Source organism: Eptesicus fuscus, chromosome 16 (assembly GCF_027574615.1).
Source record: "Eptesicus fuscus isolate TK198812 chromosome 16, DD_ASM_mEF_20220401, whole genome shotgun sequence".
NCBI lineage: Eukaryota > Metazoa > Chordata > Mammalia > Chiroptera > Vespertilionidae > Eptesicus > Eptesicus fuscus.
The window spans coordinates 59,038,980-59,109,006 of record NC_072488.1 but is presented as its reverse complement, the minus strand read 5'-3'; the positions used below and the strand labels follow the sequence as shown (position 1 = coordinate 59,109,006).

At 46.0% G+C, this 70,027-nt stretch overlaps 3 protein-coding genes and 1 pseudogene across 7 annotated transcripts in view; 2 read left to right on the top strand and 2 right to left on the bottom strand.

The window, feature by feature from the left end:
* The first annotated feature begins 28,584 nt into the window (after positions 1–28,584).
* Positions 28,585–61,802, top strand: SNRNP200 (small nuclear ribonucleoprotein U5 subunit 200). The gene is made up of 45 exons (XM_054727837.1): positions 28,585–28,835; positions 29,255–29,418; positions 37,056–37,227; positions 38,111–38,303; positions 38,709–38,764; positions 39,901–39,999; positions 40,579–40,731; positions 40,834–40,933; positions 41,091–41,227; positions 41,773–41,856; positions 41,948–42,121; positions 42,405–42,542; positions 42,756–42,911; positions 43,443–43,613; positions 44,964–45,157; positions 45,375–45,498; positions 46,642–46,791; positions 47,023–47,133; positions 47,504–47,635; positions 47,794–47,982; positions 48,508–48,705; positions 49,135–49,287; positions 49,373–49,453; positions 49,719–49,802; positions 50,596–50,702; positions 51,035–51,153; positions 51,354–51,508; positions 51,607–51,796; positions 51,960–52,133; positions 53,251–53,411; positions 53,969–54,196; positions 54,512–54,703; positions 54,791–54,969; positions 55,189–55,340; positions 56,369–56,477; positions 57,376–57,484; positions 57,910–58,099; positions 58,195–58,359; positions 58,567–58,688; positions 58,911–59,054; positions 59,155–59,331; positions 59,611–59,771; positions 59,873–59,954; positions 61,191–61,283; positions 61,382–61,802. The coding sequence occupies exons 1-45, from the start codon at positions 28,791–28,793 to the stop codon at positions 61,523–61,525; spliced, it is 6,411 nt and encodes a 2,136-aa protein (XP_054583812.1). The 5' UTR covers positions 28,585–28,790; the 3' UTR covers positions 61,526–61,802.
* Positions 34,549–35,547, bottom strand: LOC103299672 (solute carrier family 25 member 16-like; annotated as a pseudogene).
* A 2,850-nt stretch (positions 61,803–64,652) lies between the features above and the next one.
* Positions 64,653–68,518, bottom strand: CIAO1 (cytosolic iron-sulfur assembly component 1). Of its 2 annotated transcripts, none has more exons than XM_054728599.1 (7): positions 68,241–68,518; positions 67,348–67,496; positions 67,099–67,210; positions 66,904–67,028; positions 66,467–66,668; positions 65,754–65,841; positions 64,653–65,190 (listed from the first exon to the last, which is right to left on the bottom strand). In XM_054728599.1, exons 1-7 carry the CDS (start codon positions 68,377–68,379, stop codon positions 64,950–64,952), a joined length of 1,056 nt encoding a protein of 351 aa, XP_054584574.1. In that variant the 5' UTR covers positions 68,380–68,518; the 3' UTR covers positions 64,653–64,949. The 2 variants fall into 2 exon arrangements, with proteins under 2 accessions (XP_054584574.1, XP_008154708.1); XM_008156486.3 differs by having other exon boundaries at positions 66,904–66,992.
* Positions 68,519–68,697: 179 nt separating this feature from the next.
* The window catches only part of TMEM127 (transmembrane protein 127), a 20,938-nt gene continuing 19,608 nt past the window's right edge, over positions 68,698–70,027 (top strand). For 3 of the 4 annotated variants that reach the window (XR_008558656.1, XR_008558655.1, XM_054728600.1), the window contains exon 1: positions 69,285–69,528. Coding sequence is in view for 1 of the 4 variants with exons in the window: in XM_054728600.1 (XP_054584575.1) it covers positions 69,285–69,528 (244 nt within the window). In the remaining 3 variants the exon portion in view is untranslated. Of the gene's footprint in view, positions 68,855–69,284; positions 69,529–70,027 lie in introns of those variants that run through there. The other variant, XM_054728601.1, reaches the window with a different exon arrangement.

Genomic DNA, 70,027 nt, shown 5'->3' with positions numbered 1-70,027 from the left:
ACATGACAATGTTGGAATGAAAAAACAACAACACATTTCAGAGTGTGCAAACCAATGGTTTTTAAAGCCAAGTGGTCAAATACAGGTTTGTTTTAAAAGTATTTGGGGTTAGAAGACATTTGCTAGTTCATGATCTGCACAGAAATGAAGTTAGTTGTTAAATAGAATTAGAGACCCCAAGCTAGAGAACTATTAAACATTTCAATCACAAAAAACCTCAAAGAGTGGACATTTGTTAGTCTATACTGGTGCTTTTTCTTCTTCAGCATGATGTGAAATGACTGTTGGTTTGGTCAATGGGACTAACAGGAAATCAAGTCATTGGGTCACCTTGTCAGTCATGTTAATTGGTGATTGTACACAAATGACATATGAGTAAATTGTAGCGGTGCTTAGACTCCACTGTGGTGGAACTTACCTTCGTCAAGCAATGAAATATGGTAATTTTTCACCCAAATAAAAATTTTTTATCATTTAAAAAAGTACATTATAAAGGATATAGAAAGTAAGTACTTATATAATCTACTCAATTCTGCCTTGGCCCACAAAACTTAAAATTTGCTTAAGACTATTATATTAGCCTTTTGATGAGAACAGTTGTTCAAAGACTTGAGAATGGGGAGAAACATCAACAATCAATTTTTTTAAAGGCAAGTGATTTCGAGTGGTTTTCCTTGGTTCTTGATGAATTGGCAGAAGTTACTGATACAGCTCAGTTATTGCTGTTTATTCCAGAAGCCAGTGCAGACTTTGTAGTTACTGAAGAATTAGACTTATGAATAATTTGCATGAAACAACCACAGGCAAGGATATTTCAAAGGAGTTGAGAAATCACTAATTCAGTACAACCCTAAATGGAACCTGCAACAAAGCTGCACAAGTGTTGCAACCAATGGTGGTAAAAATATATGTGAAGAAGAAAAAAGTTGAGGTGGACAAATTTACAAAGTCTGTAAAATGTAAGGTGATTAAAAACCTGTGTTCATTGTATTAATCATCAACAGATACTTTGTGGAAAATATTTGAATCCATATGTATTAGTGAACAAGTGTCAATAGTGAACTTTGTTCACTCTCATAGACTTAAAACTCATCATTTCAGCCCTGGCCGGTGTGGCTCAGTTGGTTGGAGCATTGTCCTCACATTAAAAGGTGGCAGGTTTGGCCGAAACCGGTTTGGCTCAGTGGATAGAGCGTCGGCCTGCGGACTGAAAGGTCCCAGGTTCGATTCCGGTCAAGGGCACGTACCTTGGTTACGGGCATATCCCCAGTGGGAGGTGTGCAGGAGGCAGCTGATTGATGTTTCTCTCTCACTGATGTTTCTAACTCTCTATCCCTCTCCCTTCCTCTCTGTAAAAAAATCAATAAAATATATTAAAAAATAAAATAAAAGGTGGCAGGTTTGATTCCTGTTCAGGGAATATATCCAGGTTGCGGGTTTGATCATATGTAGGAGGCAACTGATCTGTGTTTCTCTCTACCTTCCTCTCTCTAGAATCAATAAAAAATTTTCTAAATCATTGGTTTGGTGAGTTTGGGTCAGAAATAGAAGCTCAATATCCTGACTTGCCCTTCCACACATCAGTTTGGTGGCTTGGGGGTAGTAAAGTCTTACTGCAATTTTTTTTCATCTTGGAGCTGAGATGAAATTTTTTCTAAATGAGCCCAGCCAGTGTGGCTCAATGGTTCCCAGTCAGGCACATGCCCAGGTTTTGAGCTCGATCCCCAGTAGGAGGCGTACAGGAGAAAAAGTAAATAGACCAGCTGCTTCTCTCTTATTGATATTTCTATTTCTAGACTTCTCCCTTTTTCTCTCTCTAAAAATTAATAAAAATATACTTTAAAAATTATTTTTCTAAATGAGAACTGCCTTCAACTACGATAATCAAACACTGAATGACTTTAGAAATTAACTTTTCTTGCAAACTTAATACTGTTTCTTAATGAATTCAAACTAAAATTACAGGGCAAAATGGCATTTATGTGTGAACTTTATACTGTGATGATATATCAACAACTAACTTTAAATCACAAGTAATATCAAGCTGTTTAATACACTTTTCATTTGCCTATATTTTTGGATGTATGGTCAAAGTTGTTTGGAAGTAGAAAATTGCTACATTGTTCTCAATCATCCAGAGGAGCTTTGTGGAGGATTATTGCAGAAGAGCTGCCCCCTGTGCACAGAATGCACCAAATCCGAATAGCATCTGTACTTCTCATATACTTCTTAGAATCAATGAATAGCTTCTTTCTTCTCAGCCTTAGCACTTGTACTGTGGGTAGGACAATGATAGATGCTTATGATTAAATACATACTTGAAAGATATAAGCAGATTCTCTCCAAAGCTTGTTGTGACAAATTGTTCGTTTAGGCACAAATATTTATTGGAGCATTTTTATAACCATGAAAGGTATATTTGGACCAAGATAATGAGAGGTATGAGAACAGGGTAAGAATTCTTGACAGGGATCACAGTGCTAAACACACATGCCCCCATTTTTTGTTCCTCTCTTGTTCTCAGTTTTCTAACATTCTTCTCTCTCCTTAATGTTCTGTTCTTCATCATTATTGATTTATTTTCCATACTCTGGTCTATTTACTTTTTCTCCTTTTTCTTCCAAAGGTTTTTAGAATTCTTATACAGATTCCTAGCCAATTACATATTTCTTAAATATTTAAGCCTTTGAATAAAGGAAACATTCAAAAATGCATAAACATACTTATCAAATACATACATGGTCATAAAGGCATTCTGTCTCCTCACAAATTACATTTTACAAAACAACTGGTGCATACCCTTCAAAACAACAGTGTCAAAGAAGACAAAAAAAGTAGGGGAGGAATAGCTCCAGATGTAAGGAGACTAAAAACATAGTACAAGCCCTGGCCTGGTAGCTCAGTTGGTTGGAACATCATCCTGATACACCACGGTTGCAGGTTCCATCCTCGGTCATGGAATATATAAAAAGCAACTAATTCCTGGCCAGAAGGTCATGGTTGGATTCCCATTTGGGGCACATGGTTAGGTTTTAAGCTCGATCCTCTGTGTGGGGCTTGCAAGAGGCAGCCAATCAATGACTCTCATCATTGATGTTTCTATCTCTCTCTCCCTTTCCCCTTTTCTCTGAAATAAATAAAAAAAAACATATTTTTTTAAAAAAGCAACTAATTACATAAATTGATGGGGAAAAATAGACATTTTGGGGGGCTAGCAATCTGAATCTAGTCACTGCTCCTTTAATTATCTGGTCCTACAAGACCTGTTTACTCCCATTTTAAAGAGGCCATAAACCATTCCCAGACGAAGTTATCAGTGCTGGCGCCAGGCCAGGCCTTTGGTTGAGGTCTCAAAGCCCCAGCACATGGGGCTCTTTAAGAACTTGCAAAGGGGACCGGAAAACCCCATATTTGGGTGACAAAGGATAGGGAAAGATATAAAAAGGGACAGCTTCCTTCATGTTGTTGCTCAGAATTTGAGAGAGATATTCTGCTCTGAGCCCGCAGGCGTAATAAATCTGTGTAACTCCATTTCTCTAAGTGTTGCTTGGTTTTTCTCCGGTCTTCTGTAACATCTGGTTCCCTGACAGGAAGCCCAACTGTGCTGGTCTTTATGGCCTCCAGTGAGTGGAGTGGGTTTGGGGCCCAGGGGCACCAGATAGGCCTCCGGGAGGCACCACTCTGCTGATTTAGCAGAATTGAACCGGGGGACTCTGGGCACTCCCAGACCTCAGCCTAGGACCTGGCCAGCATCTGGAGAAAGTGGGTGGACACTTCTGTACCTGTCGACAGAAACGGTAAGGTAGGGGCCCCAGGCAGACAGGCCCACTCTGAGAGAGTGGAAGGGGAGCTTGATCACCTCCCGGGAAGTCATACCACTTCCTCAGGTAAATCAGTCAGGAACCGGGTGGACTGTTTAAACTCTGAGTGAGTGTCTACTAAAGTGCAGTCCAAGTTCAGGCATGCCTTTAGGGGCAGAAAAAGTAGCTGAACAACACTTAGGCAAAATATTTGCCTCAGGGACTTTCTGTGGGTGAAAGTCAAAACTCAGACTGTCTGGTGTATGACTGTAAGTGTGAGAGCCTGTGTGAAGCAAAAGCTACTTTGTGCTGTCTGTTTGTACACATGAGAGTATTTGTTATCTCTTTCTGTTGTTTAATTTGTTTAAAGATAGGGCAAACCCCGCTTTAGGGGGAAGCCTAATTGTGTATGGTGAGGCAGAACACTGTGACAGACTGCAGGTGTCCCAAACAGCTGCTAAGAATTCTTTTCTCAAGGTCATTCTTGCTCTCTATCATGGAGGGAATTAGCCCGCTTAACTAATGAAATTTCTGACTATGTTTGTACAGTAGAGACTTTAATTTGCTCTTCCCTGATTTATGATTTTGTTATGTTGGGTTAGAATTTTAAAATTCTAAGATTAATTTAAAGGTATAAAATTTGTAAAGATTGCAACCCAGGCAAGTTTACTACTCATGAGGCAAAGCGAGAGAAAAAAAAAAAAAAAGTTCTAAAGTTAACTATTTGCAAAAGAGTTGTAAAGTCATAAAAATCTCAAGGAGATTTAAACAAAGAGTTATTTACAGTTATCTCTTCTTGCCAAGGATGGAGGGAATGGTTAATGAAACAAGGGAGGGGTAGAGGGGAAAAGATAAAAACTGAGGAAGAAAAAAAGAAGTCTTTTCACTTTAAACAAAGGAGCAGGAGGTTTCTGGCTCTGAGCCTAGCAAAATAAGAAAGGCAAAAACAGAAAACTAACATAATGTTATACGTTTTAATTTGCCTGCTCTTAGTTTTACCACAGGTCTCTTGTACTTTGTTGAAGGTATATTTTCTTGAAAGCAAAAGTATATTTAAAGTGTGTTCATAAATGTTAATCTAAGAAATGCTGACTGTTTACTTTTTGGTAGTCATTGAAGGATTGAGGTTTCTAAGAAAAAGGAATTCTAATACATTTTAAAGAAAAAAGAAAGAAAAGGCCAGTACAAGTTACTGAAGATATAGCAAAAAGAAAGAATATTAAAGTAAAAATACTTAATGGAAGGTTTGAGGTATGGTTATGCATTTTTGAAGGACATAGAAAGAGGTTTTTTTTTTTTAATTTCTTTATTGATTAAGGTGTCACATATTTGTCCTCATCCCCCCATTCCCATCCCACACCCCTCCCCACGGATGCCCCAACCCCCTGTTGAACTTAACCGTTGGATAGGCTCATATGCATGCACACAAGTCCTTTGGTTGATCTCTCCCCATAGAAAGAGGGTTTAAAGGTTAGTTTATAAATATAAAATTTATAAAGGTTATGTATGTAATCAGAAGAAGAAGAGAAATATTAAAAGGAATTTAATTAAATAATACAGGCCAGTAAGCCAGGAAAAGTAAATAATTTGCATTTTGCCTCCCTAAACAAAGGGTAAATAACTTATATCAAAGTACTGAGGAAGACTAATAGGAGAAATCCAATCAGTGCCATTTGCTATACACACCCAAGCAGCCTGGAGCCACCTGGAGAAGCAGAAGCTGCAGCAAGAAGCCAGCGATGCCAGTGACCCGACACCCACATTTGCTGCCCAGTGAGTTATAACTGTTTTACAACACACACTGAAACTTAAGCGTTTGGTTTGCTGGTTAAAGGGAGACAATCCGTGAGCCCTGGGATCTGTGAAAGCAGCCAGCAATGGAGCTCGTGAAAGCTCCCTGTTTGCAAATGTGCTCAAAGGGTTCAGAACTACAACAGCAGCTGCCAGTGTCTGCTGCTGCTGGGAGAGGAGGGGCAGATGTCCCCTTCCAGTGCACTCCTCTGGGAGAGGCCTGGTCGCTGCTCTGCCACAAAGGGGACAGGTGGGAAGGCGGGGGCCTGATGCCCAGGTTGCAGCCTCCTGAGTGCTCTGCAATATGCAAAGTTGTTTCTGGCTGCAGTCCTGGCTGTTTTAGGCTGGCAGCTCAAAGCCAAAGGACAGCAAGAGACAAGGATGGCAAGGTCCTGTAACTGGTACACAGGGTTAACAGGAGAGGGCGGAGGGAAGACACTGTCCCTGGACCTGAGAGCCTTCAGGATTTTTAGACTCTCCTGGAGAGGAGTCGTCTGACTGAGGCACTGGCTGAAACCCTGGTTGGGAGGACCAAAGACTGCAGGATGAACTTGCTAATGTGGACTGCAGCTTTCTGGGCAGATGTCCAAGTCCGGCTGTAGAGGTTAAGCTGCCTGTGTACAACAAAACAACTTTCTCCCGTGCCAGAATACATTCTAGGGAGATTGAACAGACTGTTTGCGGAGAGTGAAGAAGGATGGTCCCCTGCACACAGCCCTACAGATGTCCAGTGTGACTAGTGAAGAGGAGCCGATGGCACTTAATAGATAACTGTGACTTACAGAAAATTGCATGATGAACTTAATTGGTGCCTTCTCCATAAACATGACTCCAGAGAGTCAAGGACAGTTTACTTTTGCATAAAAGGGTCGACAGTGAACTTTAGTTGCCCTCCCTCAGAGGTGTTTTGCATAGCTTTACCGTGTGTCATGTTTAATGGCAAAGGATGTGGCTGCCTGTGGTGGCCACGGTGCCAATATTATGTTTCATTATGTTAAAATATTGCATTAACCTTTAATTCTCTTGCAGGTTTAAATGCAGCTGCCACCAATTACTATAGACCTGTGTTGGTCTACAGGCTTTAGTAGTCTTTGAGAGTAACTGGCAAATGTCCAGTTTCCCACACTAAGCGTCATTGTTATAGCCATATGTTAGCTGTCCTGGAAGGGGGTTATATAGGGTTAAACCCCCAAAGAAATAAAGGGTACCTAGCTGCCTAAAGGGCAGGTGCCCAAATGGGCAAGGAAAAATACCCATCAGGTTTTGATCTCAGTTATAAAAGAAAACTAGGAGCTGATGCTCTTTTTAAAAATATATATATTTTATTGATTTTCTACAGAGAGGAAGAGAGAGGGATAGAGAGAAACATCGATGAGAGAGAAACATCGATCAGCTACCTCTTGCACACCCCCTACTGGGGATGTACCCGCAACCAAGGTACATGCCCTTGACTGGAATCGAACCTGGGACCCTTGAGTCTGCAGGCCGACGCTCTATCCACTGAGCCAAACCTGTTTCGGCTGATGCTCTCTTATTGAGAGACAGTTGGCAGCCTGTGTACTGCCTTGCAGGCCTGTGTGACCATGCCCATGTCAGGGGTAGCACAAACCTTAACTTTGTGAACGTGGGGAAGATCTGTTTAGAACAGAGGGAAGCGGTGAGTACCAGGCCTCAAAAGAGATCTGGTGACATATAAGACCCTGTAAAGGGATAAAACTCATGTAGAGGAGCTACTCCCTTAGTCCGTTCTGAGAGGGCGTGTCATCCTTCCCCCCCCCCCCCCCCCCCGCCCCAGAGACCATATGTAGTTTAAGGATGAGTCAAGTAGGGGGAACCCTACTACAGGGACAGCTGTAACTGTCTATTTGAGTATAGACACATTTTAAATTTCTTCTTGTCATTTAAGGACAGTTACTGTTTTATTATAATACATTTAGAAAAATATTACTCTAAAGAGTCCATAGAAAGAACTGGCAATGAAAATCAGAAAATCTTAAAGCAGGTCAGCATATTTTTCTCCTTATATAATTCCTCCGAAATTTGGCAATACATTTCTTTGCATAAATTCAATAAGACCGGTTTCCAATAGTGGTTTTATTAACCAGAAACTTTGACTGGAGTATTATGTTTTAAAGAGCCCTGTCTGAACTCTGAAGACTTGAAGCCAATAAGAGTGTCACGGAGAAAGCCTGGTATCCTGCTTGGTAGCCCTGAACGTAGAAATAGATGGCGCTGGAGCGTCAGGCCCATACCCTACCATCACTTGCAGTTGGTCAGAGTAGAAGGGGAACAATAAGGGTGCCTCTGCGTCCCTGCGGAACCCCCATGCACTCTAGGCTGTGACAAGTAGGAAGGCTGCTGAGATGGGCCTTAAAGCCTAGGGCGTGGGCCGGGGTGGAGTTGCTACAGGTGAGGAATTCACCTAATTTGGCAGATACTGCAGGCAGGCCTGACAGCAGCTGGATGGCTGGGCTTCCCGGTCCTATGGGGCATATTAAGATTCAATCATGAAATTCTGGCAAAGGTGGTCAGTTACCATTCTTATTATGTTTATGCAAACAATCAGGCCAAATTGAATACAGTAGATAAATTAGTCTTAATTTGGCTCTTTAATAAACATAAGGGTAATTTTAAGGAGAAAAATTATATTTCAATAGAAGTTATTAGAACTGAAATGTTTTCTTTCCCTTCCACCGGACCATTTATTGTAATTCTTAACTGTTCTAATTGCTCAATAATACTAAATTTTATAATAAAATTTGTCTCCATCAGGTCACAAGCCCACCTCCTTCTGTATCCAGGCCTCATCATCCCTCTGACAGACAGCAAGGATCTCCTGGCTCTGAAAAAAACACACACACACACACACAAAAAAAAACTGTCCTTCTTCAGCATGGAAGTAGTCAGAGGAGCCCACCGACGTCCACTTTCCCTAAAAGAATTCAGAGCCAGGATCCTTGAGGGGATATATTAGGCAGTAAGACAGACATGAGCACAGCAAGGACTATGGGCCAATAAAGAAATAGATGGAACTCTGAAACGTGCTTCTCACCACTCCAACTGCTCTGAAGCCAGAAATAAACCTGTACAGACTCCCTCTTCCTTCCTCTAAGAGCGAGCCAACAGGTTTAGAACAGCTAATAGATAGAATTAGTAAGCCCTAGATGTTACTCCAGACCAGATTTCTGGACTACCATCACAATCCCCTAGGTAATAAAAATTTTTAAAAGATACTTGAGCTGCTAAACACCCTACTCCCTAGCTTTAAGTCTTCTATTGAATCCCCAAGGCTGAAAATCAGCTTGAGGATCAAAGGGGGGGCGGAATAATGAGGAAAAAGAGACATTTTTGGGGACTAGCAATCTGAATCTAGTCACTGCCCCTTTAATTGTCTGATCCTACAAGACCTGTTTACTCCCATTTTAGAGGCCATAAACCATTCCCAGACGAAGTTACCTGGCACCAGGCCAGGCCTTTAGTTGAGGTCTCAAAGCCCCAGCACATGGGGCTCTTTAAGAACTTGCAAAGGGGATCTGAAAACCCTGTATTTGGGAGACAAAGGATGGGGCAGATATAAAAAGGGACAGCTTCCTCCATGTTGTTGCTCAGAATTTGAGAGAGATATTCTGCTCTGAGCCTGCTGGCATAATAAATCTGTGTAACTCCATTTCTCTAAGTGTTGCTTGTTTTTTCTCAGGTCTTCTGTAACAAAATAAATGGACTAACAAATTGATGTTTCTCTCTCTCTCTCTCTCTGAAATAAATTAAAGGTAAAGACATAAGACAATTTAAAAATTCTATAAAAGACATTGAGATAACTTAAAATTAGAATGTGGAAATAGTATTACTGTTAGGTAAGAAAATGTTCTTATTCTTTAAAAATTCACACGGGAGTATTAAGGAATAAAGAGGCATGATATATAGCAACTTTAAACTATTTCAGAAAAAACAGAAATAGAGAATGATAAAAACATGTGGCAAAATGTCTATAATTGGTGAATGTGGATAAACAGTACATATAAGTATGAAATTACTTCAAAATAAAATTTTAAAAAAGAAAAAAGGAATTTTATCTTTATTAACACCGTAAAGTATCCATTAATTTTAAAATACAGAGCAAACATGTTACACTTTCAACAAAGTCTATGGTGATTTCAAGAGGAGTAAACATTCAGCAACCCATGGAGAAGCAGTCACTTCCTGCCTTTCATCTGCCTACATTGAGAGCTGTCAACTACCAGACATGGTTCCCATGTGACACTGGATGCTTTCATGTTCTTTGCTGAAGTGACCAATCACACGAGTACAGATAAAGGAAGAAAAGAAAAAAAATCAGCACAGCCCCGGCACCCAAAGATAACTACTGCTGGCATTTTGGAGTTTACTTAGGTCAGAAAGATGTCGAAGAGTATGTAATAGTGGGCTGTGCAGACCAGCCCCACTCTTTTCAGTTGTGAGGCCTTGGGCAGGCTATTTGGTCATTTTCTGTCCCATTTCTCCATCTGCAAAATGGAGGAAAGATACTACCATGCTGAAAAGGTTAATATGAAGAGTGAGGAGGTTAATATTTACAAAGCACCTAGAACAATGCCTGGCAATATGCCCATTACATTATTTTCTCTTCTTATTTAAAAAAAATTGAAATATTGTAATAGGAAAAACTAATCTATGGTAGAAAAACATCAGAACAGTGATATCCCTGGGTACAGAGATTAAGAAGGGCCTGGAAACTTCTGGGGTAATGTTCTGTGGCAGTAGGCATTGAGTTACACAGGTAGATGAGTTCATCAAAGCTCTGAGAATTTTACACTCAAGGTTTGTGTGTTCATTTTATGTAAATTTTATTTCAAAAGGACAAATGGTTGATCCAGCCAGGACAAATGTTGTGCCCAAGGTCACACAATCTCAGCTGACTTGGAAAAGTGGAAGGTGTGAAAGGGAGCACTGGAGGCCAGACGGGAGAAGGAAGAAATGTTTTTTCTTTCTTTTTTTCTTTTTATATTCTGTCTTGCTTCACTGGCTACAATGTTCATTTCTACTTTAGTAATTTTTAAAAAACTGAATAAAACAATAACTTTTATTTATTTAATAATTCTTTATTGTTGAAAGTATTACATATTGTCCCATTCCCCCCCCATTGACCCCCTACAGCCTGCCCTCCCTGCTGCCTGCCACCCCCCAGCCCACACCACCCTATTGTCTGTGTCTATGGGTTATGCATATATGCATATAAGGTCTTTGGTTGATTACCTCCCACCCACTCATCTTCCCCGGCCTTCCCTCCCAGATTCCACACTATGTTCTATGCTTCCATGTCTCTGGATCTACTCCATTCATCAGTTTATTTTGTTACTTGGATTCCACATATGAGTGAGTTCATGTAACACTTGCCTTTCTCTGACTGACTTATTTCCCTTAGTATAATACTCTTCAGGTTCCTCCATGCTATTTCAAAGGGAAGAGATTCTTCTTTTTTACTGCTGCATAGTATTCCACGGTAGCAATGTACCACAACTTTTTTTATCCACTCATCTACTGATGGGCACTTGGGCTGTTTCCAGATCTTAGCTATTGTAAATTGTACTGTTATGAACATAGGGGTGCAAATATCCTTTCTGATTGGTGTTTTGGGTTTCTTAGGATATATTCCTAGAAGTGGGAATACTGGGTCAAATGGCAGTTCCATATTCATTTTTTTGAGGAAATTCCATACTGTTTTCCATAATGGCTGCACAGTCTGCATTCCCACCAGCAGTGCACTAGGGTTCCCTTTTCTCCACATCCTCTCCAGCACTTGTCACTTGTTGATTTGTTGATGGTAGCCATTCTGACAGGTGTGAGGTGATACCTCATTGTCATTTTAATTTGCATCTCTCTGATGATCAGTGACTTTGAGCATTTTTTCATATGTGTCTTGGCCATCTGTATGTCCACTTTGGAGAAGTGTCTATTTAGGTTTTTTGCCCATTTTTAAATTGGATTGTCTTTTGTTAAGTTGTATGAGTTCTTTATATATTTTGGAAATTAACAATCTTTTCAGATGTATCATTGGCAAATATGTTCTTCCATACAGTGGGCTCCCTTTTCATTTTGTTGATGGTTTCTTTGCTGTGCAGAAGCTTTTAATTTTGTTGTAGTCCCATTTATTTATTTTCTCCTTCGTTTCCTTTGCCCTAGGACAGTGGTTCTCAACCTTCCTAATGCCGCGACCCTTTAATACAGTTCCTCATATTGTGGTGACCCCCAACCATAAACTTATTTTCGTTGCTACTTCATAACTGTAATTTTGCTACTGTTATGAATCGTAATGTAAATATCTGTGTTTTCCGATGGTCTTAGGCAACTCTGCTAGCGGTTCTCAACCGGTGGGTCCCTAAGACCATCGGAAAACACAGATATTTACGATTACATTACGATTCATAACAGTAGCAAAATTACAGTTATGAAGTAGCAACGAAAATAATTTTATGGTTGGGGGTCACCACAACATGAGGAACTGTATTAAAGGGTCGTGGCTTTAGGAAGGTTGAGAACCACTGCCCTAGGGGATCAGTAAACATATTGCTACCAGAGATGTCTGAGATTTTGCTGTCTATGGTTTCTTCTAAGACAGTTATGGTTTCACGACTTACACTTAAGTCTTTTATCCATTTTGAGTTTATTCTTGTGTATGGTGTAAGTTGGTGGTCTAGTTTCATTTTTTTGCATATATCTAATTTTCCCAACAGCACTTATTGAAGAGACTGTCTTAACTCCACTGTATGTTCTTGCCTCCTTGTTCAAATATTAATTGAGCATAATGTCTTGGGTCACTTTCTGGGGTTTCTGTTCTGTTTCATTGATCTATATGCCTGTTCTTGTACCAGTACCAGGCTGTTTTGATTACAGTGGCTTTGTAGTATAACTTGATATCTGCATTCTGACCCCTCCAACTTTGTTCTTTCCCAAGATTGCTGTGGCTATTCGGGGTCTTTTTCGGTTCCATATAAATTTTTAGTATTTGTTCTAGATCTGTGAAATATGCCATTGGTATTTTAATAGGGATTTCATTGAATCTGTAGATTGCCTTGTATAGTATGGACATTTTAATGATGTTAATTCTACCAATCCATGAGCACGGTATATTCTTCCATTTGTTTATATCTTCCTCTATCTCCTTTTTCAATGTCCTGTAGTTTTCCTAGTACAAGTCTTTTATCTCCTTGGTTAAGTTTATTCCTAAGTCTCTTAATTTTTTTGTTGCAATGGTAAATGGGAGTTTGTTTAGTTTCTCTTTCTCAGAATTTATTGTTGGTGTGTAAAAATGCCATCGATACCCTTCCCCCCCCCCCTTTTTTTCTTTGGAGGCAACCTAATTTTTGGAGGCCTTGCTTTGGCAAGGCTGAAAAAAAAAGAAAAAAAGAATGCCGTCGATCTCTGGGTGTTGATTTTGTATTCTGCTACATTGCCAAATTCATATATTAAATTTAGTAGTTTTTTGGTGGAGTCTTAAGGATTTTCTGTGTACAATATCATGTCATCTGCGAATAATGAGTTTTACTTTCTTCTTTCCAATTTAAATGCCTTTTATTTCTTTTTCTTGTCTGATCGCGGTGGCTAGGACTTCCAGTACTATGTTGAGTAAGAGTAGTGAAAGTGGACATCCCTGTCTTGTTCCTGTCCTTGGGGAAAATGGTTTTAGTTTTTGCCCATTAAGTATGATGTTGACTGTAGGTTTGTCATATATGGCCTTTATTATGTTGAGATGTGATCTCTTTATTCCCACTTTGCTGAGAGTTTTTTATCCAAAATAAGTGTTGGATTTTGTCGAATGCTTTTTCTGTGTCTATTGATATGATCATGTGATTTTTATCTTTCAATTCGTTTATGTGATGTATCATGTTTATTGATTTGCAAATATTGTACCAGCCTTACATCCCTGGAATAAATTCCACTTGAACATGGTGTATGATCCTTTTAATATATTGCTGGATCTGATTTGCTAATATTTTGTTGAGGATTTTAGCATCTATGTTCATCAGATATATTGGCCTACAATTCTCTTTCTTTGTAGTGTCTTTATCTGGTTTTGGAATTAGAATAATGCTGGTCTCATAAAAGAGCTTGGAAGTGTTCCTTCGTCTTGGATTTTTTGGAATAGTTTGAGAAGGATGGGTGTTAGTTCTTCTTTGAATATTTGGTAAAACTCCCCCGTAAAGCCATCCGAACCAGGGCTTTTGTTTGCTGGGAGTTTCTGATTACTGCTTCTATTTCATCAGTTGTTATTGCCCCATTCAGGTTTTCTGATTCTTCCTGATTCAGTTTTGGGAAATTGTATTTTTCTAGGAATTTGTCCATTTCATCCACATTGTCCAGCTTGTTGGCATATAATCGTTGATAGTATTTTCTTAAAATCCTTTGTGTTTCTTTTTTTTAAATATATTTTTTCTTTATATATATATACATATATATATAATATATATATTTTTACAGAGAGGAAGGGAGAGGGATAGAGAGCCAGAAACATCGATGAGAGAGAAACATCTACCAGCTGCCTCCTGCACACCCCCCACCAGGGATGTGCCTGCAACCAATGTACCTGCCCCTGACCGGAATCGAACCTGGGACCCTTCAGTCCGCAGGCCGACGCTCTATCCACTGAGCCAAACTGGCTTTGGCTCCTTTGTGTTTCTGTGATGTCAGTGGTTATGTCTCCACTTTTGTTTCTGATTTTATTTATTTGGTCCTCTCTCTTTGTTTCTTGAGTCTGGCTAATAGTTCATCAATCTTGTTTATCCTTTCAAAGAACCAGTTCTTGGTTTCATTGATTTTTTTGTAAACAAATATTGAAATATGGTTAGTGACATTCATGCTAATGTATTTAGGGGAAGTGTACTGGTGTCTGTAATTTATTTATTTATTTATTTTTTTGTTAATCCTCACTCAAGGATATTTTTCCCATTGATTTTTAGAGAGAGTATCAGGGAGGGGGAGAGACACAGAGAGTGAGAAACATCCATGTGAGAGAGTCACATCGATTGGTTGCCTCCTGTATGTGCCCTGGTCTGGGGGGCCAGGCATTGAGCCTGCAACCAAGGCATGTGCCCTTGACTAGAATCAAACCCACTACCCTTCAGTATGCAGGCTGATGCTTTAACCACTCAGCCAAACCTGCAAGGGCTGTAATTTATTTTGAAGTGCATCATAAAATGAGGTGGATTGCCCAGCTGGTGTGGTTCAGTGGTTGAGAGTCAACTCATGAACCAGGAGATCAGGGTTCAATTTCTGATTAGGGCAGATTCCCAAGTTGCCTGCTTGATCCCCAGTAGTGGGCATGCATGAGGCAGATGATCAATGATTTTCATCATGGATGTTTCTATCCCTCTCCTTTCCTTTCTCTGAAATCAATAAAAAAACACAGGCCAAAACGTTCCTGGGTCTGGGTGAGACCATGTGTCCCTGGATCCGGGTGAGGCCTCGTGCACCTAGGCCCGGGTGAGCCCAAGTGGCCCTGGGTCGGGGAGAAGCCAACCGTCCCTGGGTCCGGGTGAGACCATGTGTCCCTGGATCCGGGTGAGGCCTCGTGCACCTAGGCCCGGGTGAGCCCAAGTGGCCCTGGGTCTGGGAGAGGCTAAGCGTCCCTGGGTCCGGGTGAGACCATGTGTCCCTGGATCTGGGGAGGCCTCGTGCACCTAGGCCCGGGTGAGCCCAAGTGGCCCTGGGTCTGGAAGTGGCCAAACGTTCCTGGGTCTGGGTGAGACCATGTGTCCCTGGATCCGGGTGAGGCCTCGTGCACCTAGGCCCGGGTGAGCCCAAGTGGCCCTGGGTCGGGGAGAAGCCAACCGTCCCTGGGTCCGGGTGAGACCATGTGTCCCTGGATCCGGGTGAGGCCTCGTGCACCTAGGCCCGGGTGAGCCCAAGTGGCCCTGGGTCTGGGAGAGGCTAAGCGTCCCTGGGTCCGGGTGAGACCATGTGTCCCTGGATCTGGGTGAGGCCTCGTGCACCTAGGCCCGGGTGAGCCCAAGTGGCCCTGGGTCTGGGAGTGGCCAAACGTTCCTGGGTCTGGGTGAGACCATGTGTCCCTGGATCCGGGTGAGGCCTCGTGCACCTAGGCCCGGGTGAGCCCAAGTGGCCCTGGGTCGGGGAGAAGCCAACCGTCCCTGGGTCCGGGTGAGACCATGTGTCCCTGGATCCGGGTGAGGCCTCGTGCACCTAGGCCCGGGTGAGCCCAAGTGGCCCTGGGTCGGGGAGTGGCCAACCGTCCCTGGGTCCGGGTGAGACCATGTGTCCCTGGATCCGGGTGAGGCCTCGTGCACCTAGGCCCGGGTGAGCCCAAGTGGCCCTGGGTCTGGGAGAGGCCAAGCGTCCCTGGGTCCGGGTGAGACCATGCGTCCCTGGATCCGGTTGAGGCCTCGTGCACCTAGGCCCGGGTGAGCCCAAGTGGCCCTGGGTCTGGGAGAGGCCAAACGTCCCTGGGTCCGGGAGAGACCATGTGTCCCTGGATCCAGGTGAGGCCTTGTGCAACTAAGCCCGGGTGAGGCCACGTGCCCCTGGGTCTGGGAGAGGCCAAGCGTCCCTGGGTACGGGTGAAGCCAAATCCTGGGTCCGGGTGAGGCCGTGCGCCCCTGGATCCATCCGGGTGAGGCTGGGTCCCAGGCCCGGGTGAGACCACGCGCCCCTTGGGTATGGGTGAGGCCACGTGCCCCTTAGTCCGGATGACGCCGTGCCCCTGGGTTCGGCCGAGACCAAACCAGAGGGAGTCGGACCTCCGTTACCACCATTTGTCCACCATCCAGAGCTGAGGGGTCAGTGCTGACATGTACACATAAGGAACTACTGGACATCGAAATTGGGTCTCAAAAGAACTGTTGGTCCAGGGGGAAGCTGGCTACAGATTGATTCATTTGCCTGTCAGCATAAATATTATTGCTCGTCTCACATTCAGTTCTTATTAGTATATATCTAGTGACATATGATCTCGTTCATCTAGAGGAAATGATGAACAACATAGACTGAGGAACAAGAACAGAACCAGAAGCAAGGAGGCATCGATCGGACTATCGGGCCTCAGAGGGAGGATAGGGGAGGGTAGGGGGAGGGTGGGGGGGAGGGGGAGAGTTCAACCAAAGGACCTGTATGCATGCATATAAGCCTATCCAACGGTTAAGTTCAACAGGGGATTGGGGCATGCGTGAGGAGAGGGGTGGGATGGGAATGGGGGGATGAGGACAAATATGTGACACCTTAATCAATAAAGAAATTAAAAAAAAACAGAAAAAAAAAAAAAACACACACCATATTTTAAAAAATAAGGTGGAATGATAGATGGATAGAGGGTTGCATAGATAGATAGATATGTGATAAAACAGGGATAATAAAATGTTAACATTAGAATTGAGGTAGTGTTCATCATCAAATTCCACACCTTGACCCATGATTGCCTTTGCAAGGAGTCTTCATTTATATATATACAGTTATGACATTATTTCATTTTTAAACAAGCATATGGCAACCTGCAAACCAGCCACCTGGTGAGGCCACACACTTAATCTAAGAGTGTTTTCCTGGACCACAGCATTGTAGCACAGCCACTCAACCTACAGCTGTTGGATACACCTGGTGCTGACGAACTTGTCTCCTGTGTCAGGGCTGGAGTTTGAGAAAAGCTCACAATCATTCAGAACCAACTTTGCTAGGGGAAAAGGCCATCAAGTTTGGCAAGACCATTTAGGATAAGAAAGGAAGGATATGACAAGGAACAACAAGGCAGCGTTCTTGTGTTTGAGTCACAAATTGCCTCCAAACACAAGTGTTTCATAAATGCTTTTGAGAAATGCAGCTCTGTTGGACAATACACTTACTACTTCCTGGCTTAGATATAGGTAGCCAGGAACCCTATGGAGTACGTAAAACTATTCCTATTATACAGGTGACATACCTGAGGCACGGAGTCACTAAGAAGTTACTTAAGATTGCACAGCTAGTAAAGGGTAAAGCTAGGATTTGAACCAGGCAGTCTCACACCAGTCCAGGCTTCTAATCACCACACTAGACTGCCTCTTGGTTAAAAGGAGGGCATTGCCGCCTAAGATGAACACTTGGAAAGGAACAAGGATTGTTTGGAAACATATCCCACATGAATTAGTTAGAAAATCAATTTTATTGCTACATAGTTAAATCTTACATATACCTGCATATAATATCTGTCTTTTTTACTGTGTAGCCCTGGAAACTGGTGCAGTGACTGGCATATAGGAGACAATAAAATTTTGCTAAATGAGGGAGTGAATAAATGAGTGTGTGCATTATGGCCCTGGCTGGTGTGGCTCAATTGGTTGGGCAGTGTCCCTTGCACGAGGAGGTTGTCTGTTCAATTCCCAGTCAAGGGCACATGCCCAGGTTGTGGGCTGGATCCCCGGTAGGGGGTGTCCAGGAGGCAGCTGGTCAATGTTTTCCTCTCACATCGATGTTTCCCTCTCTTCCTCTAAAAATTAATAAACTAGGGGAGAAACCAAGATGGCAGCATAGGTAAACACCTAAACTGCTGCCTCGCACAACCATTTCAAAACTACAACTAAATGACAAAACGGACATCATCCAGAACCACAGGAAGGCTGGCTGAGTGGAAATTCTACAACTAGAAGGAAAGAGAAAAGCACACTGAGACTCAGAGGAGCTGCAGGAGGCAGAGGTACTGAGATGTGCGCACGGAGAGGATTGGCAACTGAGTGTGCAGCTGGCTTTCTCAAGTGCGAGGGAGACAAAAGCTCCCGACTGCGCTGAACTCCAGTTCCGGGCGATACTCTGGGGACCCAGACTCATTCGGGGTGAAACTGGACTGTCTGGCAGTGGGCGGAACTCGAGGGCGGCTTTCTCTCAGAGGTGCTTACAGCGATTACCGTGGGACACTGAGACACAGGGGCCTATTAGGGCAGGGCTGACGGGAAACCAATGCTGTTTGCTCTGCCCTGAGACTCCACCCCATACAAGCTGAGCACAAAGACTTTTGCAAGTCTTATCTCATAAGGGTGTCTCCAGCACAGAAGTTCTCCCATCATAGACACAACTGATCCTCACAGCCAATTGGCCTGGAGTTCAATTCCTCCCAGTGATACCAACAACAATCAAGGCTTAACTACAACAAGACTGTGCACACAGCCCGCAAAGGGGTGCACCAAGAGTGTTCACCTCAGGTAATTGGGGAGGCTGAGCCACTGGGCCCTATAGGACACCTAGCACACAAAGCCACTCTATCAACTCGGGGAAGCAGCCAAAATGTGGAGACAAAGAAACAGATCACAAATGAAAGAAATGGAGGAAAGCAAACGACTGGATATAGAGTTCAAAACCATGGTTATAAGGTTTTTCAAGAATTTTCTAGAAAAGGCCAATAAATTTAGCGAGACCCTCAAGGATATGAAAAAAGACCAACTAGAAATTAAGCATACACTGACTGAAATAAAAAATATTATACAGAGATCTAACAGCAGAGTGGAGGATCGCAAGAATCAAGTCAAAGATTTGAAATACAAAGAAGCAAAAAACACTCAACTGGAAAAGCAAAAAGAAAAAAGAATCCAAAAATATAAAGATAGTTTAAGGAGCCTCTGGGACAACTTCAAGTGTACCAACACCCAAATTATGGGGGTGCCAGAAGAAGAGAGAGAGCAAGATACTGAAAACCTATTTGAAGAAATAATGACAGAAAACTTCCCCCACCTGGTGAAAGAAATAGACTTACAAATCCAGGAAGCACACAGAACCCCAAACAAAAGGAATCCAAAGAGGACCACACCAAGACACATCATAATTAAAATGCCAAGAGCAAAATACAAAGAGAGAATATTAAAAGCAGCAAGAGAAAAACAGTTAGTTACCTACAAGGGAGCACCCATACGATTGTCCACTGATTTCTCAACAGAAACTATGCAGGCCAGAAGGGAGTGGCAAGAAATATTCAAAGTGATGAATAGCAAGAATCTACAACCAAGATTACTCTAGCCAGCAAAGCTATCATTCAAAATTGAAGGTCAGATAAAGAGCTTCACAGATAAGAAAAAGCTAAAGGTCCTGCGTCCGGGTGAGGCCGTGTGCCCCTGGATCCATCCGGGTGAGGCTGGGTCCCGGGCCCGGGTGAGGCCACACGCCCCTTGGGTCTGGGTGAGGCTACGTTCCCCTTAGTCCGGGTGAAGCCGTGCCCCTGGGTCCGGCCGAGACCAAACCAGAGGGAGTCGGACCTCCGTTACCACCATTTGTCCACCATCCAGAGCTGAGGGGTCAGTGCTGACATGTACACATAAGGAACTGGTGGACATTGAAATTGGGTCTCAAAAGAACTGTTGGTCCAGAAAGAAACTCACTACAGACTGATTCATTTGCCTGTCAGCATAACTATTATTGCTCGTCTCACATTCAGTTCTTATAAGTATATGTCTAGTGACATATGATCTCGCTCATCTAGGGGAAATGATGAACAGCATAGACTGAGGAACGAGAACAGAACCAGAAACAAGGAGGCATCGATCGGACTGTCGGGCCTCAGAGGGAGGGTGGGGGAGGTTGGGAGGAGGGGGGAGAGATCAGCCAGGGGACTTGTGTGCATGCATATGAGCCTATCCAACGGTTGAGTTCAGCGGGGGGTTGGGGCATCCGTGGGGAGGGGTGTGGGATGGGAATGGGGGGATGAGGACAAATATGTGACACCTTAATCAATAAAGAAATTTTAAAAAAAAGAAAAAGAAAAAAAAAAAGAAAAAGAAAAAGCTAAAGGAGTTTATCACCACCAAACCAGTATTATATGAAATGCTGAAAGGTATCCTTTAAAAAGAGGAAGAAGAAAAAGGTAAAGATAAAAATTATGAACAACTAATACATATCTATCAACAAGTGAAACTAAAAATCAAGTGAATAAAAAAATCTGATGAACAGAATAAACTGGTGAATATAATAGAATCAGGGGCATAGAAAGGGAGTGGACTGACAATTCTCGAGGGGAAAGAGTTGTGGGGGGTGCGGGAAGAGACTGGACAAAAATCGTACACCTATGCCGAAACCGGTTTGGCTCAGTGGATAGAGTGTCGGCCTGCGGACTGAAGGGTCCCAGGTTCGATTCCGGTCAAGGGCGTGTACCTTGGTTGCGGGCACATCCCCAGTGGGGGGTGTGCAGGAGGCAGCTGATCGATGTTTCTCTCTCATCGATGTTTCTAACTCTCTATCCCTCTACCTTCCTCTCTGTAAAAAATCAATAAAATATATTAAAAAAAAAAAAATCGTACACCTATGGATGAGGATAGTGTGGGTGGGGTAAGGGCAGAGGGTGGGGTGGGAACCGGGTGGAGGGGAATTATGGGGGAAAAAAGAGGAACAATTGTAATAACCTGAACAATAAAGATTTATTAAATTTTTAAAAATAAAAATTAATAAACTATTCTTCTTTTTTAAAAGTGTGCATTACGCCCTAGCGAGTTTTGCTCAGTGGATAGAGCGTCGGCCTGTGGACCAAAGGGTCCCGGGTTCCATTCTGGTCAAGGACACGTACCTTGGTTGCAGGCTTCTCCTTGCCTGGGCCCTGGTCAGAGCTTGTGCAGGAGGCAACTAATCAATGTGTTTCTTCTGTTTTTCCCTCTCTCTTCCACTCTCCACAAAAATCAATGGAAAAATATCCTTGGGTGAGGATTAACAACAACAGCAAAAAAGAGTTCAGGCAACCTAAGGATTTCCTGAACACAGCAAGACAATGACCAAGTTCCTTTGCGTTTGGCTCTCATTGCTAATGTTCCTTAACTCCTGCCCATGGCACCTCCAGCAGGTATACCTCATCTCTTGCTCCACCTCCTGCAAAAGCCTCTAAGCTGTACTTCCTGTCTCTGGTCCTTCTGTCCCCACTTTCCCACCATCTGTCTTACCTTCCTGATGCCAGCTCTGTGAAGAAGCCCCTGTACTGAGGGTCTGGAATGAGATGGCCTGGCTTTGAGGCTGGTGAGGCCAGACAAGTCAGTTATATTCTCTGAGCCTTGATTTCTTCATTGGTAAAATGGGGGAAACCAATATATTTCATAGGGCTTTACGGGGATTCAATAATATACATTAAACTGGTACTTTGCAAATGCTTGCCACATGACAAATAGTAAGCTTTTGTTTAATCTAAATATTGGTCCCTCTAATCAAATAGCTGCTATCAAGCTGCAAAAAGCAAGCAAACAAATCTCTCCAAGCCAGAAACTTGCTATGGCTTCCTACTGTCTCCTAGGATAAAGTAAAAACTCTTTACAATGGCATTTTTTTTCAAGAGATTCTAAATTGCCCTAGCTTGTTTGGCTCAGTGGATAGAGTGTCGGCATGTGGACCAAAGGGTCCCGGGTTCAATTCTAGTCAAGGGCACGTACTGTGGTTGCAGGCTCCTCCCTGGCTCCGGCCCTGGTCAGGATGGGTACAGGAAGCAACCAATCGATGTGTTTCTCGCACATCGATGTTTTCTGTCTTTCCCTCTCTCTAAAAATATCCACGGGTGAGGATTTAAAAAACAGAGAGGGATTCTAAATTATATCCCATGATTCCATTCTTCTCATTGCCCCATACTCAGCTGAATTGAACTCTTAACAGTTCTTGGGATATGTCTGTCTTCCCAACTTCATGCTTTTGTTTTTTCTGCATCCCCCTGAAATCTTCACCTCTACTAAAATCCTAGCCAGCCTTTATAACACATCTGCAAAGCTTCGCTCTGGTTGCTAAATCAGAAGTGACTTCTCTGATCTCCTACAATGCCCCCTTGTGGCACTGACTGCATCCTGCTTTTTAACTGTAGTTATTTGTATGTTTTATTTCTTCTACAAGACTGAAACTTCTCAAGGGTTCTAATTGCACCTTGTTTCTCCGAGTCCCTAAAAGTGCTCATGGAGTTTAGTGCACAAATAAATATTTGAGAGGTAATTAAATGAAGTGGCAAGTCTTCAGGTACAGAAATGCAAGGCCCGGAGCCTGGGTAGCCCTGTGTCAGTCCTGGGGTAGGGAGTAGTACATTCTGAAGATCACCTGTGCAGAGAGCGCAATGGGGCACACTGCAACAAAGCTAAATCTGAGCCTGACTTGGTAACTAATATTCCCTCTGTTGGGATGCTCCCAGGTTCTTCAGCTTCTTGGGGATAATCCTTTTGGGTTTTTTTTTTAATATATAATTTTTATAACATATGATTCTTTCTTTTTAAAAAAAATATATTTTATTGATTTTTTTTTACAGAGAGGGAAGGAAAAGGATAGAGAGTTAGAAACATCGATGAGAGAGAAACATCGATTCAGCTACCTCCTGCACACTCCCTACTGGGGATGTGCCCGCAACCAAGGTACATGCCCTTGGCCGGAATCGAACCTGGGACCCTTCAGTCCGCAGGCCGATGCTCTATCCACTGAGCCAAACCGGTTAGGGCCCATATGATTCTTTTAAGAAATATTTATTTTTATGATTTTCGAGAAGAAGGGAGAGGGAAAGAGAAACATCAATGATGAGAGAGATCATTGATCGGCTGCCTCCTGCACACCCCAAACTGGGGACCGAGCCGGCAACCCAGGCATATATGCCTGACCAGGAATCGAACCGTGAACTCTTGATTCATAGGTCAACGCTCAACAACTGAGCCCCATGGCCTCAGCTACCATATGATTCTTCCATTTAAAATCTACAGTTCTTTTTTTTTTTTTAAATACATTTTATTGATATTTTACAGGGAGGAAGGGAGTAGGATAGAGAGTTAAAACATCGATGAGAGAGAAACATTGATCAGCTGCCTTCTGCACACCCCCTACTGGGGATGTGCCTTCAACCAAGGTACATGCCCTTGACCGGAATCGAACCTGGGACCTTTCAGTCCGCAGGCCAATGCTCTATCCACTGAGCCAAACCAGTTAGGGCAAGAATTATGAATTTACTAGGTCATCTGGAAACCCGGATGGGCTGAGCCCCAAAATGGCACCAGCCCTCAAAGAGGGGGAGTCAGAGATTTTTAAAGGACTCTAGGCAGGCTTTTTCTGGGCGGATAATTCTCTGGGCGGGTCAGGATTCTGGGAAACTTTGGAGGGGAGAGATAATGGTCTTAGCAAGTGGAATGTGGTCTAAGCAAGTGGAATGTCCATTGTGAAATGGCCTAAAGGTCAGTTCCCAGGGGAGGGGAGTATCAATTCAATTATTTGATCAGACCTTATGGTTAGGAGTGGAATTGTTGGGTCAAATAACTCTATATTTAACTTTTTGAAGGAGCTACCAAATTATTTTCCAAGGTGGCTATACCGTTTTACATTTCCATGAGCAATGTATGAAGTTCTCCATATCCCTGCCAACACTGTTATTGTCCATATTATTGTAGCAATCTTAGTGGGTGTGAAGTAGTTTCAATGTGGTTTTGATTTGCATTTCCCTAATGACTAATTACAATGAGGTTGAGCATCTTTTTATGTGCTTATTGACCATTTGTATATTTTCTTTGGAGGACTATCAAAATCCTTTGCCCATTTTAGAATTGGGTTATATTTATAATTGGGTCTTATTATTAAGCTGTAAGAGTTCTTTCTTTATATACTCTGGATACTAGTCTCATATCTTTCCACTTTCCTGATGGTGCTTTTAAAAACACAACTATTTTAAATTTTGGTAAAGCCTAATTTATCAAATTTTTTCTTTGTTGTTTGTGTTTTTGGTTTCATATCTAAGAAACCATTGCCTAAACCAAGGTCATGAAGATTAAACCCCTACATCTTCTCGTAAGAATTCTACAATTTTAGTTACCTCTTACATTAACCTTATTATCCATTTTGAGTTAATTTTTGTGAATGGTATGAGGTAGGGGTGTAGATTTATCCTTTTGCATGTGAATAACCAGTTGTCCCAACACCATTTGGTAAATACAAAACAAAAACCTCTTCTTGCCCTGGCCAGTGCCGCTAAGTGGTTAGAGCATTGGCCTTTGCACCAAAGGGTTGAGGGTTCTATTCTTAGTCAGGGGCATGTACCTGAGTTTTGGGCTAATTTCCCACCCCGAAAGATGCATGCAGGAGGCAACCAATCGATGTGTCTCTTTCACAATGATGTTTTTCTCTTTCTTCCTCCCTCTCTCCTTTGCACTCTCTCTCTGAAAAGCAATGGAAAAAATATCCTCATGTAAGAATTAACAAAAAGACAAAAACAAAACAAAACCCTCTTCTTTACTCATTGCATTGTCTTGGTATCCTTGTCAACAATCATTTGCCCATCCCTGGCTGGGTGGCTCAGTTGGTTGGAGCATTGTCTGGTACACTAAAAGGTTTTGGGTTCAATTCCCAGTCAGGGTACATAGGTTGTGGGTTTGAGTCCCTGGTAACCGGTTGATGTTTCCCTCTCACATTGATGTTTCTCTCTCTCCCTTACTTTCTCTCTAAACGTCAATTTAAATAATCATTTCCTCATAAATGTCTGGGTTTATTTCTGGACTCTCAATTCTATTCCATTGACCTATATGTTTCTCTCTTTTGTTGTTGTTAATCCTTACCTAGTATATTTTTTCCATTGATTTTCAGAGAGAGTGGAAGGGAGAGGGAGAGACACAGAGAGAAAAGTCGGCGTGAGAGAGACACATCGGTTGGTTATCTCCTGCACATGCCAGGGATCGAGCCTGCAACCGAGGTATGTGCCCTTGACCAGAATTGAACCGGGACCCTTCTGCTCACAGGCCAACTCTCTATCCACTGAGCAACACTGGTGAGGGCTGTTTATCTCTTTTAATCTTACAATAAATTGGCTCAAGCTTCATTCTTCATGTTATGAGGACAACAACATCCCTCCACAGAAGTCTGGGAATTCTCCGGGACATACAGGGGTGGGTATGTGAAACAGAGTTTATTCTTATGTATTTATTAATTATTGTATTATTTATTTGTATTATTTGTCTTCTTATTGTTGTTATTGTTTTGTACCCTTACTTGTGATTTACCTTCTAGGTAATGATGACTGGTAATTTAACCTACTTTTGCCCACCCCTGTGTTTTCCCTCCATTACTTCTTGTACCAAATTCTTGCTTTCACTGAATTGATTCTCAGCTCTGGGTCTTGTCTTCTATGACCTAGACTTTCTCTCTTCATTTCAACTTTCCCTAAACACCACCTTCATTCCTTCATCCCCTAGAGTACCATGAACACAACAATGTGTGGCAAACTCTCACTCAGGATTCGAGTAAATGAATGGAGAATACTGCAAAGTTCATATGGTAGCAACTAAAAAACAATTTGATCATTGCCTAAAAGTGCATCAGCCAGTCTACGATGGGAACTTTTTGTGTCTCCTTTAGGTCCTGGCTAATGGTGATCTTCTGAGCACTCTTGCCTCCTGGATACCTTTCTCCTCTCTTCTCTACAGGCCAACCTCCAACCGCCACTCGTCTTCCTTTTCTTTCTTTCTTTTTTTTTTTTTTTTAAATATATTTTATTGATTTTTTACAGAGAGGAAGAGAGAGGGATAGAGAGTTAGAAACATCGACCAGCTGCCTCCTGCACACTCCGTACTGGGTATGTGCCCGCAACCAAGGTACATGCCCTTGACTGGGACCCTTGAGTCCGCAGGCCAACGCTCTATCCACTGAGCCAAACCGGTTAGGGCTCGTCTTCCTTTTCTTATTCAGTTCTTTCCTTGACTTCACCAAGATTCCCAGCCTCACCCTTTTCATTAAGAAGGCCCATGAAACCCTAGCTGGTTTGGCTCAGTGGATGGAGCACCAGCCTGCAGACTGAAGGGTCAGGGTTCAATTCCAGTCAAGGGCACATCCTGGGTTGTGGGCTCGATCCCCAGTAGGGGGCATGCAGGAAGCAGCCAATCAATGATTCTCTCTCATCGTTGATGTTTCTATCTCTCCCTCCCTCTTTGAAATCAATAAAAAATATATTTTAAAAAAAGCCCATGAAATTTCCTTGAACTGGTTCCCCCAACAGAGTTGTCATCTCTGACATAAACACTGCCCCTTCCTTAGAGTGAAGCATAGCCGTCATTTTTTTCTTCCTGTACATATATTTCTGTGGGATAATTCTCTCTTGTCTGCAGCTTCCTCAAGTGAGAACCTGAACTACTCTATCTCTAAAGCTCTTTCCAGTCCTCATGTCCTATGGAAATTGCCAAATCCATTTAAATTACTAAATGGAGGGTTAAACTTGGTAGAGATTGCTTAGAGAGGAAAAGGAAAGATGGAGGAATTTTCCTTTTCCCCCGGCTTCAGCTTTCCCTGGGGCCCAGGCTCAATAGTGAACATGAGCACCACTCCTACAGAAATGCAGAGCAGAATCCCAGAAATACTTTTCAGACCCTTTTGTGTCAGGTGGGTGAGCCACAGCATTACCATGGAATGTCAGTCTTGAGGATGCAGATTTCAATAGCCTTCAGTGAACTCCCACTGTGAGTCAGGCACTTTTTTGGTGCTTTTAAACACAGGGCCTCATGTAATCACAACAGTCCTGTGAGGAGAGTTTTATTGCCTCATATTTTTAAAAAAATGTATTTTTACTGATTTTAGAGAGGAAGGGAGAGGGAGATAGAAACATCCATGAGAGAATCATTAATCGGCTGCCTCCTGCACGCCCCCTACTGGGAATCGAGCCCCTAACCCAGGCATGTGCCCTTGACAGGAATCTGAACCTGGGACTCTTTAGTCCACAGGCGGCTGCTCTATCCACTGAACCAAACAGGCTAGGGCTATTACCTTAATTTTAAGGATAACAAAATGATGCTCATCCAGAGACCAGGTAGCTACCTCAAGGTCACACAGCCATGGAGGGGCAGAGCCACAAGGATGACTGTCCCTAGGGAGGCCCAGTTAAAGATGGAAAAATCTGGTCAGGATTGCAAACTGGATGCCTACAGGGCCCACGCAGGTAACACCAAGGAGTGAGGGGCCAGGTCTGAGAAAACAGGAGCAGTGGCAAATGCTCATCAGCACTCGTGGGTCTCATGTGGCCAGTGTTGATTTCTCCCTAGATGCAGGAAATCCAGATTTTGTGTGAAATATCCCATTTTTTTTCTCTTCTTGGTTGTCATGGTGGTAGTGAGCTATTAGAATTTTAAAATAAGGAGCCAATAGTGAGCCAAACAAAATACCCCCACAGGTCAATTTGGGCCCAGGAGACTGCTATTGAGGATGAATTCATTTATTTTTCAAAAGCAAACAGGCTCTAAGTGAGGTACCCATTCAGCTGTTAGTTGCCATTCCACAGGTGAGAACTGGTTGGTTGGGGGTGGGAGGGCAGGGGCTTTGTCGTAGGGTAAGACATTAAGTTAATTGTCTTTAAGGAGTTGATCCCCTGAGGGTCGTGTAGAGAGCCCTGCAGAGCCCTGCCGAGGAATGTGACGTGTAGAGAGCCGTGCAGAGCGTGGAATGTGACAAGCGTTTGGGAGCAAATTGAGGGCCCCAGCTGGCCTAGGGCTTTAGGTAGGGCAGATGGGGGAGGTGGGGGCAGAGTTTTCTTAAAGTTTTTTTTTTAAATACACTTTATTGATTTTGGAGAGGAAGGGAGAGGGAGAGAGAGATAGAAACATCAATGATGAGAGAGAATCATTGACCGGCTGTCTCCTGCCCGCCCCCTACTGGGGATCGAGCCCGCAACCCAGGCACGTGCCCTTGGCTGGAACCGAACCTGGGACCTTTCAGTCCGCAGGCTGACGCTCTATCCATTGAGCCAAACCAGCTAGGGCCAGTTCTTAAATATAGAAGAGAAACCCAAAGGAAGACATCAGTTACACACACTTACACTACATTCATTTGATGGCTTCTTCAGCTTCCAGCCGGAAATGGGGCTAAGGACCCTTCCCTGCCAGCATAATCCCAGTCAATGGCCAGAAAGAAAGTGCTTGGGATAGACGGGTAAGGAGGCCTACGTTTGTCCTGAAGTTAAGAGTCTTGGGGGTCGAAGGCCGGAGCTCGAGGTGGGGGGAGAGTATTGGTCCTGGGTCCGAAGTGGCACAAGATGATCGGACTCAAGAGTCAGAGGTCCCGGCTTCCGGAAACGGGAATAGGCCCCCCGCAATGCCAGGCACCCGCCAAAGACGCGCCCTTCCGCACTTCCGGCGCGCGACCCGGAAGCGGAAGGGAGCTCGTTTCTCTTTGCCTCCGGAGCGTCTTGCCTGCGTTGGTCTGAGGAGTAGAGCTCTGAGCGGCTGGCCTCCGGAGCGTGCGGTTTAGGGGAGCGGGTCGCTGAGCCCCAGAGCAGCCGCCGCCATGGCGGATGTGACCGCCCGGAGCCTGCAGTACGAGTACAAGGCGGTGCGTGGGGGCTCGCGGAGGACTCGGGCTCCGAGCCCAGTGGGGAGCCTGAGGCTGGGGAAAGCGGTTTCAGCCTGAAGGCCTAGGAGGACCAGGAAGGCGGGGGGAGATCCGATCTCTCAGCGCTGTACCCGCCCCCGCCCAGATGTCACCCCCAGCATGCCCAGCACTTTCCCAGGGGTGGGATAGGGGCAGCGTTAGGAGCCGCATTGGTCTACTGATTTGCTCGCCCTTTGCTCACGCGCTGTTATACGATGCTCTCTCTTCTTCAGGAAAACATCTTTTTATTCCGACTAGTGATCATCAGTGCTTAGTCGCTCTGATTTTTACTTCCTTTGTTATTATCCGCTGGTGTCCTTGTGATGTAGGAATTGGCTCTGCTCACGTCAGAGCTTTGATAATATTGTGATCTGTTTCAGAACTCGAATCTTGTCCTCCAAGCTGACCGTTCTCTCATTGACCGGACCCGCCGGGATGAACCCACAGGAGAGGTGCTATCCCTGGTTGGGAAGCTGGAGGGTACCCGGATGGGAGATAAGGCTCAACGGACCAAACCACAGATGCAGGAGGAAAGAAGAGCCAAGTGAGTACCCAGGGGAGAATGATTTTTCTTCAGATGCAAAGACCATCTTCCTTTGAGCAATTGAGCAGCATTTTTGCTGAAATGCTGGGTACAGGATGAGACATCAGTGGCATTAAAACAACATAGTGAAGGTAAAAACAACATGCGTTTAGAAGGTTCTTTGGCCATAACAAGTGTCCCTGAAGTGGAAAACAACTTTTAGACAAAAGTATTTGCTGTCCATTTCTTCTTTTTTTTTTTTTAAGGAAGTTTAAGGAAGATGGCAGAATTCACCTTATGCCCTTCTTTTAAGTAATTTTTAAAAAGTGATTTAAGTGGAAACAAGTGTTTGCACCTTATCAGATGTAAATGACCCTATGCAAACAGCAGCCAGCTAAAACCCTGAGTGATACTTGAGCTTTGGTTTGCCACCAAAACTACCCAAAAAGTTAGTTTATATTTGGTACAGTACAATTTATCTAACTCTATGCAGTTTTTTTACCAGATGTATATGAGAAAAATCTCTAAAATCAATTAATGCATCAAGTAAACTCTATGATCTTTGGAGGACATATAAAAAATAAGATAAAATCCTGTTGTCTTCAGCAGCCTATAAACAAGAGTTCCTGGACATAATGGACAAATCATTTTTCAAATGCACCCTTGATTGTAGTGTTTAAGTCTGTATACATGCAATCAGTACTGAATCCCAAATACATTAAAAATTAGTTTGTTCAATGCCGAAGAAATTCATAGTACACTTTTACCTTTGATCTGTCTTCTTCCCATGATTCTCTAAATCAGAGGTGGGGAACATCTGGCCCTGGGGCTATATAAGGCCCACAACATCATTTGGTCTGGCCCTGCCAAGGCAGTAGGAGTGAGTTAATTAAATGTTTGACCAAACATAGCAACCTAATTTTTAAGTTGATAATTTTGTATGTCCTGAGAATGATGTTATAAGTATCCAGTGGCCGTTGGCAGAAGAAAGGTTCCCCAACCCTGTTCTAAATCATGGAAGGTTACATATAAATATATGGATATGCACTTAGATGTAGATACAGACTTATAGGTAAATGTACATACATAGAAGCTATTGAAACATCACTTTTCTAGAGTCTGCTTTACCATGCTGTATAAATATTTCAATATTTTAATTCATTCTGAATTATATAAAAGGTTTCAGCACAATAAGAGGATACAAAGGTCATTTTTTTTTTTTTTAGTGAAAAGATAAAATCATTGTGCCATAAAATGCCCCCAGGAGTAAATAGAGAAGTCAACACATTTGAAATTTTAAATTCCACATACCCAACCCCAATTCATTGCTAATTTTATTTGTTTATTATCTTTATTATTGAAAGTATTACATATGTCCCTTATTTTCCCTCATTGACCCCCTCCAGCCTGCCCCAGGCCTTCACCACCCTATTGTTTGTGTCCATGGGTTATGTATCTATGCATACAAGGTCTTTGGTTGATTACCACCCACCCACCCGCCTGCCCACCTCCTCCTTCCTCTGAGATTCTGCACTCTGTTTCATTCTTCCATGTCTCTGGATCCACTCCATTCATCAGTTTATTCTGTTAATTAGATTCCACATATGTAAGTGAGATCATGTAATACTTGCCTTTCTCTGACTGACTTATTTCACTTAGCATGATACTCTCATGGTCCCTTCATGCTGTCTCAAAGGGTAAGAGATTCTTTTTTACTGCTGCATAGTATTCCATGGTAGAAATGTACCACAGCTTTTTTATCCATTCATCTACTGATAGGCACTTGGACTGTTTCCAGATCTTAGCTATTGTAAATTGTGCTGCTATGAACACAGCAGTGTATACATTCTTTCTGATTGGTGTTTAGGATTTTTAGGATATATTTCTAGAAGTGGAATCACTGGGTCAAATGGCAGTTCCATATTTAGTTTTTTGAGGAAACTCCATACTGTTTTCCATAATGGCTGCACCAGTCTGCATTCCCATCAGCAGTGGATTAGGGTTTCCTTTTCTCCACATGCTCGCCAGCACTTGTCATTTGTTGATTTGTTGATGGTAGCCAGTCTGACAGGTGTGAAGTGATACCTCATTGTCATTTTAATTTGCATCTCTCTGATGATCAGTGACTTTGAGCATTTTTTCATATGTTCCTTGGCCATTTGTGTGTCCACTTTGAAGAAGTGTCTATTTAGGTCCTTTGCCCATTTTTAATTGGATTGTTTATCTTCCTTTTGTTAAGTTGTATGAGTTTCTTATATATTTTGGATATGAACCCTTTATCAGATGTATCATTGCAAAATATGTTCTCCCATACAGTGGGTTCCCTTTTCATTTTGTTGGTCATTTCTTTTGCTGTGCAGAATCTTTATTTTGATATAATTCCATTTATTTATTTTCTCCTATGATTCCTTTGCCCTAAGAGGTGTATCCATAAACATATTGCTACGAGAGATGTCTGAGATTTTGCTGCCTATGGTTTCTTCTAGGATTTTTATGGTTTCCTGACTTATATTTAAGTCTTATCTGTTTGAGTTTATTCTTGTGTATGATGTAAGTTGATGGTCTAGTTTCATTTTTTTGCATGTACCTGTCCAATTTTCCCAATACTAATTGAAGAGACTGTTGACTCCATTGTATGTTTTTGCCTCCTTTGTCAAATATTAATTGAGTGTAATGGCTTGGGTCGATTTCTGGGGCCTCTGTTCTGTTCAGTTGATCTATATACCTGTAATTCTGCCAGTACCAGTTTGCCATCCTTTTAAAAATATATAGGTTTTTATTTTAGAGAAGGAATAGAGAGATAGAAGCATCGATGAGAGAGAAACATTGATTGGCTGCCTCCTGCTCGTCCCACATTGGGGATGGAGCTGGAAACCCAGGCATGTGCCCTGACCAGGAATCAAACCAGTGACCTCCTGGTTCATGAGTCATTGCTCAACCACTGAGCCTCACTGGCCGGGTTTGCTGTCCTTTTTATCAGTAAGATAACTGAGATACTTATTTTAGACATTTGATAACAATATTAGCTACAGAGCAATCTATAAATGAAAATATGCAAAATAGTTTTAGGAACATGTATTTCTGCCTGCATGTACACTTAAAAATCATACAAAGATTCATATTTACTTTAAAATAAAGACTTTGAAAATAAAACCAGTTCATCTAATTTTTACCAAGGTGTGACAAGAAATATTTTATGCAAAAATAAAAATCCAAGCAGAAATAACATTTTGAACTTAGTTTTCTAATGTCTAAAAATTACATCAGTTCTACAAATCACTATTTTTTTTTTCATTTTACAAATTTTATTTATTTTTAAAATTTAAATTGTTTATTGTTTAAAGTGTTACATGAGTCTCCTTTTTCCCCCATTGACCTCTCCCCGGCTGCTCCCACCCCCCAGCACATGCCTCACACCCTACTATCTGTGTCCATTGGTTATGCTCATACAAATCACTATTTCTGAGGACAAAACTATAACTATTCCTCTCCCATTTCTATCATGCTTATACTAAAACATAAAAAGTACTCTAAAAACAATACATGAAATTCTTACATTTTAAACCACTTTAATATTAAGGATAGCAATTCAAATCATTACTTTTTTTTTTTTTTTTAAAAAAAATATATATTTTATTGATTTTTTACAGAGAGGAAGAGAGAGGGATAGAGAGTTAGAAACATCGATGAGAGAGAAACATCGATCAGCTGCCTCTTGCACATCCCCTACTGGGGATGTGCCCGCAACCAAGGTACATACCCTTGACCGGAATCGAACCTGGGACCCTTGAGTCCGCAGGCCGACGCTCTATCCACTGAGCCAAACCGGTTTCGGCCATTACTTATTTTTAATCTTCACTTGAGTACATGCTTAGAGAGACAGACAGACAGACATCCATGTGAGAGAGAAATGCTGATCTGTTGCATTCTGTACATGCCCCATCTGTGGATCGAATCTGCAACCCAGGTATGTGCCTTGACCAGGAATCAAACCAGCAACTTCTCAGTGCATAGAATGATGATCAACCAATTGAGTCATTCTGGCGTGGCCAATTCAAACCATTTTTACATTTCTACATAAGTTTATATCGCATTAAAATTATTTTACATGGAAGTGCTAGTTGATGTATCATGACAATACTTTAGAAACAGTCTTTGACCTTTCCATCTTTATTAATGGATGTTTCACAGTCTAATAAGTACATTTTCTAGTATACACCAAATCATTTAACCAAACAAATCTACATTGCTAATCTATTTTGAGAGCAGATAGTCAGTGTTTACTAGGAATAACTTTTTTTTTTTAATGTGTGTATGGGAATAACACTTGACCAATACCTGAAAATTCTTCATTTATTGATGAGTCTCTATTTGACTACTTTTTAAGTACAACATTAATTTTTTTGAAAAGAGAAAAAGTGTTTGTCCTTTTATTCAGTGGAGCAGAATTCCTTTTAAAATTGATTTCAGAGAGAGAGAATCATCAATGATGAGAGAGAATCATCCATCAGCTGCCTCCTGCACACCCCTACTTGGGGATCAAGCCCCCAACCCGGGCATATGCCCTGACCAGGAATTGAACTGTGACCTCCTGGTTCATAGTTTGACATTCAACCACTGAGCCACACCATCGGGCAGTGGAGCAGAATTTTAAGAAGAGAAGTAATAATATTTCAATGCTGGCTTCTAAGCTATGGCTTATTAACTTAAAAGTTCAGTTCTCATCATGCTGCTGCAAAGTTTGTTTGTTATAATAATAACCAATATTAGAGTCTTTGAAAGTCATGATTACAATGAAAAGCTTGGGACAGCATGATAAAGCTAATGGTATTTATTTTTTTTATTTTTAAAATTTAAATTGTTTATTGTTTAAAGTGTTGAATCCCATTTTAAGTTACTTTTATGTCCAAATAACACGTTTGAATGGTTTCAAATAACCTAATTGATTAGACAGCATTAGTTTAGGATTTTTTCCTATGTTCTGTGGTGTAACTTTTGGCATCAGAAGGTATAGTAACCACTTTTGATTTGTGATTAATAAAATTCAAGTGTTGAGGTATCAGTGATTCTAGTGACAGGTTAATTATTCCCCTTCAAGTAATGTTTACCCCAAAATGAAAGTAACATTTTATTTCTCCCTCTAAGAGTTTATTAAGGAAAGAAAATTTTTGTCAGCTGAAGTGAAAAAGGCTGCTTCATAAGTTCATATGTTGTAAAAGCCACTGCTTGAGAGGGAATGCAGCGAATGTAGTTCAGAGATAAACCATGATATAATCCTTTTCCAATTCCATGGTGTCCATAGGCGTATTTCATAGTCTCCGGCATGGTAAGATACTTTTCAAATTCTGGAAGAATAGTTCCTAATGGTACTTGCCTACGAGCGACATCAGATGAGTAGGATATTGACTGTGCTATTGCTCCAGCAACACCACCATAAAGGAAGTTTATGTGAGTTTTCAAAACAGACATTAGCATTGTCTGATGTAGGTCTGCCAAGAAGGGTACGTGCATGGAAGCCCAACACTCTTTAAGGTACCAAAAGTGCAAAATGAAACAACTGCATATGGAGCCAATCCTAATATAGTCGGCCTCAGGCCTCTGTAACATCCAAGGAACCGCCTTCCCTCGAATACATTGTTCTGAGTGCATGAATATGCTGTGTGTACTCCTCTTTCACCTGGAATGCTAGGTGTACTCTAACCATGTCAAGAAGGTATGCTGTCATACCTGCCAGGGACCCAGCCATTAATCTGTACACATAACCAGAAATTCCCAGATTTGTAGTAATCTTACCTTATAATAGACAAATATGCAAATTGACCGCACCTTCGCTACGCCCAAGCCATGCCCACCAACCAAGCCATGCCCACCAGGAAACCGTTGCAGGGACGTTGGGGTGTGGCGGAGCCCAAGGCCGGGAAAGCCTCGGGTGGAGGCTTTCCCGGGGCCAAGCCCCGACCCTGAAAAAAGGCAGAAGGCGGTGGCCATAGCCAAGGCCTGGGTCCCCGGTGCTGGCAGAAAACTGGTGCAGGCAGCCAGGTGAATGAAGGTCTATTGCACGAATCTTTGTGCAAACGGGCTACTAGTTAATGTTTATAATGCTCAAATGCCATAAACGATTGCATCATAGGGAAAGATTCGAATCATCATTGTAACATTCCCTAAAATTCTTTATTAGTTATTTATCCTCATCAGAGGAGTGAGGTTATTTTTCCATTGATTTTTAGAGAGAGTAGAAAGGAGTGGGGAGGAGAGAGAAACATCAATGTGAGAGAGACACATCGATTGGTTGCCTCCTGACTGGGGTTGGAGGAGAAGGGGCACAGGAATCAAACCTGCAACTCTGGTATGTGCCCTTGACCTGAATCAAACCCGCAACCCTCCAGTGTGCAGGCCCATGCTCTAACCATGGAGCAGTGCCAGGCTGGGCTTCCTAAAATTTATACAATCCAAGTTATCCCTACTTTTGGGAACGGCACACCATATAGAAAATATTCCTAAGTGTTTGTAATGGTGAATGTGAGCTTGTAATAAAACCTTTATTCCACCCAAAAGAGTAACCTTTAGCACAGCATCCTGAGGTACCTCAGGCCAAGAAGGAGCATAGCCAGTAGAAGTCTTGGCGGGTGGTGGGCCATCTGGCTCCTGTGCCTGTGCCATTGTGTGAGGGGGTCAGCTGATACCAGGGCCACCATCACTGCCACCGTCAGGAACAGGGCTGCTTGGAGCTTTAGTCACCAATTTACAATCCAAGGGCTGAGGCCATGGCCATTGCTGGTGCTGACAGGACACTGACCACCGTATAGGTGGAGTCCCAATTTGTAGACCTTTTTCTAACGTATGCTATTTTGGTCCATAGAGAGATTTTAATTTTCTTTCTGATATTTTCAAGACCCTTGCTCTCCCCTTGTCTCAGTAACATTTTTTCTTCCATTACTAACTCCTCACCCCTACTTCCTTCTGCTGTTGCCCATTTCCTACTTTTGTTACAAAGTTTATAAACTAATATTCAAGCATCCATGGTATAAATGACAGGTTTTTTGTTATTTTTTACTTTTTTGGAGGATATGTTTTAAACTTAAAACCTCATTCAACTCCATCTCATTCCTGATCATCTGTTTTTCCTCCTCCCATGAAGTCTCAAAAATTTGTAGGCTCAGTTTTGATTAAAGTAGTTATGTTTGAAATAAATTAATGCATTATTTGTCTTCTACTTTGCAAAATATGACTTCTTTACCCATTCTGTTATAATTGGTTGGGACTCAGTGGCAGTAGATTCCTTTGGAGCTACCGTTGCTCTGGCTAGAAAAAGAAAATTTATCTGAAACACCAGTCAAAATTCAATTGTATAATGTCATACAAAATGAAAAGAGTTGTGTTTTTTAAATGAATGAGAGGATGTCTCATTGTAACATTCAGTGCTTCTAGTGAGAGAATGATAGTGGACTCTCTTCGTGTTAGTTACTATGTTCCTATAAAAAAGTAACTCCTGTAAGTGACTAAGGCCAAGTGGAGATGACTTACTGAGGTACAGATTCATGTTCTAACATATTACCTGTGTTCCATGGAGCTGAGAAGGAGAGGAGGGGGGCCTGATTTAGTCTTGCCTTTGGGAGGGAGGGTTCTGCCTGTTGACCATCACACTGTGTGTCCATTAGGCGAAGAAAGCGTGATGAGGACCGGCACGACATCAACAAGATGAAGGGGTACACTCTGCTCTCGGAGGGCATTGATGAGATGGTGGGCATCATCTATAAGCCCAAAACCAAAGAAACCCGGGAGACTTACGAAGTGCTGCTCAGCTTCATCCAGGCTGCCCTTGGGGACCAGGTGAGGCAGCCAGAGGGTGAGGTCATGGTTTTGGAGAGGGAGAGAGTCACAACTGGAAGGAGCCAGGAGAGCCTTGTCTGATGTGTCCCTCTGAGGGCCGTGCCAGTTTGCTGAGACTTACTTTATGTGGGATAGCACTTTGCATGTCTTCTGTCTTACAGTCCTCATGTTAGCTCTATGATTAGGTGCTGCTAACACTCGTTTTCAGTTTTATAGAGGAGAGATGTGAGGCAAAGAATAGTTACATAACTTTCCCAGGTCACAAAGGTTGTGTTGGCAGAGCCAGGATAAGAGCCCAGTAGTCAGTGCTCAGAATCTGCTCTTAACCCCACTGTATGTGTGTGGTGAGATTCAGGACCTTTATGAGGCTCAGAGAGGCTCTGGTGAGGCGGGTGCTAGAGGAGGTGAGGACAGAATTACCAAAAGTTTGGCAGGATAGAGGAAGACCTGGAGAAATGTGGCAGACTAGTGGAAGTCATGTCCTGCTTCCTCAGACCACCTGACTAGCATTTTTTATTTAAATATATTTTTATTGATTTCAGAGAGGAAGGGAAAGGTGGAGAAAGATATAAATACCAGTGATGAGAGATAATAATACATTGGCTGCCTCTTGCACGCCCCCTACTGGGGATCAAGCCCACAACCCGAGCATGTGCCCTGACCGGGAATTGATCTGTGACCTCTGTTCACGGTTTGATGCTCAACCACTGAGCCATACTGGCGGGCACTGGTGGCATTTTTTATTAATGTTAATGAAAATGATCAGAACCTCCTATACAGGTTTTAAAGGTGTGACTCTTCACATCTAGTTGTCACATAAAGATGGACTGTGGTGTGCTGCCTCATTGTTCTAAATGTTTTTATTGTTTTTTTTTGCAACCAGCCACGTGATATTCTCTGTGGGGCAGCTGATGAAGTTCTAGCTGTCCTAAAGAATGAAAAGCTTCGTGACAAGGAAAGGAGAAAGGAGATTGACCTGTTGCTGGGGCAGACAGATGATACCAGATACCATGTGCTGGTGAACTTGGGCAAGAAGATCACAGACTATGGCGGAGACAAGGAAATCCAGAATATGGGTAATCGAGCTTATTATGTCCTGCTCATATTAACTGATTGCTTGATGATCCCTAAATGTGACCTTCTAGCTTCAGTCATTAAAACACCTGGATGTGTCAGTTCCCATAACCTGTTCGGTTGATTTGCATGTTAGGTTTTTATATAGGATGGGGGGGAAATTGGCCAGAGCCTGGGAGGACTCAAGTGGTTGAGCAAGCAGAGCAGGGTCACATCCAAGGTTGGCTGGTCAGAGGAGGCCTCATTGGTGGCAGTACAGATGGCTCTCTTATGTTGATCCTTAAGTGTCTTTGAGTCCTTAGACCCGAGATCTGTCCTGAGGAGAGGCCAGTCAGGCATTTGGGGAGAAAATGCGCTCTGTAGTGCCTCATTTCATTACCTGTTTCTCTAATCCCTCCTTGTTTCAGATGACAACATTGATGAGACCTATGGAGTGAATGTACAGTTTGAGTCTGATGAGGAGGTGAGTGTAAAACAAATGGACCTAGTTTATTCTTGTTTTTAGAAATTATCATCTTCAGGTTTTATAAAGCAAATTAAACTTATAAATCAATGCAGTAATTTAAAATAAACTAAGTGCATCAGCAAAAAGAAAGATATACTGAAGGAGTATGCTGCCACATTTTAACTACATTTTAATCTTATTGTGATAATGTCCCACCGGTCAGTGCTGTGTCCTACTGCCAGTTTCAAAAGATGTACATTTGCCCAAGAGCATGGGCATGTTTTGTATGGTTATTTTAAATAGCGGTTGCAGCAGCCTCTGAGGTTTATGACCTAATCATAATTGCTTGACTATAACTAAATAGAAACAAGGGGGCTCTTGAAAATCTTTGCGAAGTTGCCATAGAATTCTCAGTGGTTGAATTTGGCTCATGAAGGGAAAATGCTGGCCTTGGAATATATCCTAGGACGGGAAGAAGGGGCAGCACAGAAGAGTCGGAGAGAACACCAAACGGAGTCAGGAGGTCTGAATTTTGGTCCTGTACGTTGGGCAGGTCATTTTGCTTCAGATTCACTATCTATCACATGATGAGCGAAATAGTTGACTGCTAAGCCTCTTCCTGCAGTACAAGTAATAGAATTTCAGAGTTTAAGTAGCAAGAACCTGAAAGAATGCTGTGCTTGTAGAACTCATTCATCTAACAAATACTTATTATTAAGGGCCTGCTTTAAACATAATACTGTGCCGAGTCCAGAGTGTAGTGTGAGCCAGTGTGTGAGTAAAGGCGGGTGAGCAAGCCAAGTGTGGTCTGCACCTCTGGATCCAAGCATGCTCCTGCAGAGCTCGTCTCTCCTGCTAGCTGCTAGCTCTTTCTTACATATACTGATTGTGTGTTTATGAGAGACTGTGGTCCAGTTGGTTGCCTTTGTGGCGGCCTCCAGTGAAAAGCAGAAAAGAGAGTAGACGCACCTTATGAAGCCATGCCACGAGGACTTAGACTACTTGCATACCGAGGTTATCCCATTAAATGTACTCTGGATAAGGCTGGACCTGGTCCCAGTTGTGCTAACCAATCTTAAGTGACTCGGGAGAGGTTCTGCGGTGATGTCAGAATCAGCTCCAAATCATGGGTTGAGTTTCGGCTCTTTCCACAGGAAGGCGATGAAGATGTTTACGGGGAAGTTCGAGAAGAGGCATCCGATGATGACATGGAAGGGGATGAGGCTGTGGTGCGCTGCACACTCTCCGCTAATGTGAGTATAGTCTGCTCTTGCCCACTGCTACAGGCCAGGTCTTTTCCCATACCAAGATCCTTTTATATCATTTATTGAGCTCCCTTTTTATTTAATTGTTTGTTTGTTTTTAGAGAGAGAAGAAGGGAGAGGGATAGAGAGATAGAAACATTGATGAGAGAGAAACATCGATCAGCTGCCTTCTACACTCCCCCTACTGGGGATTGAGCCTGCAACCTGGGCATGTGCCCTGACCAGGAATCGAAGGCGACCTCTTCATTCCTGGTCATGCTCAACCACTGGGCCACACCAGCCGGGCTTGAGCTCCTTTTTTATAGTGTGGGCTGTAATAAACATTTAGTGACTTGGTTTCCTTGTTTGATTTTAGTCAGTCGTCCTCCCTCCCAGGGGTATGTATTGATGAGATATGTTGATGAGTTTGGTGTGTTCCCAAACTCAGGATAGCAGACTTTTCTTTCCCCTGGAAAGCTCTCTTTCCAGAGCTGGGCTCCGGGTGGCAAGTAGAGCTCCTTTGCAGGATGATGAGAAAGTAGTTGGGGCAGACAGTCATGGTGAGCTCAATGCCTGGTACTTGTGCAGCTTGTAGCCTCTGGTGAACTGATGAGTTCTAAGAAGAAGGATTTGCACCCTCGGGACATTGATGCGTTTTGGCTGCAGCGGCAGCTCAGTCGCTTCTATGATGATGCCATTGTATCGCAGAAGAAGGCAGACGAAGTGTTGGAAATCTTAAAGGTATGGCCAAGGTCATATTTTTGCCTTTAGTGTATCTTAGGGGATGGACAGTGTATGGAGCAGATGTCTGCATCCTTAATCGTGGTGTTACCTTCTCTGCAGACGGCCAGTGATGACCGGGAGTGTGAGAACCAGCTGGTGCTGCTGCTCGGTTTCAATACTTTCGATTTTATTAAAGTGCTGCGGCAGCACAGGATGATGAGTGAGTCACAGTGGTCCTTCTGTAGCGTGTGCACGTGTGCCATGAGGCTTTTGTCATAGCTTCAGCACGTGTTTCGTTCATTTCCTTTCTACCCCAAGGTTGAAGGTTGATTTTATTCACTGCCTTTCACCTTCTCTTCTTCTTTTGCTGTTGACAGTTTTATATTGCACCTTGCTGGCCAGTGCACAGAGTGAAGCGGAAAAGGAAAGGATCATGGGAAAGATGGAAGCTGATCCAGAGTTATCCAAGTTCCTCTACCAACTCCACGAGACGGAGAAGGAGGATCTGATCCGGGTAAGGGCTGGGCTGGCTTTTCTGAGTCCGGAGCTGGAGTGTTTGGTTTGGAAAAGAGACATCAGTTAGAAGATTGCAGCATAAAGCTAAATGCCTACTAACTGGAAGATGAAGAAGTAAAGTATTTATCTAAATGTTTTAAGGTTTGACAGTGGTACATATTAGAACCGACAAATTCACATTGTTTTTGTCGGGAGACCAGCACTGCGGGCCCTTTCCTGTTTGTTTGCGCAGAAAATCATGGTATCTCCTGAACGTAGAGGAAAGGACGTGTGTTTGCTGAACAGAGGGAGAGACCTTGATGCTGAATGGTTGACCGTCTGCTTTTGAAACCCCCACATTATGCATTGTTGCTTTAAAGCCGTTTCTTGTTTTTATCATCTGATAAAAACCCGGGGCAGGAATCTGAACATAAAGGGCTGTCTTTCTGTTTTGGGATTTGCTGGTCAGCACCCATGAGTCAAGCTCAGCTAAGGAGGGACTGAGAAGGACATGAACCCGGAGTGGTCATAAATCATCGACCTTTTTCTCTTTCCCCACTGCAGGAGGAGCGGTCCCGGAGGGAGCGAGTGCGGCAGTCCCGCATGGACACTGATCTGGAAACCATGGATCTGGACCAGGGCGGGGAGGTCGGTGTTCGGGCCCTTTCCAAGGCTGTGGTGGGTGGAAGCTCATTTGTTCGGCCTCCTCACTTTGTATTTCTGTTTTTCCTGCTGTCAGGCTTTGGCTCCGAGGCAGGTTCTGGACTTGGAGGACCTGGTTTTTACCCAAGGGAGCCACTTCATGGCCAACAAACGCTGTCAGCTTCCGGATGGATCCTTCCGGCGCCAGCGCAAAGGCTATGAGGAGGTGCACGTGCCTGCTCTGAAGCCCAAGCCCTTCGGCTCCGAGGAAGTGAGTCCCTTGCTTCTCTCGGTTTTCTCCTCAGCTCACCTCCCTTCCTGTTAGGATTTCCACCCATTGACCACATGTGGCCTTGTCTCGTAGATAGTTTATTCCAGAAGTGGAAGCTTTCCCATTCTGATTTTGAGCCCAGGGGACAATACTGACCCTCTGGTCTGGCCTTCAGTGGGGAGTACACAGGGAGCTTGCCAGGAGATGTGGTCCTGGAGACCCCGCAAGAACACGGCCTGCTCAGGGTGCCGCCAGTTCAGTAGGAATACCTTTCTTCTTTCAGCAACTGCTTCCAGTGGAGAAGCTGCCCAAGTATGCCCAGGCTGGATTCGAGGGCTTCAAGACACTGAACCGGATCCAGAGTAAGCTCTACCGGGCCGCCCTGGAGACAGACGAGAACCTGCTACTGTGCGCTCCCACTGTAAGCACTGCCTGCTGCCGCTTTCTTGTGGAATGTGGTGTCTGTTTTGGTGGCAAGGGGGTTCATCTCCACCCATACCCCCCAATTCTTCATTCTTTGATGGAAGAGATGTTAAATGGGTGAATAAAATTTTTGGACGCGTTCTAGTCTGTTTTGGTGGTAAGTCCACAGGAGTAAGTAAATGGGCCTCCTCATCCCTGGCCTCTGTCTTAGGGCGCCGGGAAGACCAATGTGGCCCTGATGTGCATGCTCCGCGAGATCGGGAAGCACATTAACCCGGACGGCACTATCAACGTGGACAACTTCAAGATCATCTACATCGCCCCGATGCGCTCCCTGGTGCAGGAGATGGTGGGCAGCTTTGGGAAGGTAAGGGTGGGCTCCTCCAGAAGATGCTGTCTGCAGCGTCACAGGGCAGGGGGCCTGGCGCCTCACTGCTTCCGATATCAGGGCATCTCTGCAGTGCCTCACTTCAAAGGTGGTACTTGACCCAAGTACAGAGTGTTTCTGAACAAGAATGTCCTTGGCCTATTCTGGCCTTCGCAAGGGTGTGTCATCTTTCTGTCACCCTCTGCATAGCAGTTTTCTCCAGTTCTCCTGGGCACTGTTGGAGTAGCTGTGTGGCCCTCATGTGGCTGGGGTTGATAAAGACTGCTGCTGCTAGACCAGGTCCTGTGATTTGCACGTTTCCATTTCCCCCTTGTGTGTGGAGCTCCCAGAGAGCCTTTGCTTCATTTGCCCAAGTGTAAACTTGGATTTGTTCTTAGGTCGATCTAATTCACCTGCTGTTTCCCTGATGGGTTGATACCTACTACAATTCCCTGTGCTCAGACTTCTCAGACAGTTTGGTGCCAAAGCCCCATGCAAGCATTCTTGCCTGACCTGCCTTTCCTCCACCAGCGCCTGGCCACATATGGCATTACTGTTGCAGAACTGACTGGCGACCACCAGCTGTGCAAGGAGGAGATCAGTGCCACTCAGATCATTGTCTGCACCCCTGAGAAGTGGGACATCATTACCCGCAAGGGTGGGGAGCGTACCTACACCCAGCTTGTGCGGCTCATCATTCTGGTAAGCAGTGGGCACTTGTTAGGGCGCAGAGACTAGTCTGGTTCAGAAACTTGTCTCCAGTCACTGGCCTTTGTACTGACCCCTGTTGTCAGCATTGCATTTACCATTAAATGACAGTCTGCACTTCAGTGAGAATTTCCCAGTAAGTGCACAGTGATTGCCATATTATTTTTTATATCTTTCTTATGTCTAAAATATTTTGAGAGATATGTAAACAGACGAAAAACTAATTGTGTCCTCCCAGAACATCAAAGGACTTTATAAACAAATAGTCCATTCCCAGAGAGAATGAGTGAGGAGTCAGGATGTTGTGTTCCATAGAAGCAGAAGCGCCCGGGACCAATGCCTGAGTGGGGGTGTAGTTTACGTTGTCTGGGGAAGCAGAAAGGAGAACTCACGTCATGTTCAGTGATCCAGAGGAGGGCTGGCAAGCTTTGGCTGCTGGTTTTTGTCTGTTGGAACACAGCCTTACTTTTAGTTGAGGTAGTGTTCATAGCTGCTTTTGTGCTGCCATGATTGAATTGAATATTTGTAACCGAGTGTGGCCCATAAGCCTGAAGTATTGACTGTCTGGCCCTTTAAGGAAAATTTTGCTGACTCCTGCTTTAGAGCCTTGCTGTTCAGTCTTGATAGAAATACAGTCCCGCCCTAGCTGGTTTGACTCAGTGGATAGAGCGTCGGCCTATGGACTGAAGGGTCCGGGTTCGATTCCAGTCAAGGCCATATGCCTGGGTTGCTGGCTCAATCCCCAGTGGGGCGTGTTCAGGAGGCAGCCAATCATTGATGTTTCTATCTCTCTTTCCCTCTCCCTTTATCTCTGAAATAAATAAATAAATACTTAAAAAAATACAGAATCCCTGCCCCACCCCAAAGCTACTGAAATGCAGTGTGATTTTAATAAGGTCCCCTGCTGCTTTGTGTCCAACCCGAAATTTGGGAAGCACTGCCCTGTGATCCACCGTTTGATGCACAATATCTTTTGTTCTTGTTGAGGGTGAAATCTCACCAGAGGTGAAGTCTTATTTGATATAAATGTGGTTTGATCAGAAGCTTCATCTGCAGTAAAGAAATACACCTTTGAGTGAAGTTAGAACCACTTTACCTGAAGTATCAGGTTTCCTTGCAGTAAAGCATCGTTTCACTGAACTGTAGCAAAGCAGCTCACGGGAGAGCATGTTATTTCTGGGGGTGTTTCATGGTGAATTTTGATTCATCGTTGGTTTATCCAGCTTGAGTTCCCTTTTCTTGTCTTTATTTGGCATACTAGGTGTGTACCTACAAAATGCGACTGCTCTTAGGAACGGGCTCCATTTCTCTAATCCTAGAGGTGATTTCTCTCGCCTTTCTCAGGATGAAATCCACCTCCTCCATGATGACAGAGGTCCTGTGTTGGAAGCTTTGGTGGCCAGGGCCATCCGAAACATTGAGATGACCCAAGAGGAAGTCAGACTCATCGGGCTGAGCGCCACTCTCCCCAACTACGAAGATGTGGCCACATTTCTGCGTGTTGATCCTGCCAAGGGCCTCTTCTACTTCGACAATAGGTATGAGAAGAGATGGGGGAAGTTTAGCCAGTGACCTTCCTGTTGTATTTTCCTTTTGCCGAGGAGCTCTGTTGGATTGGGTTTAGGAAGGGCCTTTGGGTTTTGATGTGGTGTAACCTGAAAAAGAGGAATAGTGCTCCTGGGCAGTGAAGAGGACCATTTATTTTCTCAATATTTTGTGCCAAAAGCCTCATTTGTCTAACTGTTGATCTTCTAGCTTCCGCCCGGTGCCTCTGGAACAGACCTATGTAGGCATCACAGAGAAAAAGGCTATCAAGCGTTTCCAGATCATGAATGAAATAGTCTACGAGAAGATCATGGAACACGCGGGGAAAAATCAGGTCTTTGTGTGGTTTCTTACCATTTTTTGAACTCTGTTCTTTCAAATTCTTGATTTACTGATATTTAGACAAGATTGACAAAGATAAAGAGAGAAGACACAACACAAATCACCAATATCAGAAATGAAATGGGATATTACACAAACTGTTGCCACTGAAAGCATAATAAAGGAATACTCTGACCACTTTTTGCACATAAATTTGACAACCTGGAAGAAATGCTCCATTTTTTTCAAAACTACCAACTACCAATACCTGTGCTCAGACTTTTCAGACAGTTTGGTGCCAAGATGATATAACTTAGATGACAGAGGTAATCTGACTTGTACTATAAGCCATTAAAGAAATTGAATGTGTAGTCTAAAAACTCCCAGAAAATAAATCTCCAGGTGCAGATAATCAGTCTGTCTCTATGACCCAGGGTCCTTCCATAAAAGAGCTGGGCGGCTTATACTAAAAGTGTAACACAGTAAAAATGAAGATGACAGTCAGCTAGTGGAAGGGAGCATTTTACTAGAAAGTAGGATGTAATTTTTTAATTGAAAACTGACTTCAGGCATGTTAACCAAGACTGAAAACTAAGTAAAAGTAACAGGTTATGTATTTGTTTTTGTCTGATAAAAAGCATTGCACTTAGGTGAGGAGATGAATTTAGTGAAGAGGCATATCTTTTCTTGGCACTAAATACGTGGAGGACTGTATTTCCTAGAAAATGGTGCTCGTGTCATCCTGACCGTTAAAGGAATTGAATTTATAACGTCCTTCTATAAAGGGCAGTGCCCGTCATGTCATGAGTATTTTAGCTGTTATTTTGCAGACTCATGCTTCAGGTGGCTTAGAATCTTACCAGGTGCCTGCATACAAATTCTCACTTGAGATTCCTGAGTGTGCATTCTCGCTGTGTGTAAACTTGCTGTTAACGATGTTGCTGGCAGTTAGTTTGGTTTCCCAGCGCAGGACTCTCACTGGACTGGGTGGTTCATTCTCTTAGGGTCTTACAGCCATGATTAGGCTTCTGAGCCAGTACATTCCTGCCGTGGCTCCTCCTCAGGCCCGCGGCTTCTGGCGTACGCTGCTGCAGCCTCTGCATCTTGCTGCTGTGTGAGCTATGTCTTGACTGTGACAAACCTGGTTTCTACTTAGGTGCTGGTGTTTGTCCACTCCCGGAAGGAGACTGGGAAGACGGCCAGGGCCATTCGGGACATGTGCCTGGAGAAGGACACTCTGGGTCTGTTTCTGAGAGAGGGCTCCGCTTCCACAGAAGTCCTTCGGACGGAGGCAGAGCAGTGCAAGGTGAGGAGAGACAGGCCGGTTCCTCCTCCCTGGAACTGGCTCAGCTGAGGTGTCCAGACAGTCCCTCAGGGCTGCACCCGGGTGCTGCTGTGTCACCCAGTTAAGTTGATTCTCTGCCTGTGGTTGTGTGGTGTAGGTTAGGGGAGAGGCTCATGGGAAGAAACTTAGTCCTCCTTGGGAGAGCCCCCCCAGTGAGGCTCCTCTCACCGCCTGTTTTCCTCTGTTCCTCAGAACCTGGAGCTGAAGGATCTGCTGCCCTATGGCTTTGCTATTCATCATGCGGGCATGACCAGAGTGGACAGGACACTTGTAGAGGACCTTTTTGCTGATAAACACATTCAGGTGAGGGGCCGAAGCACTTCAGAGACCCGAAATGTCCAAATTTGTGCCTTACACTTGCACCTGTTTTTCGTTGTTTCTGGCAGGGCCTTCCTTGTTCACTTCCTCTCTCGGAGCCTGAGCATTTAATTGTCTAGTAACCCTAAGTTGATTACTATAGGTCTGAACTTCTGCCTCTTAGGTATTTCCAGGAACTTGAGAGGTTGGTTATTGACTAGATGAGGTGCCCAAGGACTCCTTCCTCTTTAATCTGGCCTCACACTGACAAGGATGGGACCCACCTCAGTCCTGCTAGAAGCTCTGGGGCTGGTTGCCTAGAGAAGTTAGTGATATTGACCTCTGTTTTCCTTATTACCTTGCTTTATCTTTGTAGGTTTTAGTTTCCACAGCAACTCTGGCTTGGGGTGTGAATCTCCCCGCACATACAGTCATCATCAAAGGCACCCAGGTGTATAGTCCAGAGAAGGGGCGCTGGACAGAGCTGGGAGCACTGGACATCCTGCAGGTACAGATCCTGTGTGTCTATTCTGGGTTGGGAAGAGTACCCTGTATATAGAAGGCAAGTATGCTGAAAATATGGCAGATGGGAGGTGAGGAGAAGCTTGGAATCCCTTCCAGCATCCCTGTGGCCACAGCCCTCTTGGTTTGCTGTCTCTGCCCTAGATGCTGGGACGAGCCGGAAGACCCCAGTATGACACCAAGGGCGAAGGCATCCTCATCACGTCTCATGGGGAGCTGCAGTACTACCTGTCCCTCCTCAACCAGCAGCTTCCTATTGAGAGCCAGATGGTGTCAAAGCTGCCTGACATGCTCAATGCGGAAATCGTGCTGGGAAATGTCCAGAATGCAAAGGTAGGGAGGGCACTGCTCTTGGCACCTCTTGCCTTTTCCAGAGAGGCCAAGGTGTCAGGAGTGGATGGTCTCTGTGGTGCTGCGGGCTGACATTTTCACTTGTTATAAGATACTAGTAGCTCGCTGCTGCCCTCCAGTAGCTCTCCGCTTGCTGCCCCACCCTCCTGTAGCTCCTCCCATCCCCCTTACCTTCCCCCCATAGCTTGCTGCCCTGCCCCCTCCTGTAGCTCTCCACTGTCTGCTTATAGCTCGCTGCCCACCCTCCTGCTGATCCGTGATCCGGTCGTTACGCTTCATGGCGTAACGACCATTTGCATATTACATCTTTATTATATAGGATTAGAGAGAAAAAAGACATTAGAAAAGACCCTCTTTTTCGTGATGAAATATTATAAACCCTCAGAAGACATGTAATAAGATAAATATTCTTGTAGTTGGGAGGTAATTTCTAATAATCCATGGGAGCTTTTCATTTGGACACCAGTTCTCCATGCTAAGACGCACGTGGTTGTGTGTCTCTCATAGGATGCAGTGAACTGGCTGGGCTATGCCTACCTGTATATCCGAATGCTCCGATCCCCAACCCTCTATGGCATCTCTCATGACGACCTCAAGGGAGACCCCCTACTGGACCAGCGCCGGCTGGATCTGGTTCATACTGCTGCCTTGATGCTGGATAAGAACAACCTGGTCAAGTATGATAAGAAGACAGGCAACTTCCAGGTGAGTGGGCTGAGGGATGAAGTAGGGGCTCAGCAGAAGTCATCATTTCAGGAGACATGTTCAGACCGCTCTTAATCTGAGCACTGCTTCATGCTCATTGTTTGGAACAGTAGAAAACAGGTGGGGTTGCACTGTGCACTGTGCTGATTGAGCCTAGGAACTCCTGAAATGGTACAGTCAAGTCTGTCAGCGCCTCCTTTCTGTAACGTGAGTGGAGGTGGCCAATTTATCTGTCTTTTCTGTGTGGGCATCAGTTCACTATAGGGCAGATTATTGTGCCATCTTTCTTCATTTGCTTGGGCCAGGCACTTAATATTGTGATGTGTTCACCCAGTGACTTAATATTGTGATGTGTTCACCCAGTGGGCACCTGTTGTTTGCAGTGAGAGGTCACAGCTCAGCATTGGATTGCGTCTTCCTTCTTCATAGGTGACAGAACTGGGCCGTATAGCCAGCCACTACTACATCACCAATGACACAGTGCAGACCTACAACCAGCTGCTGAAGCCCACTCTGAGCGAGATTGAGCTCTTCAGAGTCTTCTCGTTGTCTTCAGAGTTCAAGAACATCACTGTGAGAGAGGTGCGGCCACGGCACGCCAAGTCACTGTGTGGGGTCTCTCCTCTGCCACCTGGCTTTCCCTTGACCTGTTTCCTTCCCGTGGCAGGAGGAGAAGCTGGAACTGCAGAAGCTGCTGGAGAGGGTGCCCATTCCCGTAAAGGAGAGCATTGAGGAACCCAGTGCGAAGGTAAGCCCGCACTTCTGCTTGGGGTAAGGATTTTAGGTGGTTTTTAGAATCGTCTGAATGATGGGGGTTTGTACTTGGCTAACCTGCTTGGTTCTCCCAGCATACTTCTCACGCGTGTTCTTTTCATATGGAGCAACAGTTACTTAATGTCTGAATCAAGAGCTGTAGAAGATCTTACCTGGCATGGGTGCCCAGAGCAGAATGTGATCTATTTCCTCGGACTATCCAATAATTGGCTGCCTTCTGGCTGACCTTGCTTTTTCAGATCAATGTGCTTCTCCAAGCCTTCATCTCACAGCTGAAATTGGAGGGCTTTGCACTGATGGCTGACATGGTGTATGTCACACAGGTGAGGGCAGAGTTTTACCGCCGGGAGAGGGCCTGAACAGTTCGCTCCCGTGTGCTGTGTGCGTTTTGGAGAATGTGGGCTGAACACATCAGGGAGGGAGTGCTGGGGTTGCCCTAGTTGGCTCATTGGTTCATGCGTGTGTGAAAGAGCTGCTCTGTCTCTCTCTGCTCTTGGGTGTGCAGGGAGGTAAGGCCTCGAGAGAGTACTGAGGCCTCCATAGAGAGCCACATACAGCGGCGGCTTCCCTAGAGAGGACTTCCCTCTGCGGCCACTGTCCAGAACTGGTGAAAGGCTTTGTTATCTACTCTTTGTTAAACTTCTGAAAGCAAGTCACTAGCATCTTACTCTTACTAGAGCCCTACATGCTAAATGGGCCAAAAGCTTTAAAATCACAGTGAGCTTTAGGTTAAAATGTGTGGAGAGCTCAAGCTGCCTTTTCTAGTTAGTCTGTGTTTAGCAACCACCTACTGTATAGAGGGGGAAAGAGTAATTACAGAGGGACTTTGGGTTTTTTTAAATTTTTTTTATTGATTTTTAGAAAGGGAAGAGAAAAACATAGAGTGAAACATCATTAGGCTGCCTCTTGCACTACCCCTACTGGGATAGAGCCGTGTGCCCCAAACGGGAATTGAACCAATAACCTTTCAGTACACTGGACGACACCCAACCAGTGGGCCACACTAGTCAGGGTGAGGGACTTTGTTTTTGAGTTGGAGAGGCTGACTGCATCCGAGTGAGGCAGTTGAACTGCAGAGGAGGGACAGAAGGAATGAAATGCTTCGTCTTTCTCCAGTCGGCGGGCCGGTTGATGCGGGCCATCTTTGAAATTGTCCTGAACCGAGGTTGGGCACAGCTTACAGACAAGACCCTGAATCTCTGCAAGATGATCGATAAACGCATGTAAGGAGTTGGGGTGCTGGCAGCTGGTCACCATGTTGGGGTCCCAGGTTGAGAGTGGTGGGAGTTCACATGACCTCTGGTCCTGAAGCACGAAATGGGACATGGCCCTGGGGAAGTTGAGAAGAGAGAAGGCCCTGAGGGGTGGAGCCGGGGAGTGGGCACAGGATGGTGGTGAGGGTTGGCTCTCAGGTCCCACAACTGGCACGGTTTCGAATGTCTGTTTAACAGCTGTGTCTTGTGTGGTCACAGCTGATCTGTCGGGAGCCACGATGAGGGCAGTTTGTTACAGGCCCTGCACAAGGGGTTAAACAGTTCGTTTTCTTCCTGGGTAGGTGGCAGTCCATGTGTCCGCTGCGTCAGTTCCGGAAACTCCCTGAGGAAGTAGTGAAGAAGATTGAGAAGAAAAACTTCCCCTTTGAGCGTCTGTATGACCTGAATCATAATGAGATAGGTGTGTGGGAAGCTGTCACCCACCTGGTTTACAGCCCACATGTCTTTCTAAGCCTTCATACTTTCCAGGTCCTAGGCCTTGTGCCTAATATCCCGGTCACCTCTCGTGGCCCATTCAAGTACTGGGCCCGCCCCTGGTGTTGGCCTTTGACTCGTTGGGTAGGCTGGGCTGCAACCCCCGTGCCCTCTGTGTCCTCACAGGGGAGCTCATCCGCATGCCAAAGATGGGCAAGACCATCCACAAATACGTCCACCTGTTCCCCAAGTTGGAGCTGTCGGTGCACCTACAACCCATCACGCGCTCCACCCTGAAGGTGGAGCTGACCATCACGCCAGACTTCCAGTGGGATGAAAAGGTAACTCTCGCTTGGCGGAGGGACCGGCTTCAGCGTGATTTGAGGAGAGCTGGCTTGGAGGTGCTGCTCACGTTCCTTCTGCTTGTGCACGCTTTCAGGTCCATGGTTCGTCCGAGGCATTCTGGATTCTGGTGGAGGATGTGGACAGTGAGGTGATACTGCACCATGAGTATTTTCTACTCAAGGCCAAGTATGCCCAGGACGAGCACCTCATTACGTTCTTTGTGCCTGTCTTTGAACCGCTGCCCCCTCAGTACTTCATCCGCGTGGTGTCTGACCGCTGGCTCTGTGAGTGTCCCCTCTGCACAGCCCCCCTAGGGACGGGTCCTCCCAGGGCGGTTGTAGGAATGAGCTGGCTGGGGGAGACCACATGCTGCCTGGGGTTCCAGGGTGCCCGGAGGGGATCTGGAGCCGTTCGTTGAAAAGGACTGCCTGCTTTTTCTCCTGGCAGCTTGTGAGACCCAGCTTCCTGTCTCCTTCCGACACCTGATCCTGCCAGAGAAGTACCCACCTCCCACGGAACTTCTGGACCTGCAGCCCTTGCCCGTGTCTGCCTTGAGAAACAGCGCCTTCGAGAGCCTTTACCAAGATAAATTTCCTTTCTTCAACCCCATCCAGACCCAAGGTAGGTGTGTTGGTTCCCCTGGAGGCCTGGCAAGGGAAGGGCCAGAAGGGAAGGGTGCTCAGGTCTTGGCTGGCCTGGCAGCCCATCAGCGCCGGCTGAAGGAGCACACCCGTCGCCCCTCGCCCCTCTAAGTCCTTGATGGGTAGATTTGCTTTGCTGCTTTGCGTGTCTCACTGAGGAGGGTTGGTGGGGCAGGGTATCATCAGTCATGGTGCATTGTCGTTTCTCAAGCTCAGGAGGCTGCCTGCCCCTGACACTCAAGTATTGGCCGTTGTCCAGTGTTGACTGAGGCCTCCCCCTTACCACTTTGGATACCAGGCGTCCACAGAACACGCTTGTGCTCTGAGGGCATCACGGACATTTTTGTTCCACTAACACTATGAGGGATTTACTGTGTGAGATATTGCTGTCAGTGTCCTATTTGATAGATGGGGAAACAGAGGCAGAGAGCTACCCAGTTGAATGAGCTAATAAACAGGACTTGGATGTTCACCCAGTGTCAATGCTGGGGTTTGGCTGTTTCCTTCTTTCCACATTGGACTGTTTCTAGGAAATGTGAGAGCATCGGAGGTAGAGAAAGGCAGCCAGGGCCCATTTGCTCTGTGTCTGGGCTCTGAGAAGACCAGCTATGAGGCAGAGGAGGAGACTCGGCCTGCTTTGCTTCTGCTTTTGTCCTACAAGTCTCCCTGGGTCCAGAACTCTTTTTACTTTTTTTTATTTTTACTGATTTCAGAGAGGAAGGGAGAGGGAGAGAGAGATAGAAACATCAATAATGAGAGAGAATCATTGATCAACTGCCTCTTGCACGCCCCACACATGAATGGAGCCCGCTATCCGGGCATGTGTCCTGATTGGGAATCGATTGGAGACTTTCTGGTTCATAGGTCGATGCTCAACTGCTGAGCCACACTGGCTGGGCATGGGATCGGAACTCTCGATCTTGACTCCCCCCCTTCCTTCTGTGTGGGAGGGAGACCTTTGAGGGGACTGACAGGCAGCCCGCCTGTGGGGAGGGGCTGCATCCCGTCGCCCCTCAGTGCTCCTGCTGACTCTGTATGATGAGCGCTCTGCAGCTCCTCCTGGGTGGGTTTCACGGTGCTGCTCTGTCGGTTTGCAGTGTTTAACACGGTGTACAACAGTGATGACAACGTGTTTGTGGGAGCACCCACTGGCAGCGGGAAGACCATCTGTGCGGAGTTCGCCATCCTGCGCATGCTGCTGCAGAGCTCAGAGGGGCGCTGTGTCTACATCACCCCCATGGAGGCGCTGGCAGAGCAGGTAAGCAATGGGCCATCACCTCTGTGCCTTCCCAGCGGCTGTCTCCCATCTGTGAGTCCAGGTCAAGCTTCTCTCTTTTTTTTTTTTTTTTTTAAATATATCTTATTGATTTTTTACAGAGAGGAAGGGAGAGAGATAGTCAGAAACATCGATGAGAGAGAAACATCGATCAGCTGCCTCCTGCACACCCCCTACTGGGGATGTGCCCACAACCAAGGTACATGCCCTTGACCGGAATCGAACCTGGGACCTTGCAGTCCGCAGGCTGACGCTCTATCCACTGAGCCAAACCGGTTTCGGCATGGTCAATCTTCTTTAATGCCCGAAATCTGTAGGGTTATTTGGGGCAGGACCGTTTGCTTTTTCTTGGTCATTCCTTCAGTCTGTGAACTGAAGAGCAGCGTCCCATTGCTTAAGAGTTGGTGTGGGTTATAAAGTAGCTCAGGAGCTACAGAGCAACACGTCTCTCCCTTTGGCTCCTCAGTTTTTTCTCATAATACAGGAACTGTTGCCCGGCCGGGCCTCACACTTTCTGGCCCCCTCTTCCTGCCTGCCAGGTGTACATGGACTGGTACGAGAAGTTCCAGGACCGGCTCAGCAAGAAGGTGGTGCTCCTGACGGGCGAGACCAGCACAGACCTCAAGCTTCTGGGCAAAGGCAACATCATCATCAGTACCCCTGAGAAGTGGGACATCCTCTCTCGGCGCTGGAAGCAGCGCAAGAACGTCCAGAACATCAACCTCTTCGTGGTGGACGAGGTCCACCTCATCGGGGGCGAGAATGGGGTATGGCCTGACCTTGCAGCACACAGGGGGCTGCGACTGGCCAAATGACCTTGGCATTGGGCCTCATGTTTGAATCTGAGGTCAGGGACTAGGACATTTTCCCAGGAGGACTCTCATTGTCACCTTATTTCAAAGAAATGGTGTGAGACTTCTTGTGGGCAATCTTGGTGGAGATTAGCTGCTGTGGAAGAGCCCTAGTCAGAGGAGGAACTAGGACATCATTTTGAGGGCATTGGGCTGTGCACGAAGGGTAACTCAGGGCCGAGGGTGGCACCTGGGCCTGTGGTGACCACTCCTCCCTCTGTCCTCTCCCAGCCTGTCTTGGAAGTGATCTGCTCCCGGATGCGCTATATCTCCTCCCAGATTGAGCGGCCCATTCGCATTGTGGCACTTAGCTCCTCGCTCTCAAATGCTAAGGATGTGGCCCACTGGCTGGGGTGCAGCGCCACGTCCACTTTCAACTTCCACCCGAATGTGCGCCCTGTGCCCTTGGAGCTGCACATCCAGGTAGGACCCGCTCTTCCCGTTCCTCGTGGCCTCCTGTGCAGAGTACCAGGTCTTGTAACCTCTGTCTGTCTTTTCCTTGGTCTCCAGGGCTTTAACATCAGCCACACACAGACTCGCCTGCTGTCCATGGCCAAGCCCGTGTACCATGCAATCACCAAGCACTCGCCCAAGAAGCCTGTCATCGTTTTTGTGCCGTCCCGCAAGCAGACCCGCCTCACTGCAATCGACATCCTCAGCACGTGTGCAGCGGACATCCAGCGGCAGAGGTGGGCAGGGCTGGGCTCCGTCCACTTCCTCTTGTCTGCCTGGCTTCTGTGGGTGGGGCCAAGGGGAGTTGGGTCATGGGAGGTTGGCCCGCCCTGAAGGGTGGTCTGTTTATGAGGGTGGGGTTAGCCTCCCTCTGGCTAGGGGCTGGGTGACTACACAGTGGAGGGTGTTTGTGGGGCCGGAACCTCTCGAACTGAGCCAGTGTTGATGCCGCCCAGGTTCTTGCACTGCACTGAGAAGGACCTGATCCCGTACCTGGAGAAGCTGAGCAACAACACGCTCAGGGAGACGCTGTTGAACGGGGTGGGCTACCTGCACGAGGGGCTCAGCCCCATGGAGCGGCGCCTGGTGGAGCAGCTCTTCAGCTCAGGTGAGAAGCCTGGTGGCTCAGAGTGAGAGTATCATCACCAGAATGTGCAGGTGGTCTGCTTGTGTGTGTGTGTGTGTGTGTGTGTGTGTGTGTGTGTGTGTGTTTAATATTATTGATTTCATAGAGAAAGGGGGAGGGGAGAGAGATAGAAGCACCAATGATGAGAGAGAATCATTAATTGGCTGCCTCCTGCACGCCCTCCCGCAACCCCCGCTGGGGATCAAGCCTATAGCCTGGGCATGTGCCCTGACCAAGAATTGAACTGTGACCTCCTGTTTCATAGGTCGATGGTCAACCACTTAGCCAATCCGGCCACGCTGGTCTGCTTTCAACTCCAGGGTGTGGGTGCTAGTTCCCTGCAGCACACTAGTCATTTTCAAAGTACTACACTGTTTATTGAATCTGATATCGCATTCAATTCCCCCAATAATCTTGTCATGTTGGTGGGACAGATGCTATCCCTACTTGCTAGAGAGACAACAAGGAGACAGACAAGGCTATATCAGTTCAGAACCTGGTTTTCTAGACCGGCCCTTTAGCCTCTATACCTGGTTTCTCATGGATATCAGACTTACCACAGTCGTCAGACCTCAGAGATGTGTAAATGGTATTACCATTTTGGCAGTGGTGGAGCTGCAAGGGAGATGGTCCTGCCCGAATCGCTTCTTACCAGATTGAAGCCCTTGAGTCTGTCTGGTTTGGGGCACACTCAACTCAGTTTTGCTGCCATCGACTGAGCCAGCCCATGATTGAGTTGGCATTTTCCAGTGAGCAGGGCCAGTCAGGCAGGCGTCTAAGCCTAGCTTTCCCTGGGCTGGGAATCTTGTTCCAGGATTACGTCCTTGCCTCTAGGATAGTCCCCCAAGCAGGTGACGCTGTCATGGAGCCACCTCCTGTAGTACTGCATCTGCCTTTTTAGTCATATTAGACCTTGTTCCCAGCAAGCTTTGCTCTGGTTTCTGAAACAAGGTAAACCCCTGCCTCAGCCAGGGAACCCTGCACTCAGTCTTCTCCTCCCCTCTGCTCAGGGGCCATCCAGGTGGTGGTAGCCTCTCGGAGTCTCTGCTGGGGCATGAGCGTGGCCGCCCACCTGGTGATCATCATGGACACCCAATACTACAATGGCAAGATTCACGCGTGAGTCCCGCTGCGCTCTGCGCTAAGGGGAGCCTTTCGTAAAATGGACATAACACCTGCAAATCCAGAAACTAATTGTTACGGAGGAAAGTGTTTGGGCAATCAGCAGCCAGCTGAGTTCCAGTTCAGCCTGGTTTGGGGAGAGTTTTCAGTCTCAGAATGTAGGCTCACGTTGGCTCTTACATCCATCCTCCCATGTTGCAGTAAGAGGAGAACCAGGGATCATGGTACAACACAGTTTTATAACATCTATTTGAAATTTATGGTTGTAGTCATTAGTGTATTAAATAGTTTGTTATATCTTTCTTAAAAAAAGAAAAAGAGGAGAACCAGAGAGTTTGAGCCAGAAGAAACCTTAGGGATTATGTAGTTAAACCTGTTCTGTAGATTGGGAAAGTGACTTGGTCCAGGTCACATACTCTTGGGGTAACAAGAAGTAGAAGATTAGATTTTTCTTAGAAAAAGCTCAAATAATTTAACTCGATAATAGTATTTCCCGAAATGCAGATTACTTTTGAAATGAGTTTTACTTTTAATGTCTGAACCTACTTGTAGGCTTGGACTTAAGTCAGGTGACTTGATAACTTATGAAATACACAGCTGTTAAGTTTGGGCAGCTTGACTTACATATGTGCTCTTTTATTAGGAAGTTACTTTGCTTTTGCCATTAGATGGTTTGTAGCTTTGAACCAAGGACCCTGAGCAACAAAGTCACCACTCTTAAACTTGAAAACTGCGAGTGAAACTAGTGCCTCAGCACAGAAAGTCATTAACCCCGTGTTTGCTGTGACGTGCCCGTGTCTCCCCGTGTTTGCATTTTATTCTGACGTCGGGGAGGCACAGCCTTCTGTGCGGTCCCTGTGTTGACGCTCTGTGCCTCTGTCCCCTCTCTCACCAGGTACGTGGACTACCCCATCTATGACGTGCTTCAGATGGTGGGGCATGCCAACCGACCTCTGCAGGATGACGAGGGGCGCTGTGTCATCATGTGCCAGGGCTCCAAAAAGGTTAGTTCTGGCTCGGGGCCTCAGAACACAGGCTTTCCCCTTCTCATGGAGGTTTTAGTTACTCCATTCTTTCTGTCAGCTGCTTCTGTTGTTGTCCACGTTGCTTCGTAATAAGCCTTTCAGCCCCAGGGAATTTTGTAGCCTTTTGTTTTTGGTGCTCTTGTTGTGTCCATGGTCGTCTGGCTGGTTCCATCTTTCTCCTGTGCTGCTCAGCCTGCACAACTCCGTGTATCCTGTCCCGTTGTGAAAATAACGCTGATGCCAGTGGGAACAGGTAAACATTCCTGGTGCAGACTTAGCTCACTTGTCTAAGTGCAGCTGCTTTCCTCCATTTTGGTGTTGGCTGTGTCTGTCACACAAGGTCCATCTCTTCTTTGTGACCAGGGTGTCATTGACTAGTACTATCTCCCCTCCCCAACCCACAGGACTTCTTCAAGAAGTTCTTATATGAGCCCTTGCCAGTGGAGTCTCACCTGGACCACTGCATGCATGACCACTTCAATGCTGAGATTGTCACCAAGACCATTGAGAACAAGCAGGACGCCGTGGACTACCTCACCTGGACCTTTCTGTACCGCCGCATGACACAGAACCCCAACTATTACAACCTGCAGGGTCAGCACACCTTGGAGCACACTGTCCTTTTGTGGTTTTCTCAGCCCTCGCTGGCCGTCTCCCTGCAACTGCTCACCAACCACTCTCCTTCACAGGCATCTCCCACCGCCACCTGTCTGACCACTTGTCAGAGCTGGTGGAGCAGACCCTGAGTGACCTGGAGCAGTCCAAGTGCATCAGCATAGAGGACGAGATGGACGTGGCACCTCTGAACCTGGGCATGATCGCTGCTTACTATTACATCAACTACACAACCATTGGTGAGGGGCCGGCAAAGGCTGCTGTCTGTCTGTGGGGAGCCCCGCTCTGAAGGGGTGCAGCTACCCGGGAGGAGATGACAGGCTTCTAGTGACAAGAGTCTGTTAGAGGGACGTACTCCAGGCCAGGGCAGAGGTGCCCAGGCCATGAACTCTTCTCCCTGCTCCTTTCTGCTGCTTTTGACTCCTCCCAAATCTTCTGTCTGTCAGAGCTCTTCAGCATGTCCCTGAATGCCAAGACCAAGGTGCGGGGGCTCATCGAGATCATCTCCAATGCGGCTGAGTACGAGAACATTCCCATCCGGCACCATGAGGACAACCTGCTGCGGCAGGTGAGGAAGGACACCTTGGCTTCAGGAGAGTGGCCCATGTGCCCAGAGCACACAGATCTGTCAACACAGGAAAATCCCACCATGCCCCCATCACCCACCTCCGCCGCCACCCTCTGAGTTTTGAAGGATTGTGAGCCTGAGATGGATGGTGCCTTGGGCCTGAGAGCTGGTCTCAGGCTGGGTCACTTGTTTATCACCGGCTGTTTTTCTTGTGCTTTCCAGTTGGCTCAGAAGGTCCCACACAAGCTGAACAACCCTAAGTTTAATGACCCACATGTCAAGACCAACCTGCTCCTGCAGGCTCACCTGTCCCGCATGCAGCTGAGTGCTGAGCTACAGTCAGATACCGAGGAGATCCTCAGCAAGGTAGAGTCGGTGCCATTGTGGGCGTGGCGGGAGGGCCCTGCAGGGGCCTGTGAAGGAGCAGTTTCAACCCTACCTGCTCTCATGCTCCTACCCCATTCAGGCGATCCGGCTCATCCAGGCCTGTGTGGATGTCCTGTCCAGCAATGGGTGGCTCAGTCCTGCTCTGGCAGCCATGGAACTGGCCCAGATGGTCACCCAAGCCATGTGGTCCAAGGACTCATACCTGAAGCAGCTGCCACACTTCACCTCAGAGCACATCAAACGCTGCACAGACAAGGTGAGCTGGGTCCAGACCTGGCTGAGCCTGAGAGCTGAGTGTCCTGGACTTGGGGTGGGGGGGTGAGTCACAGGAGGGAAGACTTCTAGTTCTGTCTGGTTTCTCTGAAGGTGCTATACACTGAGATGCTAGAGAGCCTGACGCATGCGGCTGTGCTCTTTCTGAAGCCGTGTCTGTGGGTGTCTGACAGGGTAGGATGGGAATTAGCAGCCACTTGGAGCCGTTTCATTAGTTGTTAGCAAGTGTTCTCTCTTCCCGACCTCTGGATGCCCACTGCAGGGAGTGGAGAGTGTTTTCGACATCATGGAGATGGAGGATGAAGAGCGAAATGCTCTGCTTCAGCTGTCTGACGGCCAGATGGCAGACGTGGCCCGCTTCTGCAACCGCTACCCTAATATTGAGCTCTCTTACGAGGTGGTGGATAAGGACGGCATCCGCAGGTGAGTCAGAGGGCCAGGTGCCCTGCCCTGGGGTTCCTGCTCATGTGCTCTGATCCCGCTGTCCTGGTGCTGATGTGCTACCCTGCTTTTCTCCCCACCAGTGGCGGGCCCGTTGTTGTGCTGGTACAGCTGGAGCGAGAGGAGGAAGTCACAGGCCCCGTGATTGCGCCTCTCTTCCCACAGGTATGTCCTGGTAGCTGGCTTTTCCAAATGTCTACTGGAGGCCGTTTGTCCACTGGTAGAGTCAGAGTACAAGGGTGCACTGTCACTGGGGAGAGACGTTTAGAGTAATAATGAAGTCATGAATCATAGACTGAGAATTAATCTTGGGGACATTGCTTTTCTTTTTAAAGGGAGCGGGAGAGACAGAGAGAAACATCGATGTGAGAGGGACATATTGATTGGTTGCCTCCCGCACGCGCCCCACCATGGTACATGCCCTTGACTGGAATGGAACCTGGGACGCTTTAGTCCGCAGGCCGATGCTCTATCCACTAAGCCAAATCTCTAGGGCCATTGATGTTTTTTTGCCTTAAGACAGTTTAGATGACTGGTCATTGTTAAAAATAGCAGTTGGACAGTCTTGCCAGTCTGTGATTGTTAAAACACATTTGTCTGTAACCTTAAATTAAATGAATTAAATGGTTCCAGGATGTGCTTTTAAAAAAAATTTATTATTGATTTCAGAGAGGAAGGGAGTGGGAGAGAGATAGAAACATCAATGATGAGAAAGAATCATTGATTGGCTGCCTCCCGCACGCTTCCTACTGGGGATTGAGCCCACAACCCAGGCATGTGCACTTGACCAAAATTGAACCCAGGACCCTACAGTCACCAGGCTGACGCTACTGAACCAAACCAGCTGGGGCTAGGACGTGCTTTTAAAGATTAAAAGCAGAAACCAGATATACTAAGTTTAATTTTACAAACTGGTTTAATACGCTCTGAGGAATGATGCTGGGATCTAGAATTCTTGCGCTTCCTCACAGTGGAATGGCAGCAGGTGTCTTGATAGATGCTCTTCCTCTCCCCGTTTATGTGTCAGTCTGGCACATGTGCCCTAAAGGGGTGTCTGAAGAGCTCAGAGCTGCCAGGCCAGTGGAATCTTGGATGCAGGGGCAAGTACTGAATGGAGAAGGGCCAGAACCAAAAAAATGAGTCCATTTGCTACTTAGATTTTGAAACTGTTACAAGGCATCTCAAATGAACTCAATTTTAGTTTTATCAAATTATATTTCAGGAGGAAATTTTAGAAAGCTTTCTGTCTGGTTTTTGTTTTCCTACTTTTGTAACCATTCTCATGGTCTCATATGGCTGTCACATTTCATTTTATTTTACTTTTTAAAGTCTTCATGGTTGAAAGTATTGCATAGCTGTCAAGTTTTATGTGCTGAAATTCTTGGCTTTTGGTCACTGCAGAAACGTGAAGAAGGCTGGTGGGTGGTGATCGGAGATGCCAAGTCCAATAGCCTCATCTCCATCAAGAGGCTGACCCTGCAGCAGAAGGCCAAGGTGAGTGTCCAGTGGCCCAGCATTCGTTCTGAGACAGACAGGCAGGCGGGAGCACTCTCCGTGTCCTGCTCACTCTGATTCCTGCCTGCTCTCTCTAGGTGAAGCTTGACTTCGTGGCCCCGGCCACTGGTGCCCACAACTACACTCTGTACTTCATGAGTGACGCTTACATGGGATGTGACCAGGAATACAAATTCAGTGTGGACGTGAAAGAAGCTGAGACAGACAGCGACTCGGATTGAGTGCAGAGGCCTTTGCATAGAGCTGAAACTTGTACAGTTGAATGGGATTGCAGCTATGGAGACCAGGTCTGTTGGCTGGGAGAACTGGCAGTCAACGCAGGTGCCGTCCCAGCCCACCTCGTTTTCCTCTTGCTACCTTGCCATCCAAACTTTGGATCCAGTGTCTGCAGGTGTCGTGTAGCTGTCAAGCATAAACTGTATAGCATTTTTATGCATGTTCTTGGTAGTTCTTTGGTTACAGAATCAAACATTCTAATAAAATAAGTTGGAGAAACCATTTGTTGTCCCAGTGATTCCAAATTAAATTTCCTTTTGCTAACCTAAGGCCCATGGCCAAAAATATTTTTTTAACCACTGAACTTGCTCAGAAGGAATACTTCTGGAGGACAAGGCTGTTTGTTGGGCTGTCACAGGCAGCCATTTCAGCCAGGAGGCGGCGTTAGGCAACGTCTCTTTAGTCAGTATTCCTGCCCCTATCTCCTTACCTGGATATCACCACCACTGCAGGAACTAACACAGCTGCAGGGACAGATCCTAGGCTAGAAATTTCTCAAGATCTGTAGACAACCCCCATCTCCCCCCCCCGCTCCCCAAGGAGGCAGTACAGGAGGGATTGAAATGTACCAACTGGTACACTGATACTGTGATCCAGATCTGCAAGCTTTCTACTTCAAATTCTTGCCTTCTGCTCTTGAGGAATAACTGCATAAAATTAGGAGATGATTCTTTAGGGTAATTTCCTTAGGTCTTAGGAACCCTTTATATTATAAAAATTAAGAACCCCAAAGAGGTTATTATCCATTGATAATTTACTATATTAAAAATAAAAACAGCCCTGGCCGGTGTGGCTGTTTGAGGTTGAGCATTGTCCTGTGCACGTAAGTGTCGCTGGTTTGATTCCTGGTCAGGGCACATACCTAGCTTGTGGGTCAGTCCCTGGTGAGGGTGCGGGAGGGAGGTAACCGATTGATGTTTTTCTCTCCCTTCCTCTCTAAAATCAATAAAAACATTACTTCCAAAGCAAATCCAGGGAGAAGAGTGGCTTGTAACGTTTTTAAAAATCTCATTCCTGTCTGATTTAATAGAAGATGGGGATTCTTGTAGTTGCTTCAATTGTGTTATTTAAGTTGAAGTAAAGCTGACTTTATCCACATAAGCAGTTGGAAAGTAAGTTTTTATAGCCAGTTCAGGAAATTGTGGCTATTCGAAGCTGTAGTGAGACTCCATAAATGATAGTTTCTTAGGTGGAATGTGGAATCTGAAACCTTATCAATGAGCTTCTTGTACTGTTAAGACCTACGGTCTCTCTTACCTCTTACCCATGAGTGATTCTGTAACATCATGCATTAATCGTTTGGAAAATGCTGATTCACTGAGTCAGGCAGATCTTCCAAATGTTGAAATTTCATCCTACAAATCATTTGTTGATAACACCACCAATCTCATCAGGAGAGTCTAAGAATTGGGAAGATGGCAAACTCATGGTGCAAGTTTTCCAAAATTCGAATTTTTGCTTGAAAGCTTGATCACTGGCAATGCTATCAGTTGCCGTGAAAGGCTCGTTCATTTCCTAGAAATCATCGGCCAAGTAGCCAAGTTTTGATACCACAATTTGCTACTTCTTTTAAGTAAAAATTGTTGATAGCTCACTCAGCCTCACATCTGCTTTTCCTCAAGACAGACCTGTGTTCTGCATGCTGCCATTGCCATCGACGTTCCCAAGGGTCAAGATCTTATAGCTTGTATTTGTTCTTGAAGGACATTTCTAAGTGAAGTTGACAATACTGCTGTGAGAGCAAGGAAGTGAAGACTACTACAGCCCTGGCTGGTGGCTTAGTGGTTAGACCTCCAGCCCACACACCAAAGGATCACAGGTTCGATTCTGGTCAAGGGCATGTACCTGGGTTGCAGGTTCCATCCCTGGCCCCAGTTGGCCGGAGCGCATGCAGGAGGCAACCAATGGGTGTCTCTCATGTGGATGTTTCTCTCCCCCACTTCCTTCCATTCTTGCTAAAATAATAATGGAAAAAATATCCTTGGATGATTTAAAAAAAAAATAAGAAAGTGCAAAATTATAACTACTAGTTGGTGCCACCACCATGGTTCCTGCCAACATGTCAACAGCTGACCTCTCAGACCCAACCTCCAGGCGCTTGGGTTGGTACTGCTCCAGCTGCCACTTCAGTCTCATTATTTCTGTTGTATAAAAAATTAATGAAGGCTATAGCTTTGGGGAACTGTCCTCAAGTCAAAACCCATATGGAAATGACAAGAACTTGAGATGACAATGCTGATCGCCCATGGCAGTGATTCACCACCTTTTTTTCATTATCACTCTCTTAAAGAGCTGTATCAGACATTTTTTTAAAAAATCCTCACCCAAGGATATTCTTTCCATCAATTGATTTCTAGAGTGTAAAGGAGGGAGAAGGGGAGAGAAACATCGATTCATTGTCTCCCATACGTGCTCCTACCAAGGCTGGAGAACTTGTAACCCAAGTATGTGCCCTTGACCGGGAATAGAACCTGGGACCCCTTGGTCCAGCGGTTGCCAACCTTTCGGACCTCATGGACCACAAGTATCTGCGGTCTACAGGCTTGACACTCTAACCACCGAGCAACCGACCAGGGCTCTATCAGACATCTTTTTCCTACTTGCCCTCACCATGAAAATTGAATACCAGATACATTGTATATTGTGTACTACAGTCCCTTAAAGGGCCACAAATGATTGTCTCTAAGATTTTCCTGTCCTTCACCGAAGAGCCAATTTACAGCCCCATTGAGAATGCATGGCCTATGGCCAATAATAATTCACCCTTTTAGAGTTCACACCCTTCCCTTTTTGGCATTCCCCGCAAGCCATAGAAGATACACAAAGGTTCCCAAGGGAAAGCAGAGGTGTCTTACTCTAAACTAGCCTACATTAGAAAATCTTCAATACTGAGTGAATGTCTTGAATACAAGGACTTCGTCAGAAAGCAGGAAGGCAGGACCTATTTCAGAAAGGGACTCATCATGGAAATGTTTTAAGTTGTGAATGTTCTAATAATATAAATAGGACTTGGGACTCAGACGGATTATTTCTATAAGGCTTACAATTTCAGAAAGGTCTGAGATACATGCCTCCGATATATAAACATGGTGATTATTAGTAGTACATTCACCCCACAAACTTTAGCACTGCGTCCTGACTGGAAGCAAAGTCGGTGGCATAAGGACAAGGAACTCTTCTTCCGCAGTTCTTCACCGAGGGCCCGCGCCAACATGGGGAGGAGAGGTCCATGGCTCCACACGTCTACCCAGGTCTGAACGGGAGAGCCACGCTAAAGGCAGGCAGGGCTGCTCTTCCAGGTCTTTTCGGGCTAGGAAAGTCTTAGGACATTTTGGGGGGAACCATGATTCTGTCCAAAGTCAAGATGGCTCAGAGGCCTTCAAGCCGCTGATACTTCCAGAAGGCCACCTCCCCATCATCGCTGCAGGAGGCCAGAAGCCCGTGCTCCTTGGGGTTCCAGGCTACACAGTTGACATCCTGGGAGTGGGCCTGAGGCAAGTGCGCTGTCAGAGAGAAGGTGGGCTGCTGTGGATCGGAGCCAGGGTCCTCCTCAAACACTCGGATGGCATCGTCCCCACAAGCTGTAGCCAGGGCCCCTGTCAGCGAACACCTGGGAGGAACACGTGCATCAGTGATTATGCTGGTGGCTCCTCCCTCCCCAGCCCAGGAAGTTAGTAGAGGATGCTGATTTTATAGGCCCTGGCTGGCTTTCTTCCCAAACTTCTGGCTTCAGCTAGCATGTCTTACTGAAAAGTTCCCCTAATTCATATATAGCCAGACATCAACCCCTAAGCATTCAAGTGCTGCCATCCAGGTTTCCCCCAATACAATTAACCTAAAAAACTAAATAAGATTCTGAATGACACTTTTGTCACTTAGCATAAGCAATTTCCCTTGTCATGAAGTTTGCTTAATCATTTTTTAAAAGTGGTATAACAGGCCATTGAATTTTACTACACTTAAGCCTGTTTTGGTTACTCCCAAATGTTTGTTAATGTAAATAAAGCTGAGAGGCACATCAACTTTTTCCATTATTTAGGATTACTTCCTAGGGATAGATTCTTAGGGCCAGAACTACCAAAGGGAGAAGCAGCAGCACATGGTCTGACTTCTCTAAAATGTCTCCAAATTGGGGAGTGGAGTGGAGATGGGGACAGGAGATGGAGGAATTACCAAGCAATGTCGTAGATGGTCCTGGAGTGGAAGCCTGACAAAGTGCAGATACATTTCCAGCTGGGGTCAGAGCCGCTGCACGCCACCCCTGCGCGACAGACTTCTCGTGAGTCCAAGGCACATCTGTGTCCCAGGCACCTTAGGGGTCTAAACGCCTCACTGCAGAGATTCTAATTTGCTCTTGCTTACCCTCACCCTCAATCATGAGTCCTTGTCTTCATTTCTCTGTCCCCACTCTCACCGATCTGCCTTACATACTATGGCCAGACTGGTATTTTTGCAGAATTCTGAGAAGGGAATGTCCTGTTCTTTAAAAAAAAAAAAAAGCTTTTGCTGCAGACTACTTAGCCTGCCTTAGAAGGCCACCCACCAGCCAGCCCAACCCACCTTATTTCCCCCAAACCCTTTATATACCTCATGCTTCACCTAAAGGAAGCACCGCTCCTGTGAGATCTAGGCTTTCCCATCTGTAATGCCTTTGCTCATGCTGTTCTGTTCTCACCCCGAGTTCTCTTCCTGTAAAATCCTACACATGCTTTCAAGTTCCGATGAAATAGCCCTTCTACGTAGCCTTCCCTGTTTCTTCCATCTCTCCGGCGCTCTCATGGCACATCTCCCTTCTACCCGTTTGCTGTGCTTCATCTGTGTCTCAGCCAGATAGACTGTCAACCTCTTAGGGAGGAATCTTCTTAGCTCTGTGCCTGGCCCCTCACCTTGCTCATTGCCTGGCAGGTACTGGCGCCAGATGCGCACGGTACGGTCATCACTGCAAGACGCCAGACGTTGGCCACTGGGGTCAAAAGCCAAGCTCCACACTGTGGATTCATGACCCTCAAGGGTGGCACAGCATACCCAGTCATCCTCTTCCTCCCGGTATAGCTTCACCGTGTCATCATAGCTGGCAGAGGCTAAGAGCTGGGGACATGGGGAAAACACACCACTTATGGCCCAGGAAGTGCCTGTGGCTCCAATACCTCTCCCTGCTAGGACAGGACAGTCCCACGGAGCTTCTTTATAACGGGGACTAATGTCTTTTGGCCACAGGAAGTGATCTCTTTGAAAGCCAGCTCAGGCTGACAAGCCGAGGGGGGCTGGGCACAACCTCCATACAGGAATTCCTTCCCATTGAGATACTTTGCCAGACTCTTACCTCCTGGCTTGGGTGCCAGACCACATGCTTGACATCCTGCGTATGGGAATTGAGGACACTGACACATTCATACTCGTCTTCTTCATCAACTGTGGGAAGAAAACAGAAAGGAGCCACAAGCTGACCTTGTGAGGGTCATGTAGCAGATTATCTATCTGCTGACTCCCAGCTGCACCTGGAGGGACCTACACTCACCTTCCCAGACCCACACACTCTTATCTCGGCTGCAGGTAGCAAGGAGGTTGCCAGATGGGGCCCAGGCCACTGACTTGACCTCATTTTCATGGCCTTCCAGAGTGGTCACACACTGTGAGAAGGGAAGAGGGACAAGAATCAATGGCATTTAAGACCCTTGGATAGACCATTGGCCCAGGTTGGTTCAAGTTCCTGAACCAGTTCTGGGGAGCAAATTGCAACAATCCTGGTCCGATCCAGTCTGGTTACCTCAAAGTCATCCTGATTCTTCTTCCAAATACAAGTGGTAGCATCAAAGCTGGCAGAGGCCAGGTAATTGCCGCAGGGAGACCAGGCCACCTTCCGCACAGTGCGCTGGTGGCCTTCAGAAAGGACAGATTTGCAGATCCAGTTGCCACCTAAAAGTAGAGGCCAGGCCAGGCACTGGGGCTGGGCGCACAAGAAGACAGTGAAACACTATCACTGCCATCTGACACTGGAGCCAAGCCCAACGGGCACATTTACCAATATGCTTTTAGGAAGAAGTAATTGACTTACTTCCTCTGGAGGCATCACCTCCTAATTTAATGGTCAAAGGCTGCCCAGCCAGCGTGGGTCAGTGACTGAGAGTCCACCTATGAACTAGGAGGTCACAGATCAATACTATGGCTGGGGCACATGCCTGGATTGCAGGCTGCATCCCTAGTTTGGGGCGTACAGAAGGCAGCTGATCAATGGTTCTCATCATTGGTGGTTCTATCTCTCTCTCTCCCTTTTTTCTCTGAAACCAATAACACACACACACACACACACACACACACACACACACACACACCAAATAGTCAAAGGCTGCCGAATGTCCCCTCGGGATAAAATTTAAACTTCACCGTCGTCGCAAATTACTCTGCAGGCTACTTTCCGCCGCCCTTTTCTAATCGGTTTCCTGCCCCAGCAACTATCACAATTTCCTCCACAGTTCCAGGCTGTCTCCTGACGTTCTGGCTTCTAGTACTTGCCTGAAAAGTCTTTCTAGGAGTGACAAAAGTCTATCTCGAGGTGGCTTCTCCCCGCGCTTCTCCCTGGGCTCACCTCCAGCACAGCACCCGCATAGCACTCACGCGGAACGCCCGGCGGCGGGGTCGCGCGCCCAGGCCGAGCCTTACCCTCGGTGCCCCAAATGCGGACTTTACGGTCACCCCCGCACGAGGCTAGCAGGGTTCCCGTGGGGTTCCATGCCAGGAACCAGCAGCGCGAGTCGGGGTGCGCCGGGACACGGCCCAGCAGCACCAGCGAGTCCTTCATGGCGACCCGACGCAGTACGTGGAGGAGTTGGGCGCGTGCCCACGGCAGGCTCCACAGTGCAGATTCCGGGACCCCGACTCAGCCTCTCAGGACGGCCTGTCCGTCCACTTCCGCCCGAGAATCCCGGTCGACCTGGGAACTGAAGTGCCCGCTAATGCAGCCGCGCTGCCCTCTGGGAGTTGTAGTCGACCTCCCACCCCGGCATAAAACGTCGCGGAACAGCTTCGAACTACCAGTCCCGTGAGGCCGTAGGGAGGCTGTGGTGCGCCGGACTATGACGCGAGCGGGGACAGGGCGGGGAGCCGGAGGAGGCGGAGGCCGAGGCCGAGGCCGAGGCAGAGGCAAAGGAAACGGAAGTGGGTCGGATCCGGGTTTGTCCGGGAGTAGTGGGTCTCTAGGGCCTGGGTCGCTTGGCCCGGGCAGCTGATGGTCCCGTGACGGGACGAGCGGCGCCACCCTTGAGGCCTGCTGACCGGTGAGGAGCAGCGATCGGGGTGGGAAGGGTCTTTTCTGGGCAGAGGTCGCACCCCAGAGCGCCGTTCCCTGATCCCGGGTCTCCGATACCCGCGGCTCAGCCTGGTCCTCCCCCCCTTGGCACCCTCTGAGACTCCGGGTCCGGTCTCTCCTCCCATCAGTAGCCCATACTCTCGCCCTCCAGCCCTATCCTCTCCGGGTCTTCATTCCGCGCCTCCATTCCAGGCACCCAGTCACCGTCTCCGCCCCAGAATCCTGCAGCCCTCGGGTCTCCGCTCGGCCCCAGGTCCCACTCCTCCAGCCCCTGGTGTCCGCCCTGGCAGCCCTGCGGTTCCTCACCTGCGTTCTCCCTGGAACAGGCAGACTCTGCGCCCCCCGGAAGTCGGCGGCGAGCAGCAGCGACCGCGGAACGACGGCGGGCGGCCCCGGGCATGTATGCCCCGGGAGGCGCAGGGCTGCCCGGCGGGCGCCGGCGGAGGAGCCCGGGAGGCAGTGCTCTGCCCAAGCAGCCGGAGCGTAGCCTGGCCTCGGCCCTGCCGGGCGCCTTGTCCATCACGGCGCTATGCACTGCCCTCGCTGAGCCTGCCTGGTTGCACATCCATGGTGGCACCTGTTCCCGCCAGGAGCTGGGTGTCTCCGATGTACTGGGCTATGTGCATCCGGACCTGCTGAAAGGTAAGGCCGCCGCGCCTGAGCTTCTTCTTCCCGGGCGACCCGGGGCTCCTTGGCGGGGAGCAGAATGGGGTGTGGCTGGAGAGCTGACAGCCAGGGCAGGACTTGGTTGAAGGAAACAGACCCTTTGCTGCCTGGTGGTCCGGCCCCTCGTTAATTAGATGTTATTCAGCCAAGCACCTGCTTTTCACTCCATGCTCATAGTCTTGCTGCTCTTTAGGATTCTGCCCGAGGAAAGGCGCAGTATAGGAAGAAAAGATAAGGATGCTGGGCATTAAAACTAGCTAAGGAATCTCTGGGATGCGGGGAGATTTTTTTCTTTTTTCTTTTTTTTAATATATTTTATTGATTTTTTACAGAGAGGAAGGGAGAGGGATAGAGAGCTAGAAACATCGATGAGAGAGAAACATCGACCAGCTGCCTCCTGCACACCCCCTACCGGGGATGTGCCCGCAACCAACGTACATGCCCTTGACCGGAATCGAACCCGGGACCCCTCAGT

Excerpts from the sequence above, each read along its gene's own strand:
- CIAO1 (XM_054728599.1), bottom strand. The coding sequence starts at position 68,379 with ATGAAGGACTCGCTGGTGCTGCTGGGCCGTGTCCCGGCGCACCCCGAC. Across the intron at positions 67,211-67,347 it reads AGAATCAGGATGACTTTGAG|TGTGTGACCACTCTGGAAGG; the intron begins GTAACCAGACTG and ends CCCTTCTCACAG. Across the intron at positions 67,029-67,098 it reads GAGTGTGTGGGTCTGGGAAG|GTCAGCTTGTGGCTCCTTTC; the intron begins GTGAGTGTAGGT and ends GACCCTCACAAG.
- SNRNP200 (XM_054727837.1), top strand. The coding sequence starts at position 28,791 with ATGGCGGATGTGACCGCCCGGAGCCTGCAGTACGAGTACAAGGCG. Across the intron at positions 51,154-51,353 it reads CCTGAATCATAATGAGATAG|GGGAGCTCATCCGCATGCCA; the intron begins GTGTGTGGGAAG and ends GTGTCCTCACAG. Across the intron at positions 59,332-59,610 it reads TCAAACGCTGCACAGACAAG|GGAGTGGAGAGTGTTTTCGA; the intron begins GTGAGCTGGGTC and ends TGCCCACTGCAG.